Source organism: Aethalodelphis obliquidens, unplaced genomic scaffold (genome assembly GCF_003676395.1).
Source record: "Aethalodelphis obliquidens isolate GAN/ISIS:26980383/991018 unplaced genomic scaffold, ASM367639v1 scaffold4, whole genome shotgun sequence".
Taxonomy (NCBI): domain Eukaryota; kingdom Metazoa; phylum Chordata; class Mammalia; order Artiodactyla; family Delphinidae; genus Aethalodelphis; species Aethalodelphis obliquidens.
In genome coordinates, this window is record NW_020837948.1 from 25,867,924 (window position 1) to 25,940,012 (window position 72,089).

Genomic DNA, 72,089 nt, shown 5'->3' on the forward strand with positions numbered 1-72,089 from the left:
AACGGATTCACTTGTTTTGAATTTTCAGAATCTTTTTAACAATTGCAGTTATCTTCACCATCACATTATTAATAATTATTCGAATTCACTTATATAGTGGATGTAAGTGTTCACCACTGTTTCCCCTATATAGCATAGAGGAAACACTTTCTTCAAATCTTTATGTTAGTATAATTTGGCTTGGCTGGAGTATGTCCTTAAATAGTTTTGTTTTGTTTGTTTGTTTTTTCCCAGAAAAGCTAAGTTGGAAATATACTTTCTAAATCCTTGCTTGTTTAAAATAGTTTTTCTTTTGCCCTCAAACAAAGGATAATTTGGGTCACAACTTCAGTCACAGTTCATTTTCTTCAAAACTCTTAATTTCTAATGTTTACTGTGTCTAAGAAGTTCAACAGTCAGTCTGAGTTCTTTTCTCCTATAGATTACTTTTATTTCCTACCTTGGTGTTTTTAGAGTTTTGTTTTTATCCTTAAAATAAAGCAGTTTTACTAGCTTAAGTCCATGTGTGTGTTTGTTTCCACAGCCCTATCTTTTAGTACTGAGTCTTTTCAATCTTGAGTCTTCAGCTCAGTAAATGTTCTCATGTTATGTCTTTTCAAACCAACCAGATCTACCAAAACAGTGCTCTCCATCAGACACCAGCTGGAATCTTGGTGGTGCCTAAGTGGGGACCATATTGTCAGGAGTTCTTGGTGTCCAGAAGTTGCACTCTATTCCTCTAGAAGTGGAAGCACACCTGTCCTCTACTTTGGTATTTGTTATAACACTTCCCCGTAAGAGTACCAAAGCAGTACTGCTTGTGTTCAAATGCCTTAAAGGATTTGTAATGAAACAGGTTCACTAAAAGAAATTTTACTTACAGTCTACCCTCCTACACCAAGATATATCAATAGATATGAATCCAACAGAGGCTGGAGATGGAATGCAGACAAATCTTACTCATAAACACCACGTTGTGCTCTGGAATTCTCCCCGTGACAGTTATCCTAGGGCAAATTCTCAGACTTCTGTAGAAACTAGTTTGGTTTGGTCATTGCATGAAGCTGTTTTTACAGGAATCTTGTGCACTTTATAAAGAAGTAAGACATTTATATACATCAGCACCAAACTAATCCACCAAATTAAGACACTAGTACAAGGAAGATTGAGAGCCAGGAAATGAGGGGATGGAGTAAAATCAGGGGCTTCCAGTCAGACCAGCTGGGTATTTATGCTCAGCCATCACCAGCGTTGAATGGCGAAAATTACCCAGCCTCGCGGAGACCCAAGCCTTTGGGCAGATTTTTATTTTGTTTTTTCAGTTTTAGAATAAAATACCTATTTTACCTTGTCCGGTTTTCTGAATAAACGGCCGCTACGAAAATAGGAATAAAGTTGTGTTTAAAGAATGGGATACTGCAACAGTGCTTTGCAGTTAACCTAAGGTATGTAAAAATAGTGAATTTTAGGGTAAAGGTTTTGAAAAGTGTATAGTCAAACTTCTAACATTATACAGCACACTGAAATACACTGCCAAGTAATTTTGCTAGTTCCATTTTTGCCAAGTTGAAAGCGAGCTGCAGGGCCCAAGAGCGGTTAAAGATTAAACATAAAGGGTATTTTCTAGCCTACTCTAACAACTTGCTCGGAACTCACAGATCACCCGCGGTGTGGAGCCCTACTCTAAGGACGAGAGAAGTTAGCAGCATCCAAACGCAATGTGAAATTGGCCAAGAAAGCGCGTGAACGCTTAAGCCAATTTTAGTGACAGGGCAAGCGCCCCAAAGGCTGGTTTTGGCGAGATCTTGAGAAGCGAAGGAATTACTAGCGTTCGTGGACCCTCTCGCGAGAGGTTTCGACGCCACGTCAGAAACTAGAGACCCTGACGCCGAGCGACAGGTGCTGGAACAAACCGACGGTGAAAAACGGCGGACGCAAAAGCGCTTCGGTGGGCAGGACTTCCGCCGGAAATGGGGTGGTCTGGGAGCTCTCCGAGCGGAATTCAGGCTGGGTTTTTCTTGCAAGTTCGGCTTGGGGGCTGGGTGAAGATGGCTTGCGCCGCTGCGCGGTCCCCGGCCGACCAGGACAGGTGAGTCCGGAGAGAGGAAGGGGCTTGCGGCGAGCCCGCGGGTGTTGCGCAGACTTCCCCAGCCCTGAGGAAGGCTCGCCGTGGGAGCTCAGCCCCAGCCCCGGGCTCCGGGCCTGTCCTCCGGCGCCCGTTCCTCCCTGAGGCCGGCTGCGCCAGGGCTGTTCGCAGGTCCCTAGATCCCAACTTTACCTAGCTCAGTGTTTACCTGTGCGTGAGACAGAGGACTTTGGGTGCTACGTGGACATGACGTTAAGTAATCACAGTGTGAAAAATCTGTTCTTTCAGTTGTTGGTGCGTTCGGAAAGGCTCGTTTGAGTTCTTTCAAGCCTTTAATACCTCAGACTCCGTAGTTTCTATATAAGAGAGCAGGCCCCGCCATCAGAAGCTTTTGACAGGCACCTGTATCTAACTGAACAGTTACGGCGTTGCTTCCTTCCTCCCTCCCTCCCTCTATCTAGCAAGTGATGTTTTTTTCCATCTAAGTTAAAGTTCGCTTTTTAAGTAGAGGGGAGGCAATTTAAAGAAAAATAGTTAAGCACATAATAGTATAGGTGTACCGGCAATCCTGATGATGATGATGATGAAAGAAAGAATGAATGAACTTTTGGAAATATTTCTCGAGTGATACCAGCTGGGCTTTTCCTGTGGCAGGTTCATTTGTATCTATCCTGCTTATTTAAATAACAAGAAGACCATAGCGGAGGGGCGGCGAATCCCCATAAGTAAGGTAAGCGGGCTGATACTTCTGTCTTTGAGGGCCTGGGGAGGTTGTATCGTCAGGGCCACAAAGGCTTCTTTTACTTTACTGCATTGTTTGGGGCATGAGGAGAACGGCAGCCAACAATTGGGGTGCTTTCATTAATAATGGTGATGCAGGAGGGCACTGATTCATAACTGAAAGAATTTTTTAAGTGGTTCTTCATGAGCCTGTGTTTGAAAGAAGTTGGGGGTGGAGTGTTGTAGGGTTTGCACGTTTTTGTTTTTTTAAACTTAAGGTTATGACACTCTTTCCCTTAATAAAGGAAACCAAAATTCTGGCATTGTACAATATGATATACAGAATGCAGCTGTGTTTTTAAACAAGACTTGCAGAAAATTCACATATGTTGAGTTTTACAGTTTTATGTCCATTATCATCGTCATCGTCTTCTTTTTGAGAGGGGTAAAGTTACTTTAAAATTAATACTTTTTAAAAGTACGTGTTTATAGTTTTAAAAGAGATGATTTCTGCCTTGTGCTGTTTCAGTAGGAAAACCCGAGTTCTTAGTTGGCCTGGTGGCTTAAGTTTAGAAAGTGCCTAGTGCCAAGTGAAGGGGGTCTTTGTAGCTTTTCATTTTCAAAATTAATGTTACATTCTATTTTTTTAAGATTAATTTACATTTTGTAATCTGATGATGGATTTAAGGAACTTGGCCTGAAGCAGTACATTATTTTTGTGTTATTTAATATCTCTCATTCTACTGCTTAAATGTGTAGAGGAAAGTCTGCTTTGCTGCTACAGGGTAAAAGAGAAGACGCCAAAGCACTGATTCAGAATAATGCCTAACATCAAGCCACATTGACAGAGGCCTCTGGAAGCAAGATCTCAAGATAATTTGGAGAATGATTGAATTGTTTTTAGTTTTATTGATTTATAGCATACATACGGAAACATACGTAAATCTTACGTGTTTATTTTGATTAAATTTCATAAAATGAGTACGCATGGGTAACCAAGCACCGAGATTTTAAAAAGAACACGTTACCAGCACTCAGGAAGATTCCTTTATGTCCCTTCCCAGTCTCTGTTCCATATACACTCACTACAAAGGATGACCCCTGCCCTGACTTCCGATACCATAGATTACTGTTGCTTGTTTCTTATTTTATTTCAGTGGCATTACACACTATATACTTTTATGTCTGTCTGATTTCAATGAACATGAAGCTTATGAGGTTTCAGCTTACGAGTGCTTATACCCTGCATTTGTGAGTGTAGTTTGTTGAATTTCATTGCTCTGTTGTAGGGTTTCCCGATAGCAGCACCACCAGCGTTTTGAGCCAGATGATTCATGGTTGCAGAGGCTGTGCTGTGCTGTGCTGTGTGGGGTTTAGCAGCATCCTTGGCTTCTACCCATCAGAAGCCAGTGCCCTACCCCACCCTAGTTGTGATGATCAAAAATGTCTCCTAGCGTTGCTGAATGTCAGGGGGCAAAATTACCTTGCTGAAAGCCACTGCTCTGTAGTACTACATTGTGTGTATATACCACAATCCAGCCTACTATTGATGGATAGTTGGGTTGTTTCTAGTTTGGGGCTATTAAAAATAGTGCTACTGTGAACATTCTTGAGATTGTCTATGTTGTATTTTTCCTCGATAACATACCTATAGCAGTGGAATTGCATGGCCATAAAAAATACATATATTTAACTTTAGTAGATACTGCCAAACAGTTTTCTAAAGTGGTTGCATCTGTATTATGTAGACTCCTTGAAAAAAGACCCTTGTGGCAAAGACAGTTCCTAGCATATATTTATTTAATAGACAGATGTGTCCATCAAAGTGTACCAATAATGACTACAGAATTCTGAGGGCTTCTGGACGAGCCAGAAAGGGTACTTGGTGATCAGGACAAACACTACTCCTCACTAAGCAATGGAATCTCCATTAGCCATACTAAGCTTTGTCTATTCTGAACATAAGGTTGTTATACCTTATAATTTGCTGAGTATGGACACTAAAGAGTAAATACAGACAGAAAGAAAGAAAGGAGGGAGGGAGGAAATGGTTGCATCTATAATAGTTGTTAAACCAGTATTAACCCTGTGAAGTTTATGTTCTCTTGGAAGGGAGGTGGATACACAAGTATGAATCAGTGTGAGTCCCAGGAATTTAAAAATCACAATGGAAACAACTGTACCTAAAAAAAAAAAAAAAAAGGAAACGTAGGATTTTGGTATGTGTTTTGACCAGATATTTGAAATGATTTATACAACAATGTAGCAATATCCACTTAAAGCTGAGCTATTTAGTGTTTTTGTTTTTAACTTTTCAGGCTGTTGAAAATCCTACAGCTACAGAGATTCAAGATGTATGCTCAGCAGTTGGACTTAATGTATTTCTTGAGGTATGATATGGTTCTTTGTTCACTATTTTCCATACTCATCTCATTGACATAATAACTTTCTTAAAGCCTGTTTTTATTTATTTCTTTATGTTAGAAAAATAAAATGTACTCTAGAGAATGGAATCGTGATCTTCAGTACAGGGGCAGGGTCCGGGTCCAGCTCAAACAGGAAGATGGCAGCCTCTGTCTTGTACAGTTCCCATCACGTAAGTTTTTTTTAATGAATGAATTAAGTTTGGGATAGGTTACTCCTCTACACTGTCAAAAATGTTCTAAAACTGACCTTTTGACAGGTCAAAAACGTAATTTACATTCTATAGATTAATTTAGAAAAAGGGCTGCTGCTGATGCAGAGAGGTAAACAGTGCTTTTAACTTCTTTTAAGTTAAGGACCTTTGAGAATGTGATGAAACCTACTAATCATTTCTCCAAAAAAAAAACATTGTTGCGTGAACATTTTATAATCCTCTGGAAGTCCCATCATTGTTCCCAGGTTAAGAATGTGAAATTATTAAATGGTCACACATTACTGCTATTTCAGATCCTAGAGACCCTTGAGGTCTGTTACTCATTTCTGCCAATAAATTAAAAAAGCCATATTGAGGGCTTCCCTGGTGGCGCAATGCTTAAGAATCCGCCTGCCAATGCAGGGGACATGGGTTCAAGCCCTGGTCTGGGAAGATCCCACATGCCGTGGAGCAGCTAAGCCCCTGTGCCACAACTACTGAGCCTGTGCTCTGGAGCCTGCGAGCTGCAACTGCTGAGCCCACATCCCACAACTACTGAAGCCCGTGCGCCTAGAGCCGCAACAAGAGAAGCCACCGCAGTGAGAAGCCCATGCACTGCAACAAAGAGTAGACCCCGCTAACCGCAACGAGAGAAAGCCCATGCGCAGCAACTAAGACGCAACGCTGCCAAAAAATATATAAATAAATAAATTTATTAAATAAAAAAATAAAAACCCATATTGAGGGAATTCCCTGGTGGTCCAGTGGTTAGGACTCTGTGCTCTCACTGCCAGGGGCCCGGGGTTCAGTCCCCAGTCAGGGAACTAAGATCACACAAGCTGCACAGGGTGGCCAAAATAAATAAATAAATAATTTAAAAAATTAAAAATAAAAAGCCATATTGAGTGAAAAACGCAAGAGATATGCATAGTGTGCCACTTAGGTACACATTTAAATACAAAATATTACTGTTTATTGATTGATGTATATGCAGTATTGTTTAATGACATATATATAAACACTTTTGAAATGGACTAGAAGAAAACACCAAGTCTTAAGGTAGTAGTTAACCTAATGGCGAGTAGGGAGTGAGGAGTGTGGTCAGGGGTGTGATGGTCAGAGTAGATTGTAGCATTAGCTCTAGTGTTTTATTTCTTAAAAAACAATGAGAACCAAACAAAACAAACTTCAGTATTCCAATATATTAACTCGGTGTATTGGGAAGATGAGTATTTATTTACATGTAATTCTTTACTTTTCTGAATTTTTTATTTGTAAAAAATATGTTCTAGGTTTTATAAATGGAGCTGTTAATTTTTTTCTTGACACAGTAACCCCAAAGTGACAACTGAATTGTTTTTAATTGAATTAAAATAACTGGTTATTATTCTAACATAATTATTTGGTTATTAATATCTACCAAAACCTGTCAGGATTGGTAGATATTTCTAGAAACTTAAGGGTCTGACTCGGGAATGACAGGTAGTATATTCAGTGTATTTTTTCTTTTCTTTGGCATCCTCCTACACTACTTCTTACAAGTCAAAAGACCAAAAAAAAACAAAAACAAAAACCATCAACCTTTTGCTTTGACTAGTTGATAACATAGAAGTAAAAACTACAGTTGAAAAGATGTTGCTTCCTGTTTCCAATAAGAAAACAGTAAGAAAGTAAAAAACAGAGCTGAGCGGCTGATGTGTTGAAAGCAGCCACTGGAGCTGGAGGAGGTGGTTGGTGCCCAGAGCAGGGGGCACGTGGGCATAAATCATTTGGGCGTGTGAGTGACATATTTTGTAGCTTAATGACATGGGCGTTTGCTGTAAGATTGAGAGGGCCTGTGCTTCCTAGCTTAAGTTACAATGATATCCTGACTCGGTTTTCAGCTTGTTATGTTTAGATATATCTTCCTTTGATCTTCAAGTCAATTCCTAGGACCAAGATCAAATTTTTTATTTCAAGTAAAGTGTTCTAAATTTTTATTTTGTTCATTTAAATATTTCAGCATTGTTCTTAATACATTTTCTCCAGGAAAGGTCCCCACTTGAGAAAATCATTGTCTTCATAGTCATTTGATTTTTTCTTTTTCTTTTTTTTTTGGTACGCGGGCCTCTCACTGCTGTGGCCTCTCCCGTCGCGGAGCACAGGCTCCGGACACGCAGGCTCAGCGGCCATGGCTCACGGGCCCAGCCGCTCCGCGGCATGTGGAATCTTCCCGGACTGGGGCATGAACCCGTGTCCCCTGCATCAGCAGGCGGACTCCCAACCACTGCGCCACCAGGGAAGCCCTGATTTTTTCTTTTTAAATTCTTATTTTCTTGATGTGGTGATGATTTCTTAAACTTCATGATTTTCAAGTTAACGACCTTTTATGTCTTATTTCTCAGATTATACACTAAGCCTAACTTCTTGTTCCTAGGTAAGTCAGTAATGTTGTATGCTGCAGAAATGATACCTAAACTGAAAACAAGGACACAAAAAACCGGAGGTGGTGACCAGAGTCTTCAGCAAGGAGAGGGAAGTAAAAAAGGGAAAGGAAAGAAGAAGAAGTGACCTGGTATGAGAATCAAGGATGTGGTACTACTGTAAGAGACATGAATGGAGGTTTCTCATTTGTATCTGAGAGAAACAGCAGCTTTCTGTTTGCATCATTTAACTGAACTATGAACATTTGTGCCTCCCAGCTTCAGCATCAGAGTTGACAATGAAATAAATTTACATCAGAAATATGCATCCAGCTCTTAGGAAGTATAAAAGAAATTTTTTCTTTTTGCCTTTTAATGCAGTTTTTGTGAAAGAAAGAATCATTTTTTTAAATGGACAGTGGACTCTACCATAAGTTACTTGAAATCCTATATCTGTTTGTCCTCTGTGTAAACATGTTTCAGATAAATGAGTTTAATAAGATTTGAAGTACACATTTTGTTCCTCTTTTAAGTTAATGAAATAAATTTCAAACTGACTTTTGTAGCTTTTGCTTACAAATTAGTTAATGCCAGCAGAGGAGATAAAGAGAATAAAATGGGGAGTGGAAGCGTAGTGTGAGCCTAAAACCAGAAGAAAGTGGTTAAATCCTTTTGGAGGTCTGTGAACAGGCAGTCTGTAGATCATATTCTTTTTTTTCTTTTTACTTGGAGTATAGTTGCTTTACACTACGGTGTCAGTTTCTGCTGTACAGCAAAGTGAATCAGCCATACATATACATATATCCCCTCTTTTTTAGATTTCCTTCCCATTTAGGTCTCCACAGAGCACCAAGTAGAGTTCCCTGTGCTATACAGTAGGATCTCATTAGTTATCTGTTTCACACATAGTAGTGTATATATGTCAGTCCCAATTTCCCAGTTCATCCCACGCCCCCTTCCCTCGTGGTATCCCTATGTTTGATCTCTATGTCTGTGTCTTTCTTTCTGCTTTGCATATAATTAAGATCATCTGTACCATTTTTCTAGATTCCACATATATGCATTAATATATATTTGTTTTTCTCTTTCTGACTTCACTCTGTAGATCATATTCTTCTACTCAATTATTGTAATTGAATTGTTTAATCAATTACTAGTTTGTTGGCATGTGGAAAGTCCTGGAGTTTAAGCTTTAGATTTGCTTACTGTGTAGACTTAAGAATATTATTTTACTTGGAGTTCTAAAATTACCTATGCTTTAGCACCTTGACATAAACATTTTTTCAAGAAACTAAATTGGATTGGTGATTCTAACTTTATTCCAAAGCACTGTTCTAAAAGTGGTGATTTTGTGTAAAATTTAAGAGACTCCTTATCCAGCCATATGTTTTTGTCTACTGATCATCTCTTGGGGAACTGCCTTCCCTGACTCCATATGCTTCTGGAAGGGCAGTTAATTACAGGACTGCATCCTGACCACAGGATATGACCCAAGCCAGGCCAATGGATTATTTCTCACAAATATTAAATCTGGAGTAGAAACACAAGTACAAATGGTGATGGGAATTGTTTACAAATTTGAGCTATCCTGATTCCTGTCTTCCTGAGGCCTGGTATAGCTCTTCTGTGAATCTTATGAGCCCCCTTATGTCCTCCTTTAAATCCCCATTTCTTTAAGTTTTTATTGCTTGAGATCAAACAATTCCAAGTGATTACAGAATAAACGAAGCCAGACTTTCAGAACTTTAAAAGGGGTTACACATCCAGGCTGTATGAGATGATCCATTGGTATGCAGGAAGAAGTATTAGAATTGTTACTTAGGTTTTTTTCTCTCTAATGACTTCTGTTGTTAATATGTTTTATAGTGAACATAATAGTACAGCAGTTTATATATCAGACTTACAAATAAATACAGGGTTGCAAAACATGATTCAGAGAAGCTGGGGAAGTGTATCACTTAGGAATGTGTTTGGCTGTGTAACAGAAAACGATGAGGGACTTAAGCAGGAATTAAATTTTTTCAAATAACATGAAACCCAAAGGTTATTATAGGTGTTGGTTCGGTTGCTCAGTGATGCCCTCATACCTTTCTACTCCGCTATCCATGGCATGTTTCTAACATCCTTACAGTTGTTGCAAGCTTGTAAAAGGGATGATACCAGACCCGACATTGTATCAGAGTTCCACATCTGTCCCCCGTTAAAAGGAAAGCCAGAGATTTCTCAGAATCCCTCCTGGCCAACTTTCACTTAAGTTTCATTGTCAAGAACTCTGGCACAAAGTGAAATACAGCCTTTCAGTCCTGATAGTAGAGGCAGCCAAGGAAGTGAGTAGTTGAGAGTGGATACTGGGGCGGTCAACTTAAAAGATCTGTTACAGAAAGATCACTAGAATCTAAAATTCTTTTACTTATGGGACAATAGGATTGTCAGAAAAGGTTTCACAACTATTGCTGTAACATATTGCTGTTTCTTCATCTTGCTGCAATCAGTGAATAATTAACTTTGCTTCTTTCCCAGTCAAGTGAAAAATAGACTCTTCTCTAATGAGCAAAATTGAGCATTTATTCATATGTTGAAATGTCATTTGTATTTATTTCAGTGAATTATGTTCACATCCTTTGCCCTTTTTTTAAGGACTTTATTGTTATCAATATTGTACATAATTTAAAGAGCCAGCCAGTTTTAATAGTTTCAATTTTAGGCATTAACTTCCATCTGTAGAGGAGGATAATTTCGTTTTCCTTCCTTTACCCCCAACACATGCATGCATCTTTCCCATCTTCCCTCCTACCACTGTATTTTATAATTTTAATCACTATTCAGAGTTTACATTATTATCCTATACTCCATTCATAGCTGAACCATGTAGTACCTTTGCTGTTCAAAATTACGGTCAGGGATCCAGCAGCACTGGGCTCCCCTGGGAGTTTGTGGAAAACGCTGAATCTCTGGCCCAAGCCCAGAATTTGAATGCATTTAGGAAGATCCCCAGTTTCTGATCTCCAGAAACACTCTTGAGTATGCTGTGGTTATTTTTTATTTCTTTGGGGCTAATTTTTTTCTTTTATTTGCTCAGTTTCCTGAATATTTGTCACTAACTCAGCCATAAACTATCAGTTGTCAAAACAACCTTACAAATAGTTTGTTCACATCAGATAGTTTATTTTTTTTTGTTTTTTTTAATTTTATTTTTGGCTGCGTTGGGTCTTCATTGCTGTGTGCGGGCTTTCTCTAGTTGCTGCAAGCAGGGGATACTCTTCGTTGCGGTAAGCAGGCTTCTCATTGCAGTGGCTTCTCTTGTTGTGGATCATGGGCTCTAGGTGCACGGGCTCAGTAGTTGTGGCACGCAGGCTCAGCAGTTGTGGCTCACGGGCTCTAGAGCGCAGGCTCAGTGGTTGTGGCGCATGGGCTTAGCTGCTCCGTGGCATGTGGGATCTTTGCAGACCAGGGCTCGAACCCGTGTCCCCTGCATTGGCAGGCGGATTCTTAACCGCTGCACCACCAGGGAAGCCCAAGTAGTTCATTAATTTCATCTTTTTAAAGAAGTCTCTTCTGGAGCCTTTCACCTGGCTCTAATCTCTACTAGTTACCCTTTCCACCCAGTGCACAGCTTCACTCAGGTCTCTCTCTTCACCATCATTCAGAGCATGACTCGCTTCACTACTTTGCTGTTTTTGGATATCCTGTATTTCTGCATGTTATGTATTCTTTCTTGAGTTACTTCTTTGTTTTGTGTAGCCCATGTTCAGGATCTTCCTGGGAAAAATGTAAGGGAGGTAAATGTTCTTAGACCTTGCATATCTGAAAGTGTCATCATTCTACCCTCACACTGTTTGGCTGGGTATAGAACTAGAATTGGAAATCATTTCGTTTCAGAAGTCTAAGGGCATTGCTTCATGGTCTTCTGTTGTAGCCATTCTAGTTCATGATCCGTCGTGACTCACATTTTTGTTACTGAAACTCAGATCTCAGTATTCGTAAATATCACAACAGTGCGCTTTGTGTGGGTCTCCTTTTGTCTATTGTACTGGGTACCTAATGGGCCCTTTCAATATAGAGACTTGTGTTCTTCAGTTCTGGGAGATTTTCTTGAAAATTTCATTGATTTTTCTCCCCTTTCTGATCTTGGAATTGCTTTTTTAAAAAAATTAGACCAACAGCTTTATTGAAAGATGAGAACAGAGCCCCTCTTCCCCCGGGGTCTTGGTGGCATCAGCCTCAGGCTCTGAGCATCTAGGCATCCTATAGCCGGAGAGCTGATCTTGGAATTCCTTATTTAAATATTGGACCTGCTGGGCAAGTCCTAAAATTTTCTTATCTTTTTTTCTTATTTCCATTTCTTTGTCTTTATGTTCTAGTTCCTAGAATTTCTCAGCTTTATCTTCCAACCCTTCTATTGAACTTTTCATTTTTCTTGTTATTTTCAACTTCTGTAAGCTCTTTTGTCACCTAAATGTTTCCTTTTTCTAGCATTCTATTCTTATTTCATGGATATAATTTCTTCTTTCTTAGAGGGTATGGTTTATATCCTTTTACTTCCAAGTCACTTTTTTTTTTAATTGTTTTTATTTAGATTCCTGTCATGTTTAAGTGGCTTTCCTTAATTTTTTTTTAAGAGTGAAAGACCAAAAAAGTTGATTGGAAGTTCTGAGCATATAAGAAGGGCTTGCAGACTGTGAGTTTCACTAAAGGGATATCTGGCTGAGACATTTTGGGGGAAACTTCCAAGATCAGAGGTGTTTTCTCTTAGGCTGATGTGCTTCCCCAGAGAGAAGTCTAAGAAGCTTCCAGGAGGATAAAGATCTGGGAGCCTAGGGGGAGAAGGCAGGGTGGGGCTAATGGGTCTCAGCATTTAGTTGCTCAATCCTGTTTTTAATACAACTTCCCTCCCTTAACTCTGCCTGTGTCCCCTACTCCAAAGATCCTCTTACTATCTCCAGAGGATAAACCTCCAGTCTTTACTTGGATATGAATAGTTCTTCCCTAAACCCTTTTTTTTTTTTTTTTTTAGTTTCCTCCCAACATTAAGATGCTCTTTACAGTTGTTTTGATATTGAGGGTAACTATAATGAAATTTCTGTACCCAAAGAGAGACTAGGTGGGGTAGGCAGAATGGGCCGCTCTCCCTACCACTGGCCCCGCCCCCGCAGAAAAAAACCAAAAACAATAAAAACAAAACCACCTGTGAGTATGTTACTTTACATGACAAAAGGCTTTGCATATGAGATTAAGGATCTTGAGCTGCAGAGTAGCCTGGATTATCCAGGTGAGCCCAATGTAAATCACAAAGGTGCTTATAAAAGGGAAGCAGAGGTCAGAGTACCAAGTAGCCACAAACCGAGGAATGCAGGCAGCATGTAGAAGCTGAAAGCAGCAAGGACATGGATTCTCCCCTACAGTCTCCAGATGAAATGCAGCCCTGCCAACCTCTTGGATGTCTGACCTTCAGAACTGTAAGCTAATACAACTGTGTTGTTTTAAGCCACTGAATTTGTTGTAATATGTTACAGCAACAATAGGAAACTAACACACCAGGTGAACTAATGAGCTAAGACAAACTCTCCAGACCTTGGGATTCTCGACCTTACTAGTAGTCTCTACCAGTAGTTCTTGTTGGCGAAAAATTTAATCAGTTGATCTAAGAAGGAATGGGAAATTTTTATTCAAGCCAAATTTGAGGATTGAGCATCCTCAAACCCGGGAAGAGCATCTCAGAAAGCTCTGAGAATTGTTCTGCCCATTAGAAGTCAAGACACAGTTTATATATGGTTTTTTTTAAGACAGGGCTGTATGTTAAATGATGTGTTTGTACTTGACAGTTTTCATAATCCAGATCTAAGCGCCATCGTGGTGGGTTATGTGAACCTTTACAAGCTCAAGAAGGCCTGTTATCTTTCAAGGAGTTGTCTTGTTGATGCTAGGAGAATGTTGCTATTTATGGTTGAGCAGGTATTCCTGCTAATGGGGGAGCTTTGGTCAATGCATAATGTGGGTACCAGTGCACACTGGGGGGAGAGGGGAGACCAAAGGACAGAGAAGAATTTTTATGTTTAAATTTTTCTTGTCTTGCCAAAAATACGAATCTTATTTCACATTCTCAACCCTGGCTGCATGTTTGAATCACCTGAAGAGTTTTAAAATACTGGCACCTGGGTGTATAGTAGGTTAATGTTAGAATTTCTGGTAGTGGAGGCAGATACCAGTATTTTTTGAAAGCTGCTCAGATGATTGTAATGCACAGCCCAGGCCTGAAAACCTTTGTATACTAAGTGTAAAGAGAGCATTAATCTAACCCAGTGGTTTTGTGTCAAACTGTGATTCCTGGATCATTAGCATCACCTCGGATCTTGTTGGAAATGCAGATTTTTCAGCCCTGCCACAGGCTTCCTGAATCAGGAACTTTGGGGATGAGGCCAGCAATCTGTTTTACCAATTCCCGATCCCGCAACCCCCACCAAGAAATCCTGATGCACACAAGTTTGAGAACCACTAATTTGACCAAATAACCTCTTTATTTCTCTTAGTTCTCTGAGGTGTGTGTTTACAAAGATACTTTATAAGCTAATACTGTAGTAAGCAGCCAGAAAAACTTTTAAATAAGGTCATTCTCAAATATATTTACTTTCTCCTGCTGTATTATATAGAACTGTAATATTTGATGGCTAAGGATGTGAATTGTATCTATTACTCTAAACACCATGATTCTAGACATACAGACATGTAATAAGCAAATGCAGGAGATGAAGCTGACCAAAGTACGCCCTCCAGAAGTAGGTATTTTTAATAAAATCCCAAGTTCTTTTCTTGGTCTCTTAAAGTACAGTGATTTGGAGGCACATATGTGTTTACTACATCAAAATATACTTACATGCAATAATAATACCAACTAGTAGTTGTATGTGACTGTGTGTAATACATTATGCCAGTAGAAAGCAGTACAGCTGACAACTATCACAGTCAACTATCCAGTGATAACTTTGCAAACAAACGGCTCTCCAGAGCTGCAGTTTTGCAACTGGATATTCAATCAACCGCAGATCGTGTAGTACTGTAGTATGTATTCATTGAAAAAAATCCATATGTAAATGGACCCGTGCAGTTCAAACCTGTGTTATTTCAAAGGTCAAGAGTAGTTTAGGTTTCCTCTCCATCTCATGCTAATTACTGGTAGAAACTTTTTTTTGGTTGGTATGTTTTTAGGGAAAGTCTTTTAAGCCCCATCAGATAAAATGAACTAAAACAGCTCAATGAGATAACGGAATTTTATTTACATCCATTTTCATTTACTGTATCACATCTTCAGGATAGTTGGTAACTTATTTAAAGGCTATGCTCATGTTCTTCAGGCTGTAGGCAGAAGACTCCCCAGAGTAGCAGTAATTGTCAATCAGAAGCTCTTAAGTAGGAGAAGAATTGTCGTAGGAATTCTTTGCCTTTACATATCCCCGAAATAGTGCTCATGTATAAACAAATGCTTGTCTTATAGCTAGACACAGGCTCGATTAGTTTTTCAAATACTCTAGCCATGGCAATATCTTATTTGGGAAAATGAAACAGACAGAATTGCTCAACTCATAAGTTCTCCTGTCATTAATATGTACACATTGACTGCCAAAAACAGTAACTAAAATTTCTTACAGAATGCACTGCAGGATAAAGCTACAGGGATAAAAAATATTGCATTCAGAATTTTCTTAGTATAGTAGTTTTAAAACTGATACTAGCCTGTAAGTAGTTATGAGCAATAGTAACTTGTATGCTCCACCTTGCCTGATACTTTGTATACTAAAAGTTACATATTTTGTGTACTAACAATCTGATTATACATTCTGATTAGCTAGAAGTTGCTAATTTTCATTCTTCTGTCACCAAGAAAAGCATAGTTTATTTATGGGGAAAAGGATTTAAATACTCCTAGAGGCACTTTTTAAAATCTTTAACGTAACGCTTGATTTTCTTCCAATAACAAGTAATTCTGTTTGCTTTCCAAAAGTTTTTTATTTTTTAAGGTATGGTTAATAAGATGCCTTATCATCACATTCCCCCCCCAAAAATATTATTATAATATTGGGTGTGATATTATCCATATTATTATAATATTAGGGTGATATTATCCCCTATTTTTGATATCTTTGATATTTCATGAGAAATGATTTCATGAGACATCATTATGATTTTACCTAATTGTTATCTAAAAGGGAACTAATCATCTTTATTTGCTTTAAGAAATATTTTACAGGCCTGGATATTTAATTTTAGTTTTGTTATGCTCTTGTTTTGGTCAGTTTAGTCTAATTCAGAAGCATCCTAGCAGTATGGTTGGTGCAAAGCTCAGATTCTGTAGTACAGACAAGTTGTCAAGGTCCCTATAAGCTATGCGGCTAATCAAGCTAGTGACATTAATTTTAACTTTGTGTTCTGTACTTAAACTATGAGGTTGTGTGCAGTTTATCAAAGTAAAGCATAAAGATGAAGGCGTGTAAATGGACTACAAATGATTCTGATTTGTAAACTAGGGAAGCATCTGGTGTTTGACCTTAAAGGCCAGGGAAAGAAGGTGAAGGCCGTTTGTCTTAACCACTGCCAACTGGATTATGGGTTATATCATACTTCCTTTCTTCTCCGAGAATTGCTCTTAGAGCCTGGTGTCATCATTAGCATGTAGTTGCTAATGATAAAAACAAGAATGTACATGTAATCAGAAGTGGGCAAGCCTCTGGAGGTTCCTTAACTGCTTTTAAAAAGACTGGAAAAGAAACAAAACTAAACCAACATGTTATTCAGCTATGAAGGTGAAACCAGGGATGGTTTCCACTATAGCATCTTAAAAACAGACAGATTGAAAGCTTATCAGCCAATTTTTAAAAAGCTACAAGACAATATTAGTAGTTCTGCGGAACTGGGAGCTGTGATGTGTGTGTGTACATTTCCCCATTTATCACTCGACTGACTGTTTTACAAAGCTGTTTTTGTATTCAGCTGCTACAATGTCAGGAAAACCACCAGGCCAGCCTCCAGTTCAGCCTCATTTATCACTTAACTGTTCACTCGAAACATTACTCATGTGTATTAATTTTCTAAAGTATTATTCAGATCACACCAGCACAGTGGAACCTTCAGCCTTTGGCAGGAGCTCCCCATGAGCATTACGCACAGACAGTAACATTTCCCTATGCGTGTGTATGCACAAATACATTTCCCTATGCGTGTGTATGCGTGTGTATGCACAAAAACATTTAATACAAAATTGTACATTACACGAAGTAGACCGTTATAGAGTATCCTAAAAGTACAGAGAAAATGCATGCAGAGAGAGCCCACTGAAGTACAAAGCCTGTAGGATATATAATTTTAAGTTTATATTTCCTGCAGGATGGTGACATGTGTGTTTTCCTACCCAGAGGCAAAATGTACTTTCCAAAAACTTGGACACTGCCCATTGCATTAAATTTAAATGTTCCCTGTGTATACAGACAGTAAAAGTAAGCAAAAAAACTTACACATTCCTTTTTTTAATATATCAAAAATGTTTCCAAGGCAACATTATTAAAATGATTATACCACAGTTCCTAATATAACATCAAGCTCTAAAAGGAAGGTACAGAGAGGGCAGAAAGGTTTCATCCAGTCAGTGATTTAGGTGCTCTTCTTTTCCTCACCCAGTAAATTCACAGCAGCTTTCTTGGCTGTTAGGAGGAAAGAAAATTGCATCAGAGCTATCTGCAATGCGGTTCTGTGCCTAATGTAGCTACTAGATTAACAGCTTGGATGACTCATGCTCAGATGAGAACATACCGAGGTTTGTGGGCAGGGCTAGGAGAGTTTCCCGGAAATGGACAAGAGACCTCTTCAAGGGCAAATCCTGAGTACTTGAGCAGAGTTACTGAAGATCGTCTGGCCTAGCCCCCTTGTAGTGACTGTCACCTAAGCCATTGCCCTCTGTCCTCCTTTAAGTATCACAAGAAGTAGAGATTCCTTGAGCGTATAGTGTCCCCTACACATTCAAGAAATTCTCCTTTGTGCCTGAGTGCTCACCTGTACAATTTCACTAAGTCTCAATCTGATGACAACAGGGTCGGCTGTCTATGCCTTGGTGACAAAAATCAGAGAAAACCATCATTCCCCGAATCAAGAAATGACGGAATACTTATATGCATGTTTATGTTTTATCGTTGTGCCACCATTTCCTTGTATGATGGGAAGAGTTTGCTGTAAGTGTTCAAGTTCATGGCACGAAGCTACATTCATCAGGAAAATATTCTTATATCTGTGGGATATTAAGCCCCACCTACCCTGCCTAATTACCAAGTGGCTTGAAATGTGCCGTAAGAATGAGTGTGATATGCGTGATGGGGCAGGGGGGCGTGTCCTGGAAGCCTCCAGGCCTCCTGAGATTCCACAAACTGCAGCTGTTCTTGATGGAGCCCCAAGGGGAATGCCAGCCAAGGAGGCCCTCCTTGTTCACCAGCTGCCTGACAGCTGCTCTCCCTTCACTCAATTAAAATTGCTGAACAAAGTTTACACAGAAACTGCAGCTTCTCTCTTAACTAGCCTTTTGCAAAAATGTCCTTTTTGGAGAATCCAGAAACTGGGAGAAAAGTCTAAAATGTGTCAGCACCTAAATTCCTCTTAACTTATTTTCATTCTCACACCTGTGTTTAGGAATGTATCAAAGTAAAATCGGATTTCAGAGTACTGAGATCTGAGAGAATCAAAGACTAAGAAATGTGGGCAAATTAGACATAAATGACATCACCAGAGGATGCTGGTTAGGCTAAGAGCAAGGAGGAACAGTTAAGAAATCTCTTAAAAAGGAACTGGCGATCCCAAAGCGGGAGGATGTGAGGAAACTAAAAAACGTTCTGAAGGAGACTGGAGCCATGTGCCCAGGAGTAGGCGTCGGGAGAGAACGGCCTGTTGGGGGGGTGGGCGGAGAGCACACCACTGCGGGGACACACAGCTGCGGGGGGACCGTCTGGGGGATCTTCCTTCCTCAGGGGCCAGGTCACCTCTTGTCTCCCACTTTCTCATTATTGTACAACTTTTTTTTTTTAATTCTCTAATTCTATGCCCATTCTCCACTTTTTAAAACCCTTACTGTGCCCTCTGGAATTTAAGTCCCATCATTAGCGAGATCTCCTCTATCCTCATCCATTTCTCTGAATGTTTCCTTCACCTTGTTGCTTTTACAGAAACCTGGCTGTCCCCTAAGGACACTGCTTTCTCAAGTTTCGGCTGTTTTTTCCTTCCATGACCCTGGTACTACTGGGTCTGGAGGTCCAGAAAGCATCCTTTGTTCTTCAGGGCCATGTTCAGAATCTCATGTCATCAAATTATCTTTCCCACTAGCCCTTCTTTTTCCAGTCCACTGACCCTTGGGCTGTGCTGCCTCATTTCTTTAAGATTTTAACTCCAAACTTAGTATCACTCTCTAGCACTACTCTTACTTTAATTATCAGTGATTACGATATTCTTCCAGTATCCTGGCCTCTTGGTTCCTCCCCTCCAAAAACCTGGACGTTCCACCCTACCTGCTCCAGCCTACCGCACGTCCTCACTGTCACAACCAGTAATGGCTGCCCCTCTCCGGTCTCAGCGCCGAGCGTCCCACTCCACCATCACCTCCTACCTTTGCAGCCCGCTCCCTCTATTTTCCTGACTCCGAGTTCTTCTTCCCCCACCACCTGGTTGTATAAGCCATCGATTCTATCACCCCTTTCACTGTTCCTCACTTCCCTTTTGTCCTCACTTCCCTCCTCCGCCATCAAACATGAACCACTCGTTAGATCCCCCTTCAGAGCTCCCACTTAACCAAGTCAACCCGGACGCAGCTCTCCATCTATCCCACAGCTGCACCCACACAGCTGGAAATGTGGCTGGAAAAGAAAACACTAGCAGACTACGCGGCCTCACTGTAAGTCCAGGAACACAAACCTCCCGTGAGCCTCTAATGCCCCCTGGCGATCACACGACACTGTCCTAGTCCATCCACTCGCCCCTGTCTTAGAGCGGCCAGCACATTACAGTCACACGCGCTGGTCACCGTGTCACCTCTGGCTGTGTGTTGTGTAAAGCTACAATGGCAGGGTTGAGTAGATGCCACAGAGACCTGACGGCCGGCAAAAGCTGAAGTATTTATTATCTGACCCGTTACGGAAAAAGCTTGCTGACCCTCGTCCTAAGTAACTATTTCATACCATCTCCCCTTTCTATCACCTCCTTCCCCACCCTCTCTCAGTTGACCTTCTTAGTTTACTGAGGAATTTGATGTGATGTGAAAATCACTTCTGTAAGCTCTCACCATCACATACGCTCAGCTACCAGCATCTTCACCCATCAACACTGATTCCCCCACTATGATTCTAAACTGTTCCTGCTCCTACGACCAATCCCTCTATTTGTACTCTAGACCCTGTCCCCTCTGGTCTATTCCAGGACAGAGCTCCAGCAATTCACCTTCTCACTCCTATCATTTTTTTGCTCTCTACTGGATCATTCCTATTAATTTTCAAACCTACTTTGTTTCTTCTACCTTAAGAAAAAGAAAAAAACATCCTCAGGACCCTAGTACCTTCCTCCAGTTACAGCCCCATTCTTCTACTCCTCTCTGCGGGAAACTTCTGAAAAGACTAATCTATGTTCTCTCATGCCCTTCCTCCCATAAAATCCATTCTGATCAGGATTTTGCTCTCACCACCCCACAAATTCTGTTTTGTCAAGACGACTAGTGCCTTCCTCACTGCTAAATCCAAGAGTCAGTTTTCGGCCTTCAGCCTCCTTGACCCGTCTGTACCGTGTGACCACAGACCCCTCCCTCCTCTCTGAAACAGTGTCTTCACTTGGCCCCAAGGATACCACAGTCTCGAGTTTTCTTGCTTGCTCAACTGGCCAGTCCTTATCAGTCTGCTTTTTTGGTTGCTTCTCATTTCTTCGATCTCAAATACTGGCGGCCACAGGGCCCAGGCCTCAGACTTCCTCTTTTCTAACTACACTCACTCCCTTGTGATCTCATCCAGTCTCATGCTTATTATACTGTCCGTATGTGGGTAACCCCCCTCCCCCAAATTTCTATCCCTAGCCCTATCCCGTCTCCTGAACGCTCAACATCCATATCCACCTGGCTGTGCTGACTTCTCCATGTACCCAGTAGACACAAAGTTATGTCCAGAACTAAATTCCTTATTTTCCCCTCTACACCTGTTAACACCCAGTCTTCCCCAGCTCAGTGGCAATTCTATCCTTCCATGTGTTCAGGCTAAAAAAACTTGGCCTCATCCTTGACTCCTCTCTCATACTCCATGCCTGATCCATAAGCAAATCCTACTGGTTCTAACTCCAAAATATATCAAGGATCTGACTTCTTACCTCCTACTGCTACCACTACAAACAAGCCACCACCACCATCTTCAGCCAGATCACCGCAATAACCTTTTAACTGGTCTCCTGATTTCCTTCTTGTCCCCCTTCAGTCTATTCTTAATACAGTGGCCAACATAAGCCTGTTCCAACAGAGGACGAATCATGTTGCTCCTTTGCTCACAATTCTCCAGTGGCACCCCAGCTCACGCCCATCTCACGCAGAATAAAAGCCCAAAGCCCCTACAACAGCCTGGAGGGCATTATATGATCTGTCCTCTTCCAGCTCCACTCCCCAGCCTCTCTGACCTTGTCTCCTTCAACTCTCCCTCTAGGTCACCCCCTGCCAATCGTACTCTGCCCGCTCCCGGCTTTTGCACATATGCCGTTTCTTCTATCTGCAGCTTTCTTCCCCACGGTTCCTACCCTTAACACTTTCAACTTGGACTCAGTACAGCCTTCTTTGTGAGGATTTGCTACATCACTCTATTTAAAATGGTAACCTTCCCTTCAGCCCCTGGCGCTCCCTATCTTTCTATCTGCTTATTTTTTCTCTGTATCATATGCTAAGTATGCCATATAACTTGCTTTTCAATGGTATTGTCTCTCTCTTTCTCTCAACAAGATTGTAACCTTCATGAGTTCACTATGGTCCATTGGTCTGTCTGGTTCCCTGGTTCATGCCCAGTGCTATGAACATGCTTGGCACATATTAAGCACCTCAACAAATAAGTATTTGAATGAAAGGATCAGGAGAGCTGAGAGAGAGGGCATTTTTTTGGCCCTCTAACAAAAGCAGTGTGAACAGCATATTAAGCAGTTCAACCTGAAATGAATTAAAGAGATGGCACTTGTGTATAAATACAGATGACTCTCTGAAATCTCTACCCACCAAAGGAAAGTCATTTTTCCTAAAGTGCTGACCGAATGATGTGTTTTATGTGACATGGCAGAAGAATGTCGGGAAAAGTAAAGGCAACAGGCAAAGTCTTGGGAAAGAGATCCCGGACTAGCCCTGGCACACGGCTGAGGAAAGGTTATAGGACACAAAGTGAGGAAGCTTGTTACGTGGGCTCAGTATATCCCATGTCCTCTCACACGCTGAATCAGCTGTCCCCGAGCCATACCTTCTTTAGAGATGGCATCTGCAGTCTCTTTGGCTTTGTCCTTCAAGTCATTCACCATGTTGTCTACCTGCGACTCGTGCTTCAGGAATAAAGGACGGATGATGCGCGTGTAGAGCAGGTCCGCTCCGTTGGCCGGGCTGGGAGCCATGCACCACAACAGGAAGCCACACTGCACAGAGGAGAGGCAGCATGGTGACAGAGGGCAGCGGCATCTGACAACACACGCTGCCACCACTACTCTGGGGATGGCACTGCCTCTGCTATTTGCCCCAACAGCATTTCCAGTGTTTCCTGCAGGATACAGGTGCACTTTTCTTAGATGGAAAAAACATGACAAATAATGACCTAGTAAGGGAAAGCTGAGACTGACAAAGAAAGGCAAAACACACCAAGTCCAGCAGCTTAACTTCCTTCCTAACTTGGACCACTTTTTAGTTGACAGTTACAAGAGACTTTTATTAATTATAACTCTTAATCAATTAAAAAATAGTATTTGTGTGTGTAAACCCTGTCCACGTAGGTATCTATGAGGCTTGTTCTCAACAGGCTTACCTCAGTAAGTTTGTCACCTTTACTCATCCTGTTATAGAAAAAAATATCCTGGCCATTCTTGAATTCTTCCCTTAGTGGGATCTCAGTTTTGGGTAGATCTTAGCCTTCAAGGAATCTTTACAGTCAGCTGTTCATCACCTTTCACCTTGAATGTAGATATTATCCCTAACTCTTTCTTTATGGCTCTACTTTGCTATTGAGATGATAAATTGACAAGACTTCTACCCTAAAAACTTACACAACAAGAATTGTCACACTATGTTTACTTTGAAAAACCTTTACTGTTTATTCAAATGATAAACAACTCAGCACTTTAAGTTGTCCAAGCAATTTATTCCTCTATAATATAATGAATGAGCGAAAAAGGGAACATTCAGAATGATATGCTCATTTCCCTAGAATGTTTGATAAACAGCATACTGTGTTCTTTCAGCTTAAAAGCTTCTAACTATATTGTATTCCACACAGCATAGGTGACTCTATAAAAAACAGGAGTCATTTCTTGAGATTCCAATTCTGTAGTTTTTACTTCTCCTCCTTAAAGTAAAATCCTTTCAACTTCTTATGCCATATATATATTTAATTCTACAGTCCTTTTACTCCAAATCAAAGAATGTATTCAAATAATCAAGAAGCTACGTTCCTTTCTAACATGGTCTTTTAAGTTTGCTCTAGAGATGCAAACCTGCTAAGGGGCTACTACTAATGACAGAGAGCTTGAGTTAAAATGCACACATTTGTGCCCAAAGCTCACCCCAGCAGTACCACGTTGGCTCTGAGAAATTTCCATTACACTTTGAACTTCTATGACACTCAAAATACAAAACAAAATGCAGGTTCTAAACAGATTAGGGCCGGGGGGCGAGCTTTCAAAAGACAGGGGTTACCAGACTGGATTTTAAAAAAACAAACTATGGCTATATGCTTCTGATAAGAAACACACCAGAGATAAAACCAATTAGGAACACTGAAAATAAGGAGATGAAAAAAGATGTATCTGACAAATACCAACTCTCAAATTAGCTCACATATTATAGTAATATTAATAGTACGTAAACATAAGGCGAAATAAGTAAACAGTGATAAAGAAGGAAAGCAGTTTGTCAAGAACAATTTGCCTGAAGCTATATATCTTTGAAATACGTAAATATATATAGCATTGTATTTTTTATATTTACAATTATATAAATTTTAATTTTTATAATTATGTAGTTTATAATTATATATCACTTCCAAATATAGCTTTGAAATGTATAAACTTGAAAGTCAGAATTATATAGATAAATGGACGAAATCCACAATCGATTTTTAACATTTCCATCAGAAATTGATATATCAAAAAACTAGAAATCAGTAAGAATACAAAGCAAAATACACAGAATTTAAAACCTTGATCTAACGATATACACAGATCTCTCCACCCAACAAACTGGGGACTAAGAGAATTGTATACTACAGTATATAGAGGTAAGAGAACTGGGCTCAGAAAAACTGGTTCCAATCTTCTTACTAGCTGGGAAAACCTTGTGCAAGTTAATTGCTCAAGTCTGTTTTGACTCTATAAAAAATATATATATATATTAAAAGAAATTTTAAAAAATCTACCTCATACAGATTTTGTAAGAAAATAAGAAACACTTTGAGCATCGAGCATAGTAAGGCTCTGTCCCTCTCCCAAGAATACTGTGTCTTCTACCAACATCCGTGAAACAGTAACAAGCTACCTCATTAGAGCTTTAAACCAGGTAAAATCAAATCCCAGGACCAACATACACCCTTTTTAAACAATTATTTTGTTCTTACCTCTCCTTTTACTACCTGAAATGAAATTCAAAGTCATGACATATTTACATACACAATTACCAAAAAAAAAAAAAGTTTTCTAACTGGAATATAAAGAAAAAAAAAGTGAAAGTAATTTATTAAAAAAATGTATTTTAAAGTGTAAATATTCAAGCCAAACTGTATTAGAAAACAATATAAAATAATAAGTAGAATCAGTGACTATTAACAGCTACAAAATTTTCTCTATGTATTCCCCAAAGGTTGCCTCCTTTCCATATCAGAGAATTCAGCCAAATGCAATTCACTGCCACAATCTCCAAGTTATGATACCAAGCCAGCCCTCTCTTCACCTCTCCCACCCCTTACGTGCGACAGACTCCAAAACTCATTTACTGAAAATGGGATGTTCAGAGTTAGGAAAGCAAAGGATGGGAAAGCATGGCAGTAGGCAGGGGAAGGGCAAAGATTCAGACTGGCCATCTCGTAGTCTCACTACAGCTGTGTGTGCAACCACCCAAAACTCCAGTGAGCCCGCACAGACACACAGTGGCAAGTAAGACCTTCTGTTACAGGTCCAAGCTCTTAAATGAAGCCAGTTCCTTGAAATATCCTCAGTCTTTAGTGTGTGTGTACAGCTCCACGTTTACTTTTAGTTTTCCCAGTGACTCTGCTCCAGCACACACTGGGCTTGGCCAGCCATCCTTGTGAAGATGTGCCAGAGAAACCTGGTTTTCTGAACTACACATTTGCATTAACCCAAAGTATGGAACTAAGTGTGACTAAGTGTGACTGCAGTTTTCACTGGCTTTAGCTTTAATGTCCTCTGCTTACAGCCAGGTTATTAACAGGCAGACCCTAGAGACCATCTCTCTAGTTGACATTTCCCTGTGGTTTTTAGTATCCAAACATTCATGTTTTCCATCATTTGTTGTTGTTGTTGTTGTTGTTTTTTCCGGCCACACACACAGCATGCGGGATCTTAGTTCCCCAACCAGGGATGGAACCCGCACCCCCTGCAGTGGAAGCGCAGTCTTAACCGCTGGACCACCAGGGAAATCCCTCCATCAGTTGCTTATATAGGTAACGCTAATACACACACACACACACCTAAAACTTAATAAAACAATTTAGACAAGATGATATACAGGAAAAGGAAAAGTTACATTCTTGACAGAACATCGGAATTCTGTGTGGACATTGTGAAGAGAATGCAGTGTCCAAGGGGATGTGCCATGTACTACTTACTGCAAACAAAGCAATAGTTTCCCACCAACTATATTAACTATTTGGAGCGCAGGAACTATTTGGATTTAGTTTTTAGCATCTAACATCCAATATATTTGTTATTTATACAGGGGCATCTTGCTGTATTAATATTTAGGAAATTGGCAGGGAGTTTTAAATTGACATGTAATACATTTTAATTTTTATTATTTAAAATTGTAAGAAATAGTCTCCTGGCTGGTATTCCCACGTAGAATATCTAATTGTCAGGAATGGATTATTGATGTAGACACACATGCCCATAGCCCTCAAGGTGAAGTAGAAATGACTCACTGGGTTAAGAATCAGGAGAGTTGGTATCTGTTCTATGACTTTAGGTAAATCAAACAACCTCTCTAAGAGTCGATTTTCTCTTCTGCAGGATTTTTAGGAAAGTCACAAATTAAAAAACGTACAAGATAGTAGTAGTATTACCAAGTCCTACAGTTCTTACTGTTGTTGAAAAATCTCTGAAATATTACCTGCCTATGCAGATAACAGCCCTTCAGCAACCCAGAAAAGCTGATTCATTCACCTTTTCTGGATGAATTAAGCATGGCTACCAGACAGGACCAGAGCCAAGAGTCTACATTTTTGTACCTCTGCAATGTGATTAACTTTATAGGCTATTCTCCAGGCTGTTTAGTTAGTTCTTTCTGGTACCCTCTAGCTATCGTCTTGAGACAATAAAATAATTACTGCTCTTTACCCACATCGTGAGCATTTTCCAGTTCTCATATGAAGTAACTTTCTTGTATTAAAAATAAAGTTAATTACTATTCAACTCTCAAGGTGATATTCAGCCACCAGCTTTTAAAAGTCCCTTTTCTTAATCTATGTAACTACTCTACAGCCGAGGAATACCCTGAGCTACACAGATCTGGCCATCCTTTTAATCAAGCTGCCCTCAAAGTGCCAGCTGACGAAACTTCCAATGGCAAACACAAGCCCACTCAGACACAGAGTTCAGACAAAGAGTCCGGCCATGCCATTTCAACTCAACTCTCGGCACTATTAGCAATGACACACTAAATCCTTAAATTACAAATTAAAACAGGCCAGATAATTCTGTCAATGATTCTAATGCTGTCACTATTCAATTTTCCCCTAGAAGAGGTATTTCCAAGGTAGGGATATATTTAATATGCACGGTTTGGGACTAGCCTGGTGAGAACTGAGAGTTAATGCCAGAAAAAATGTATTTCAACACTGACTTCCTGGTATGCTGCAATCACTTGATCAAAAACAGAAGCCTTGGGAAGCCTTTGCAACACAGCCACGAGAATAGCGAGAATAGTAATGAGCTAAAGTTAAAACAGACTGCTCAGCATGCACAAATGAAAGGTAAAAACGAACATGTGAAGGGGAAGATTTTTCTATCTTTTTTGCCTCCTACAAAGTTAAGAAGAGAAATGTTATGCTCTTTGTCAATGGGTGAAACGATACAGGTGACGGTCTGGATCAGGACTTAAACTTGCCAAAATTTATTCAACCTTTATTTTTAAAATAAATCTAGAAGATGATTCAAATGAGAGTAAAGATGAGGTGCAAAGATACTCATTGTAGCATTAGTTAAAATAGCAAGATAAATATCCTAAATGTCTATTAACTGGGGAATGAATACATTATCACCTATAATGGATTAGACATTTATGTCAAAGAATATTGAATGAGAAAATACTCATAATATTGTGTTAACTGAAAAAAAGTGAGTTATAGAATCATATATATATCATTGGTCCCCAACCTTTTTGCTACCAGGGACCGGTTTCGTGGAAGACAACAATTTTTCCGCGGGGGGCGGGAGGTGTGGTTCAGCTGATAACGCAAGCGATGGGAAGCGGCAGATGAAGCTTCACTCGCTCGCCCGCCACTCACCTCCTGCTCTGTGGCCCGGTTCCCAACAGGCCACGGACTGGTGCTGGTCCGTGGCCTGGGGGTTGGGGACCCCTGATATATATGGTTTCAACCATACATAGATGGTTAAGACAATAACAACTGTCTTACATCAAGCAATTTATCTGCACATTAAAAAAGAAAAGGAAGACTACCCTAAGATGATACCAGTGGTAGTCTTCCAAATACTATTTTCTTCCCTATCTAAAACATGCCCCAACACACATGCACACACACACAACACAAATGCAAACAGTATGACAGCAGGGATTTTGTTTTATTCACCAAAATCCCTTGACCTAGAACAGATTCTGGCACATAGAGGTTCTAAATAAATATCTGCTGAATAAAGAAATACACTACTTTCACAATCGGAGAAAAAATTTATTTTTAAATAAATACATTTATTTTTAAACCTTCCTGTTCAAAGATGGACCTCAGAGCAAAGCTCTGAACAGGCAGGATCCACTTTTTCTAGCTCAATACATTGAACAGTATCGTCTCGACTAACCCTTGATGCCTAATCGTTGGTTCTTCTTGTATTCCTGCAATCTTATAGGCTGCTTTAGAAAAATGGGGGGAAAGGCCAACAACACTAATTCTGCAAAAGATAAAATAGTCAACATGGCCTTAGTTGCAGGTCTCCTTTTCATCCTCCCACACAATCACCTTGTGATTGTAGCAATGGCGCAGGTAAGATCTATGCTAGTCCTTAAAATGGGATATTCTCCTACACACTCTGCAATTCAGAGACCTTTTCTCAGTCAGTTCACTGAAGCCACTCAGAATACGCCACTAATGCAGGAAGAAAGCATTTTTATTGACAGCATAATCAATTTTCAATCATCTCAAGTATATTATCTATTTGGAACATATGCGGTAAATTCACTCTCTCATTCTGGACGCCGTGACATCAAACAGCTGGACACTCACTACTAATGGATGTGCATTTGTTTTACCGTTCGGGAGGAAAATTTGTTGCAAAGCAATTTTTGTAATGTACTTCAAAATCAAATATAAATGACTTGGTGATTATCTTTTATTTTGGATACTTTCTACCTCAAGGGGCCTCCATTAGCAGAGGCGATCAGGAGCAGGCTGAAGTCGGGCTTGTGTTTCGGAAGTCTGAGGTCAGATACTGGTGTGAGTGGTTCTGCTGACGGGATACTGTTCAGGGCAAGCAGTGGGGCCCAAGGCAAAAGCCCAGTTTCCTTCTGTTAGAGACCACAATGTCACGTCACTGCCATCAGATGGATCTTATTAAGGGGTTCACAAATATTTTAAGTTTAAAATATGGACATTCAAATTAAAGATTATAAAATTATTTTTATAAATGCTAAATATCTTTGGATGACAAAAACACGAAAAATCCAGCAATCTCTGGAATCTTAAATCTTCCCACAGACCAACTTTTTTCCCATTTGTTTTGAAGGAAAAATTTTCTGCTGTGTTACAGGCATTCTGTGGTAACAGCATTCAAAATTAAGAGAACATCCATGTTTTCATTTAAACTTTTAAACTATTTAGCTTTTTTTTTTTACCATAAGTGGTTTCATACTGTAATATTCTATAATTTTTTATAATTAATGAATTATGCAAAATTTCTATATCTACAAATGGATCATTTCATTTAACTGTATGGATGTACTATTAATTCATTTAACCAGTTACCAGTTGACGGACCCTGCAGGGTTTTTTCTTTTAATAACTTTTATTTATAACCAAAAATGCTGCAGTAAATGTCCTTATGCAGCTCTCTTATTCGTGGTGAAGATTTCCTAGGATGGATGCTTAGAACTGCTAGAGTATCATTTTTCATTTTGACAAGAAACTGTCAAAGCCTCCTTTAAAAAGGCTATTCCAATTTATAGCATTACCACCACACATCCATTTCCCAATATATTCACCAATACCAGATATCCTCAACCTTTTGAATACCTGCCAATGTAATGAGCAAAATATGGTATTTCACTATTTTAACTCACGTTTCCCAGACCACTGACTACTCATATTTTCTTCTCTTCTGTGAAATGTCTATTTATAACCTTTGTTCATTTTTCTCCTTTTCTTCTTACTTGTAAATGTTTTTATATATTCTGGATATTAATCCCTTATCTGGTGTAAGTGTTCTAAATACATCCTCCTAGTCTGTCATGATTTTATCTTCGCTTATACTGCCCACTGTCATATAGAAATTTCTGTCTTGTTTCTATACCTCCAAGTTAAAAAACATTCTCCTATACTTTTTCTAAAACAGAGGTTTTGGCATAGAAGTCCTGCCTTGTGAGGCACTAAGGAGAACAGCTAGGGACTAAGTAGCGAGGGCAGTTCCTCCTCAAGCCCTCCTGCTCCAACCCCTAGAGCTATGAATTCCAACTTAGGAGCACCTGCTTCTAGTGCTGCTGGGGGAGCAAAGGGTGACACCTGCACCTGAAGAGCTGTTTAGTGGGGGAAGGGAATCAACTGTGGCTCTTCTGCTGCCTGGGGTTCCCCACCCTAGGACTCACACACCCCTACCCTGAGCTTATGGACTAGCATGGATCAGGGTGTGGCCTCCTCCATTCTAACACCCGATGGAACAGCTGATACTCCTGGAGGAGAAGGAACTTACAGGCCAAAATAACAAGGTATTTGTAGAAAATTTAAAAAGCAAGTAAATAGAAATGTAGACATTAGGACAAATTAAAATAACAAGGACACTCAAAATAGGCCTAAATATAGAAATAAGGAAACAATTATTGATTCCGGGGAAACTAAAAAACTGCAGCAACACTGCATGTACATTATATATATACTATATGGCCCAACTAAACAGTGCTTAACAAGTCATAATAATAAAAGCGGTGAAGCCCTATCTAACCAAAATTATCCCTGAGGAAGATGAGGACATCTTTTATTACTATCAAGCCTGCATGTGTGGCAGGGAGGAAGGAGGAAAGAAAGCCAAATCCTTATCTTCCGGTGGGAATCAAGGGCTAATGTGTAGGGACTTCCCTTGGTGGTCCAGTGGTTAAAACTCTGTGCTCCCAATGCAGGGGGCCCAGGTTCTATCCCTTGTCAGGAAACTAGATCCCGCAGATATGCCACAACTAAGACCTGGCGCAGCCAAATAAATAAATAAAAGAGCTAACGTGTAAAACATAAAAATTAAAAGGTAACTAACAAGGATATTATTTAGAAACAGAGGTAAATGACAAAATAATCTGTCATAAATGAAGGGACAGCGGTTGCTTTTAAGGAAAGGCAATATAAGGGGCAGGAGTGTAGATCATCAAAACTCTTCCAGAGCTATTTGAGTCTTTAAACTATGTCATGTGTAACCCTTACTAAAGCAAATACTTAAGAGTATGAGGGAAAAGAAGAGGACCCAGAATTCATCATAAGAGCTAGACTCACCACCCTCGGCAGCTTGGGAAGTCTGGGTCGGTGAACCTGAGGAACTATTTACAACCTATGCAACTAACCGGAAGCAAGCCTCTTCCACGGAAGACACCTGAGGAATCAACTGAAGACAGTCTGTCCCATTTAGAGAAAAAGAACCAACCACTCTATCAAAAGATGCAAACTTTTCATTGTCATGTGCCTTGGAGGCCAAGGCTGGAGGTGATACAGGTGCCATTAGGGACGAGTTCAACGTCCTACTCCCTTTCCTCACACAGTAGTAGCCGAGGAGAGTTCTCTGGCAAACAACGCTTGGCAGGGCTGATCCCAGACTACTGCACCTGCCAGAGTTATTAAAATGACTTCCTCAGAGAGCCCGTTTCACGTCTGCTTTTTCCAAACCGATTAAGAAATAAGTATTTTTTTCCAGAAATAATGACTCCAGCACACCACTGTGAGTGACTGATGACCTGGTAAAATTTGCAATGTTGACGCATCAAACACAGACAACAGAGCATGAAGAGAGGATCTTGGCAAAGAGCAATGCTTGTGCTAGTTCACGGTATTTCCATCTTTTATTACTATCAAACACATTGTAAAGACACAATTGCTTTGGCTGTTTCCAAGATAATATACAAAATAAGTTAGACATGTTGAATCCTGTCTTCCTGTTTATTAATCTAAGGCAGAGCCACAGATGTCCAACATTCAAGCATCTGTTCCTATTCCTTGTATAGAGGTCCTGAGATGGAGTTTATTTCAGGGGTAGGGCGCAAAGCAAAAACACAGATGGAAGAAAATGGCAGTTCAGGAAAGCCAACGTACCTTCAGCATGTAGTAGAAGGGGAACCATGACAGGAAGAGGTCAGAGAAGAATTCGGCAATGCTGAACACACCATACACTACCCAGTAGGTCAGCCACTGGGTATCATCTTCTTTGTTTGGACTCTCTATCGCTTTAATTCTGAAAGGCAATACAAAACCAAGTGTATCATGTAGTAAGATCTCAATGAGACATTTTCAAACATACTTTCACAGCTGCCCTCCAACACCAACTGAGAAACTCAGGCAAATGTATGCATCATGTCACTAGATGCAAAAGTACAACATGAAAACAGGCAGCAATGTAGAGATGTCAGGACAAGCCATTATAACTACCTGTTACCAGTTCTCTGGTTACCAGAGAAACCAGCACCAGTTGTCCCCTGGATCTCTACTCTGCTTGAGTCTCCACCAAGGCTCCAGGAAATACCACCAATGACTGGGAACTAGAGTAATCCCCACTCTCAAGTGGGGTCCTGCCACTAGGGATATATCAATAATTCACTCAGGTAACTCAGTTCTTATGCACTTTTAATAACTGAAGTACATCATGGTGAGGAGGCATTCCATAAAAGACCTTCTGGAACATAGTTTAGGCACTGTCCAAAGTTCACAACACACTTCATTACAAAGAGGTGAAAACAAACATCATGGTGTCCATTTGGTTTCGACTGACATTATGTGATCCTCAGGCTGTGACCTTTCCTCCTCTTATCAGTTAATATGACTTTCTCAGTATCAACTACTGCTTAAACAAAATTTACTCTGTAAATGAATAGAACTAAATTTAAAATAACCTTCTTTTACTTCTGAATCACAGGAATTTCTTCCAGTCCTGGGAATCCTTTCATTCTAAACCTCAATTCCATAATCTTTTATCCTATCCTAATACATGCCTGGATACTTATTGTAACTGAGCTGGACTACAACAGTAAACTAGAAGAAACCTGAATCTTGTTTAGCCTATGCGATGGGTTAACTATTAAAAATACATTGGCTACTTGGTAACACGGGTTCACCAAAGAGACAGGCTGATGAATCATGCTGAGTCATCCCCTAAGAAAGCCTCTGAATTAATTGGAAGTAGCTGTGTGTGTAGGTGTGAGTGCCTGCATGAGTGTTTTAAGAAGATGACTGAGCAGGGAAAAGTTATAACTGAATGAGATGACTGCTAATGAGGAAAAGGAGAGGAGGGAGTGATTAAATGAATGCTGCTTTGAACGTCAAGAATAAACACAGAATCATAAAATGAATTGAAGGCAGCTAATTATAAAATAATGGCTTCTCACATGTGGACTGTGTTTGTGTTTTAGCTTTCCTCAGGTAGAAGCTAGCTGATGTAATAGAAGGCCAAAGGAAAAGCGTAGGCAAGCATGTGAACCAAAGAACTAAAAAATGTATACCCTTTACACGTAAGGTTTTTTTCCCCTCTGCGCTTTATTTGGTATAGAATATGGTTTACCTATTTATATTTAAGTGGATTTTTAAAGTTATCATTACGGTAAAAACTTGTTTCTTACACATCCATCCTGGGCAGAGGGGATACATAGTTATATTTCACTTAAGGTCTTAGTTTTGGGAACCAAAGCAGTCCATGACTAAACAGCAAACACACATCCACACACAAATTCAACTGAAACAAACATTTATGAAACCACTGATATTTTCAATTCCATTCTATGTCATTATTATTTTTTTATTGAAGTATAGTTGATTTACAATGTTGTGTTAGTTTCTGTTGTATAGCGAAGTGATTCAGTTATATATATGTGTATGTATATATACTTTTTAATATTCGTTTCCATTATAATTTATTATAAGACATTGAATGTAGTTCCCTGTGCTATACAGTAGGACCTTGTTGTTGTTTATCTATTTTATATATAATAGTTTGTATCTGCTAATCCCAAACTCCTAATTTATCCCTCCCCACCCCCACTCCCCCTTGGCAACCACAAGTCTGTTCTCTATGTCTGTGTGTCTGTTTCTGTTTTGTAGATAAGTTCATCTGTGTCATATTTTAGATTCCACATATAAGTGATATCATATGGTATTTGTCTTTCTCTGTCTGACTTCACTTAGTATGATAATCTCTAGGTCCATCCATGTTGCTGAAAATGGCATTGTTTCGTTCTTTTTTATGGCTGAGTAATATTCCATTGTGTATATATAGATATATGTAGATAGATAGATAGATATACACAGACACACACCACATCTTCTTTATCCATTCATCTGTTGATGGATATCTAAGTTGCTTCCATGCTTTGGCTGTTGTGAATAGTGCTGCTATGAACACTGGGATATGCATATCTTTTCCAATTATAGTTTTATCTGGATATATGCCCAAGAGTGGGATGGCTGGATCATATGGCAACTCTATTTTTAGTTTTTTGAGGAATCTCCACACTGTTTTCCATAGTGGCTGCACAATTTACACTCCCACCAACAGTGTAGGAGGGTTCCCTTTTCTCCACACCCTCTCCAGCATTTGTTATTTGTGGACTTTTTAATGATGGCCATCCTGACTGGTATGAGATGGTACCTCATTGTAATTTTGATTTGCGTTTCTCTAATAATTAATAATGTTGAGTATCTTTTCATGTACCTAGTGGCCATCTGTATGTCTTCTTTGGAGAAATGTCTATATAAGGTTCTGCCCATTTTTAATTGGGTTGTTTGTTTTTTTGTTATTGAGTTGTATGAGCTGTTTGTATATTTGGGAAATTAATCCCTTGTCAGTCGTATTGTCTGCAAATATTTTCTCCCATTCTTTATCTTTTCATTTTGCTGATGGTTTCCTTTGCTGTGCAAAAGCTTATAAGTTTGATTAGGTCCCATTTGGGTTTTTTTGCTTTAATATTGCCTTGGAAAACTGTTATGTCATTATTATTATTTTTATTTATTTATTTTATTTATTTTTGGCTGTGTTGTGTCTTCGTTTCTGTGCGAGGGCTTTCTCTAGTTGTGGCAAGCGGGGGCCACTCTTCATCGCGGTGCGCGGGCCTCTCACTATCGCAGCCTCTCTTGTTGCGGAGCACAGGCTCCAGACGCGCAGGCTCAGTAGTTGTGGCTCACGGGCCTAGTTGCTCCGTGGCATATGGGATCCTCCCAGACCAGGGCTCGAACCTGTGTCCCCTGCATTAGCAGACAGATTCTCAACCACTGCGCCACCAGGGAAGCCCTGTTATGTCATTATTTTTAAGATGTTAGTCAAGATCCACAGATTCAAAAACAGAAAAACTAACAGTTCAAGTTCAGTCTCTCAAGGAATAAGCTCCCTAACTTATCAACAATATGAATTCAGCAGTTTCCATGCTGATACACTTGGAACACTCTATAGTAACACTGAAAAGTAGGAAGAACTCAAAATTGAGCACACATATTGAACACAACTTTGTAGAAAAGCAAGGCCTGGGAAAAAAGATAGGAAAAGATCACAGAGTCTCATTAAGGTAAAGAGAATTTTTAAATAGAACTTCTATTATTGAAGCAGTTAATTACTGTTTTAATTAAAAATACCACAATGTTCATTTTTTAAAATGTGTCTACATGTCATAACATCATAAGCTAGTCAGAACAAGAAAGAACACAGAAGATAGTCTAACCCACTCAGTGTACAGTTGAGGAACCTAAGACTCAAAGAGGTAAGAAGAAAAGCGCTTAATACCGGGATTTCCTGAACGCTATTTACGTATATACTGTCTTGTCCAAATGCGTGGATGCAAAATTGTGATTTATAAGCAAAATATATATTTGGTCATTCCAAAGACCAAAATATAGTTCTCCTATATATTTGGTCTTCATCCAGGTTCCTGCACAGCTCCCCAAACCCTTGCAATTTCTGAAGTGTTGAGAGGGATAAAGGTGTCTTTTGTTATGTTAATGAGGTGACTTTTATAAAGCACATAAGGAGGGGAGCTGGACATCCCTGGAGCCAACTATGTGATTAGAGGGCTGGAACTTTCAGTCCCATCGCTGACCTCTGGGGAGGGGAAGGGGCTGGAGGTTAAATCGATCACCAACGGCCAATGATTTAGTCAGTCATGACTATGTAATGAAGCCTCCATAAAACCCCAAAGGACAGCTTTTTGTCCCTTTTCAGAGAGCTTCCATGTTGGGGAACCACAATGCTTCCTTGTGCTACTCATGCTGGACCGCAAACTCCATGAGGACAAAAGTTCCTTTGTTTGGGACCTCGCCTATGTATCTCTTCATCTGGCTATCGATTTGTTTCCTTTTATAATATATTGGTAATCTAGTGAGTAAACGGTTTTCCTGAGTTCTGTGAGCCATTCTAATTGAACCTGAAGAGGGGGACGTCGGGACCTCTGATTTATAGCCAGTTGGTCAGAAGCACAGGTTAACAACCCGGGCTTGTTACTGGTGTCTGAAGTGGAAGGCAGTCTTGTTGGACTGAGCCCTTTACCTGTGCAATTTGATTCTATCTTCGGGTAGAAGGTGACAGAACTGAGTTGAACTCTCAGACTCTCTGCTGGCATCTGAGAATTGCTTGTTGGTGTGGAGAAGCCTTTGAATTTGGCCCTCTGCACATGGGTGATTCTTTGACAATGTGCTCTACTGCCATGTACCTATGCTAAATGGTATTTCAACTCGCGTATCAGAATGAGGATGTATCAACTTTTCAGGCAACAAAGGGGATTCAAGAAATCCTAAGATGCGGTCTCTATCCTTAGGTCATGTGTAGTTTTTGGTCTTTAGCCAAAGTGGCAAAGCTAAAGAATGGGAAGGGTAGGAACCTAATAATTATTTAATATAACCTTCAGAATAGCCCTATGGAATAGGTAACGTTATTCTCATTTTTGAGAGGAAGAAACTGAGGCTTAGGGAAGAAAAATAACGTGGACAGGGCACCCAGCTGCAACAGCAGAGACTGGGTTTACACCCAAGACTAACTCCAACAAAGCCTGTGTCTGTTTCTCTATCCCAAGCTGTTTTCCTAATTGGGAGAACCACTCACTACCCGACTGCACAGCACTTAGCAAAGTGTCTGGTGCTAAGTGGGCAGCTACTAAATATTTATTGCATAAATATAAATACAAAAGGAGGTCATAATCTTACTTTTGGAAGGAACCAGAGTTCTCTATTGGAGAAAATCAAGGCTTAGAAAGGTTAACTTGGGCACAGAGCAAACAGGAGAAAAGGTCATAGTCTCAACATCCAGATTCCTAAAGGACCATTCCACCCTCCATCCTGCTTCCTTGAGGTGGGGGGATCATTAGAAGTGAACAGGATGGGACTTCCCTGGTGGCTCAGTGGTTAAGAATCCACCTGCCAATGCAGGGGATATGGGTTCGAGCCCTGCTCCAGGAAGATCCCACATGCCATGGAGCAACTAAGCCCGTGCACCACAACTACTGAGGCTGCACTCTAGAGCCCGTGAGCCACAACTACTGAAGCTTGAGCGCCTACAGCCCGTGCTCTGCAACAAGAGAAGCCACTACAATGAGAAGCCTGCGCACCGCAAGGAAGAGTAGCCCCCGCTTGCTCCAACTAGAGGAAGCCCACGCACAGCAATGAAGACCCAACACAGCCAAAAATAAATAAATTAATTAATTATTTAAAAAAAGTGAACAGGATGGTATTCTGAGTTGGTGCCCCAACCCCCGGGCCGTGGACTGGGTACCAGTCCGTGGCCTGTTAGGAACCGCACCACACAGTAGGAGGGGAGCAGCAGGTGAGCGACTGAAGCTTCATCTTCTGCTCCCCATCACTCCCTGTCGCTCACATTACCGCTCGAACCATCCCCCGCCCTGTCCATGGAAAAACTGTCTTCCACGAAACCAGTCCCTGGTGCCAAAAAGGTTGGGCTGGTTCTCAAACTTAGATGATGATCCACATCCACCTTGGGAACTTTTCAAAACTATACACGCCCAGGTCCTTCTTCAGATCTAGTGACTCAAACTCTACCATGTACAGCACAGGTATGTGCTTTTAGAAACATATGCAGGCGATCCTAACACACAGCCAAGTTTCAGAATCACTAGCTACAAGTTCCAGTTTCAGTACCACTTCGTCATGTCATTTCTAGGACAGAAAATCAAAATGATTGATTTGGGTCCCATCAGCTATAGCCAGAGGGGAGGCCACCCCTTTCCAGCAATGAATGAGAAGCCAAGAGAGAAGAAAAGCTCAATCCTAGAGGAGCTCTGAAACTGTCCCAACGGCAGCTGACAGCAATTCCACCACTCTCTCCAAAGTCCTGGGCCACTATCTCTCTAGTGCCACCTCGTCTTCAAATGGCAGGTGTCAGCAGTGACCTTGGGCTCAGAACTACTCCCAGGGGTTTGGGAAGGACACATTCACAAAAGACGGGCACCATGGTCTTACATTGCTCTCTGCCCACTGTTACTGCCACATTCTCACCACTGGCCCAAAGCCTGGCCACCTAAGCCCAGAGCTGTGGCTCCTTATTCTCTCCTGAGCCACCTGCCATGTTCTAGAGGCAGAGCTTCACCTCCCTCAAGCAGGTGGCAAAAGGAAGCAAGGCCTGGGTGAGCAGGAGATGGGCCTAGGGTGAGGAAGATGGTTGGCAATATTATGGGAGCAGCTAGCAGTTCTAAAAATTCACTGAGCAAATTAGAAATTGTAGAATGTTGAACTGGAAGATATCTTAAAGAACTAGTTCAAATTCCACATTTTATAGACACAAAAAATGAAGTTCAAAGAAGAAAGAGTGATATTAAAATGAATTTCAACTCAAACTAAAAGATTATAGAAAAAAAACGATTATAGAAGCATGTGTTTACACATTTTTTTAAGGGCAGAATGGACTGTTTAAATAAATTTAGGTATATCCATACAATGAAATATTCTGAAGCCTTTGAAAAGGACAGTAACAGGAAAAGATGTCCAAGATATAGTTTTGTGTCAAAAGAGATCACTAATTTTGTGTTTAAAAGAAAAAAGAAAGATATATTTGCATGTGTTTACAGACCAAGAATGGTATTCAGAAATATATATTTCAAGTTGTATACAGTTAATCCTGAGTATTGGGATTGTAGAATTTTACTTTTTTAAGATCTTTACAATGAGTATGTGTTTTTTTTTTAATTAAGGTACAGCCGGTGTACAATATTATATAAGTTACAAGTGTACAGTACAGAGATTCACAATTTTTAAAGGTTATATGCCATTTATAGTTATTATAAAATATTGGCTATATTCCTTGTGTTGTACAATATATTCTTATAGCTTATTTTATACCTAACAGTTTGTACCTCTTAATCCCCTACCCCTATATTGCCCCACCCCCCGTCCCTGTCCCCACTGGTAGCCACTAGTTTATTCTCTGTGAGTCTGCTCTCATGTACTATTTTTTTTTTTTTTAATTTAAGTACAGTTGATTTACAATGTTGTGTTTGTTTCAGGTGTACAGCAAAGTGAATCAGTTATACATATATAGCATGTACTACTTTAAATAATGAAAGTGAGGAAAAATATTTGTTTGGAAGGAAAAAAAACCACAGGGCACCAGACTTTTTTTTTTTATGCGGTACGCGGGCCTCTCACCGCTGCGGCCTCTCCCGCCGCGGAGCACAGGCTCCGGACGCGCAGGCCCAGCAGCCATGGCCCACGGGCCCAGCCGCTCCTCGGCACGTGGGATCCTCCCGAACTGGGGCACGAACCCGCGTCCCCTGCATCGGCAGGCGGACTCCCAACCACTGCGCCACCAGGGAAGCCCAGGGCACCAGACTTTATATAACTACTTTCTCCTATGAGACTAGGTCTCTCTTTAGGGCTTTGTTAAAAACACACACTGGGCTTCCTTGGTGGTGCAGTGGTTGAGAATCTGTCTGCTAATGCAGGGGACATGCGTTCGAGGCCCGGTCTGGGAGGATCCCACATGCGGCGGAGCAACTAGTCCCATGAGCCACAACTACTGAGCCTGCGCGTCTGGAGCCTGTGCTCTGCAACAAGAGAGGCCTCGACAGTGAGAGGCCCACGCACTGCGATGAAGAGTGGCCCCCGCTTGCCACAACTAGAGAAAGCCCTCGCACAGAAATGAAGACGCAACATAGCAAAAATAAATAAATAAATAAATAAACTCCTACCCCCAACATCTTCTTTAAAAAAAAAACAAAAAAAAAACACACTAAAGTGAACATCAGACACATTTATTTAATTTCTCTCTTGAGGAAACAGCTCGTGATTTTCTAACAAACAAATCTCTCTTAACAATGATCAGACACAATCTATTGTGTTTTAGGGCATTAAAAGGGCTTCAATACACACAGAAAGGCACAGAGGGAGAAAAGAAAGTCACACGGCCCATCACATGCAATTGACTCATTCTGATTTCCTCCTTAAACAAAGCAAACTATCGAAAAATTATTAATTACACTGAACTATGAAAGAGCCAGGCTTTTCCCTTCATTTCTTCCCAGTGCTCACCTGGCTTTACATCATTTCACCATTCTTGGCTTGCAGCTTTGTATCCTGGTTCTACCACTTACTAGGTATTGGTTGGCCGAAAAGGTCATTTGGTTTTAAGTAGACACATTTTTCATTTTCACCAAGAACTTTATTGAACAACGTATTCATCAACCGAATGAACCTTTTGGCCAACCCAATACGTGACCGTGGGCAAGTTATTCTGGGCCTCAGTGTGCTCATCTGTCAAGTAGAGATGATAAACCTCATTGTGTTGCTGTGAAGATTAACTTAGTTGATACATGTTAAGCACTTAAACAGGGTAAGCACTCAGAAATATTACATTAGGTAGTAACTATAATATGGTGGTGATAGTTTATTATTATCATAGAGAGGCAAGAGATTAAAAAGGAAAGAGCAATAAGAACACTCCAGTCCTTCTGGCTAAGTAGAATGGGTAAAGGATTAACAGCATTGTTAATAAGGCTAAAGGATGATTAGGGGAATTACTCATGAATTGTACCTCACTCTCCAAATCCCAAATGCTACAGAGAGTAAATGGTTAGCTGAAATCCAAAAATCCTATTTGCAGGTCAATGGCAACAAATTTGGACGCCGCTGAAAACAGTTTTCAGGCCCATGCTACAGGGGAGGACTGGCCAAAAGTCTTGATGCTGGTAGCAGATTGGTACTGATAGGGAGGTAACCACTGGCCAGCCCTTGTCCAGACCACCCAGCGCCAGTGACTGGGTACTGGCTGACTCTACCTTGTTGGCTCATCTCTTTCTTTCTTTGCTGTTTTTTCTAAACGTAAGATCACGAACTTAAAATGGCCAAAGGATAGCGTTAAACATGTGTGAAGAAACCAAAGTTTGAGCAGATATGGTCCTGGGCTACCAGCATTCTCTCCCTCCCAAATTAAGAGTCATCATTCAGAGAACCTAAATATGCTTTGACCCACAGGCACCACTAAACTGCAAGTCCCCTGAGTACTTTATTAGAACGAAATCATGTAAACTAAGGACAGTCCAGGGGGTTTAAATAATTTTGTGAGGCAAAAGGAAGGTATTTTAGAGATGAACTAGTTCAAAAATCATTAACGGAGGCAACAGTTTTGTGATACCTTGGAGCTATGGGCATGGGCAGGAAAGCCAGCACTCCAAGGTCACCAGAAAAAAAGCCTGAACATCTGCTGTCCCAGCCCTGGAATATCAACCTCCAGACTTCTTATTATGCTAGATAATTCAGTGGTTCAGGCCACTGTTGATGGAAGCAGCTGACTGAACCCTGATATAAAAGGTGAGTGGCCCCACCAAAAGCTTTCTAAACCAAATTTACGTTAGATATTTAGATATCTAGGTAACTGTCAGAAACAGCTCTGCTTCCCTTACTGAGGTTTTATCTATTGATTAAATATATCATTGTTTACAGTTAATGCTCACGTAGGAGGGCAGGAAAGAGATAACCCTCCATACTATTTTTAGAATTATTTCAGACACAACACATCCATCAGGGAAACATTCACCTTTACGCACATCCTCTTAATTCAGATTCATGCTATTAGTAAGCAAAATAGATAAAAATGCTTTTCTATATATGAATTGTACCAACCTTTGGTACAACCTTTAGTATTTATATTTCTGTTTCTAATTCTTGTCTTTTTAGGACAAAGTCCATGTTTATTATGTGTAACATGTAAATAGCTTTCAGAGGTATAAGCAATTAACAAATATAAACAATATGTCAAATAATATGCTACCCAACTTTTTTTTTTTTTTTTTTTCGCGGTACGTGGGCCTCTCACTGTTGTGGCCTCTCCTGTGGCAGAGCACAGGCTCCGGACACACAGGCTCAGCGGCCATGGCTCACGGGCCCAGCCGCTCCGCGGCCTGTGGGATCTTCCCGGACCGGGGCACGAACCCGTGTCCCCGCCATCGGCAGGCGGACTCTCAACCACTGCGCCACCAGGGAAGCCCTGCTACCCAACTTTTACCTAATATTTACTATTATAAATATTCTATCGTTATATCATTAAGAAATTAAAACTAGCAAATAGGAAAAGCAGATATGTGGAGGAAAGCCATGTTTTCTAAGCCTTTGAGATATGTCATAGATATTTGTTACTGAGATTTTCTTCTTCCATCAATGACAACTTTAGTTATATTTATCATTGGATGGATGTTGCATTCTCTTACTTTGATGTAGTTATAAATTAAGCATTTTTAACACTATATTAACTTTTTCAGACTCAAAGGTTATTCCTGGTTAATGGGTATTTCAAAACCTTCATTCATGTCATTAAGTTGAAAAATGTCAATTTCCTACAATAGTATGAAGGATAAACTGTGTGTATATTATATATAGTATTATATACATCTATGTCTACAATGAAGGAGAAGCATAAGATAGATGACAAACACAAAAAGCTCACTGAGAAGTTTTGCAATTATTTATCCCTATGTCCTGTATTCCAAATGGTTTACTTTAAAGGTAGCTTCTAACAGGGAATAAGACTGTCTGGCTTAATCTTCTTTGTTAAAATTTTTCTTAAGATAAAAAGGAAATGAAAAAAATAAGTAAGATTGTTTACCGTCAGTACAAACCAAAACCCTAACTGGCTCTACTTTTCTCCACTCAATTCTTAGTGGTGGGGGGTGAAGTGAAATGGCCAGAGAGGCCCTGTCTAGGTAATCCACCGCAACTGTCAGTGACAGACTCTTGGATGCAAGCATACGCCGAGCATTGACCATGCACTGACACTGTACTGAAGCTCTGGGGCCAAAACAGTGATGCTCAAGGACATAAAGTCAAAAACAGTCAAAAGATCATTCCATTCTTAAGTAAGCAGCACACGTGTGTGTGGGGAGGGGTCCAATGAAGGAGTTATGGGAAACTGGAAGTCTCAATGGAAACAAGACAAGTAAAAAATAGGCTTAATATTTAAAAATTGTTCGTTAAACCATGCCCAGGGCTTAGGAACATGTATACCACTGTACCAAAAGAGAAGAAAACCACTAGCCATATTTATAACTTGGAAGAAGAAAACTTTATGGTACTTTATTGCGCCTTAGAATAACGAAGCCTTAAGCTGCTGATCTAAGTACAGGAAAAAGTAAGATAAGGAACAGAAAAAGAGTAAGCGAAAAAAATAAGTGAAAGAAAATACTACTTGGGAGGTTCTTCCTTAATCATTTAAAGTTCAATGACATGGAGTTAGACAACCATGACAATGATTGTCAGTTTTCCTCTTTGTATGTTAATCAAAAGTAGCCACACTTAATTAAACATTTACTAAAATCTTGATCCTGTGCTAGAGTTTAACTTATCCCTTCCTTTTACATTTGAGAAAATTGAGTATTATAAAAGTTAACCTATTTCCCCAGGGGTTAATTCAACTAGTAATTATCAGGTCCATGTACATATGTTTTCTGATCACTCACACCAAAGAAACTTAGGTACACACTACCTGTACTGTACATGGTTCATATGTAACTTAGCCACTACAGTTCATACTAGCCAAATGATATAAAATTAAGTAATATTATATGTCTTCAGACCACTGGCTTTACTACTGAAACCAGTTGTAGTCATCAATAGGATTTTAATTTTAATGAGTTGATTATATTACCAGACAGGACATCAAAAAAAGCAGTTCATGAAAAAAACCTATAACAATAAAAAGCTTTGAGGTGTGCTGTTGGTTAAGAACAGAAAGGAATCTACTTCTGGTCCATTTGCTTTGTTTTATTTCTAACGTGGTAAGTTATGTTTAATAACAAATATTCCAGAGTTCAAGGTAGAGTCTTTGAAGCATGAATATGAAGAATACAGACCATAATGTTTATAATCCTTTCTGATACAGCAGACACACAGTGTGACCATCCACAGTGCCCACTACGTGTAGGACTGCTTTTGGCTGTGTTTATTAGAGAATGGGAAGCAGGAATTCCTGATAGCTCAAAATAATTTTCCTATTTCCTATTACCTCTGTTTAGCAGTCTGCCATTGCAAATATTATTTGACACATACAGTGTGTCAAATTAGAAGGAAAAAAATCACACATTTTAAGACATGAACAGTATTTTATTTCCATGCCAGTAAGGAAAAGACTTTTCTTCTTCATGGAAAAAAGGTCAGAAACTATGGGCACTCAGAAAAGTACACTTGTTTTTCACTGCAGAGTAGGTGTGCTTTCAAAGCAAGAGAGAGAACCAACAGAGCAAGAGATCAAACAAACAAAGGGAAAAAACTAAACATACAATAAAACCAATTTGCTTATTTACTGTTTATATCATGCCCAATCCTCCTCCCCACACCAAAAAAGATACAATCACTAGCAGCAAATATGCCTCTTAAATATGTAGAAACTATAAGATGACTATACAAGAACAATGAAAAAATATACCATGCTCCTTTCATTTTTAATAGTGTTCTCCTATAGTATAAGATGACTGACTTAATGAAATGCATAATATAAGGTAAATTCACAAGCAAATGCATTTTAAGATGAGTCTGTAAAACATCTCTAGCGGAGATTAAATTACAAAAAAACCAAAAGCAGTCATTTACTGGTCAAATATTTTGGTGTTTAATTATACTGATCTTATTTGTCAACTGTTCACCATTTTGTTTTTTAATGCAAAATGGAAGCTTCAGTCACAGTCGAATATAAAGCATGAGGAATGCTGGCAGTGGGCAGGCCAGGGGAGTCAGGCACCCCTACACCTACGCCTGGCTTTGCCTCAACAGACTTGTGACCTGAGCCATAAAACTTCATTTTGTCTCCTCGGTTTCCAAATCTGTTAAAGATAGCTATAGCCCCAGCAGCCTGATCTCTAAGACCTCTCCTAGCTAACATTTTATAACTCAAAACAGAATGCATTTAGACTATTCAATAGACAGTTAAAAAAGATGAACGCCTGAAGCAATAAAATAGCAGATGCAAACAACAAGGTCCTACTGCATAGCACAGGGAACTATATTCAATATCTTGTAATAAACCATAATGGAAAAGAATATACATGTAAAACTGAATCACTTTGCTGTACACCACATTGCAATCACTAACACAACTTTGTAAATCAACTATACTTCAGTAAACAAACAAACAGCAGATGCAAATCCTACTGGGACAACCCTCTGTCAATAAAATTGATGGCTCTGTATATATAATATCTATGTCAGGTCTGGCATCGGAAAATTTAACTTAGGCTCAAGCACCCTCACAACCTGCATAAGAACAACCTAAACTGACTTTTCCCAGACAAAAGAGGGCCGCATCAAGATGTAGACAGCAGTCCAGAGTTACCTCTGACGTGTAAGTGATCCCTTAACTAGATCACCTGGCCAAACTACCAGAAGCTGCAGGATATATATAGTAGCCATGTGAGAGGGACGCATGATAGCTCCACTCCCTGATTCTTCCACTCCCAGGAATCAGGGAGTGTTAGAATGAAATCAGGATAGGTTTCTGCACCCCCTGCTTATATTTCAACTGCTACAAAAGTAATTTCATTAGCAATTTTTGAAATTGTTTTTAAACTTCTGCTATAATCATTTATTCAAAAAATTAATTACTTGGTAATATTATTGATAGGCACTAAATATCTTAAAATGGCCCATAAGTATTTATATTTGTTTTAAATACTATCTGAGGATATTAAGTTGAAAAACAGAGTTCTCATTCAAAGTCCTAAAAAAGAGAGCTCTAGGACGGTACGGGGTGGGGGGGGTGGCGGAGGGAGGCAGCTCAGAAGGACAAATAGACCCTATCTCCAGGGCCTCCATAAAGAGAACAAAAAAAGTTCATTAAAGTTCATAGGGAACACTCCAGAACAGAGTCTTAGGAATGAGATCGCCCTCCACAACTGCTTTAGAGCCCAGAAACTAGATCATGAATAAACTGTTTAAATCTTATTTGCTCCTCAAAACTTTCTTTTCTCACAGGCAAAGGGAAAAAAACAAAAACATAACCAAAATGCTGGCTTTAATTATCTACATTTAAGTTTTCTCCACAACTCCTTCCTTTTAAAATAGTTCAGTAATGCTAGCCATAATACTTAGTGAAAACACAACCAGCAAAAAGCTGACAAAGGTAAATGTTTAAATGTTTACGACTACACTGTTGCTTAAGGCATTTAAAGAATGCCAGTTGTATTTTTGGTCCAAGTGCCCAGTAGGCCAGAAAATGTGCATGTGCTTCACACTACCCAGAGAAGGAAAGTGTGGGCATGAGCTGCTCTGCCCTAAAGCGCTAGCAACAAAGAACACACAGTTGCAGAGAGAAAAGCTGGTGTAATAGGAACATTAGCAGCTTAGTAGAAAATATATCTGCTCCCAAATGCTCATGAGTAAAAAAGAGAAAAAAAAATAAGATAATTACAAGTTCTTTAAAAAACACAAGAAAACAAACACACCCCTTACTAATGAGTCCATGAAGACAACCACAAATACACATCCTCCAGCAACATTAGGGGAGCCTAGCTCTGCTTCAGATGACTTGCTCTTGAGAAACAGAAAGTGGTTCAGAACCATGAGTCAGAACCATGGTGACTTTCCCAAATTCTCCTCTGGGTAGTGAACCTGTTCAGGAATCTGTCATTGCAAACTGTAAATAAGTAGATTTCAACCCTTTTTAACCTATATTCCCTCATGTTATCTGCTGTGCATCATTTGCTAAGATGTTGTAGCTTTTACTTGTGGTAGACTGTCTTACAACTCTTGTAGTTATTTTGACTGTCTCCTTCAAATATTCTCCCTCACGATCCCCTTTTCTGATCTGACCTCATAGGGACCATCCCCAAACATCTCCCCCTTGAGATTCGTTGCCTCCTGACAAAGACCTAAAGACAAGGCTGCATTTCCTCAGGAGATACAATGCAGTGTGTCATCTTCAGATGGGCATGCACTGCACTGCTTAAAAAAAAAAGCAGGTCTCTGCACATGATGAGCTATATTGCTGCTGTTGTAAATCAATGCTGTACCACAGCCAACAAGAGAAAGAACTTGTTAGTAATATATTCTAACTCATGTTCACAAAACACTGCAAATGACTATGTGTGCAGATATATGATTTGGGATGGGAGTACCTTATTTGAGAACTACACTGCATGAAGGTCATGTATTTGTATTGACAGTGTCAAACTGATAAAAGAAAAAGTTACATCAGTAGTTAATTTTCATCTCTATATAAGGTTATGGCATGTATCTGTGGGACACCTGAAGAGCCATATGGGAAGCAATATAACGAAAAGTTAAAAACATGGGTTTTGGGGCCAAACTCCCTAGGTTTAAATATCAGTGTCACCGTCTACTGTTATGAGACTTTAATCAAGTTACTTCTTTCTCTGTTTCCTCACCTGTAAAATGGGAATAATCATAATACCTATATCATAGGGTTGTTATGAGGATTAAATAAGGTATATTTATAAAGCACTTAAACAGAGATATTTAAGTATTTATTAAATTAAGGGCTACACCGGTGTTCAGCAGCCGTGCAAAGACCTAAAAGCAGTAACACTCTTTGTACTGATAGCAAAAGGCTAAAATGGGCTGGTGAGGACACACAGAAGATAAAATGACACATCACTAAAGTGGGTATCAGATTTGAAAAGTGTTGCCAAACATTAAATACAGACATTAAAATTCTGGACTCTAAGCATATTTAATCTTTTCAAGCTTGGTACTAAAATATGCCTAAATGTGCTTTCACATTTCTGTGTAGGTCTGGAGCCCTCGGTTACAAGTCTAGCCTCTGTGTGACCTTGGAAAACCTTCTAACTCTCTCTGTCCCTCAGTCTTTTGAAAAGTGATCAGACTACATGTTTGATCTCTAAGGCCCACCTCTGATAGTCCCAGGAAGGTGGCCACCTGATCCTTAAGAAACATACGAAATAAATGAGAGGAAAAGTAACAGACGTTTTAATAGAATTTTAAACGAAAAGATGGCTGAGTTGGACAAAAAGACAACCCTCCTCCTTTCCCTTCTCTGCAGGGCAAAGATAAAAATAGAAAACAAAGTCATTAGACTTCTGTCATAACTACACTTGAATAAAGAAGCAGGGACAGGAGCAGCCTCCACATTCTGGGACCACTGGGAGGCAGTTACCTTCGGTCTCGGGCTCTGATTTTGTGTATGTGACGGTGCAGCAAAGCACACTCCCCGAGAGGTCTCTCAGAATGGCTTTTGTGCCATTCAAAGCAGGGCCGCCCCAGAAACCAAAAACCACGTATTATATGATTCCATTTATATGAAATGTCCAGAACAGGCAAATCCATAGAGACAGAAAGTAGATTGGTGGTTTCTGAGGACTGGGGTGTAGAAGAAATGGAGAATGACTGCTAATGGGTACAGGGTTTCCTTTGGGGTGATAAACATGTTTTGGAATTAGAAAGCGGTAATGGAGACTCCAGGAGGGCCCACACCAAGAAGTACCTCCCAGAATTTCTGCTGCCAGTGTCCTTGTCCCCGTGGTGAGCCACAGCCACCCCCCACCTCTGCAGGAGCCCTTCCAACACTAGCAGATGGAGAACTTAATGTTCTAGATGATATTTTGACTGAAGTACCAGAACAGGATAATGAACTCCAAAATCCAGAGAGTGAACAAGATAAAAATGAGAAAAAGGGTTCACAAAGAAAAAGTGACCAAATGGAATCTACTGACACAAAGCGACAAAAGCCTTCTGTTCATTCAAGACAATTGATTTCTAAGTCACTGAGCTCATCAGTTAGCAATAACAAAAGAATGGTTAGTGCAGGGCTTCCCTGGTGGCACAATGGTTGAGAGTCCGACTGCTGATGCAGGGGACACGGGTTCGTGCCCCGGTCCAGGAAGATCCCACATGCCGCAGAGCGGCTGGGCCCGTGAGCCATGGCCGCTGAGCCTGCGCGTCCGGAGCCTGTGCTCCGCAACGGGAGAGGCCACAACAGTGAGAGGCCTGCGTACCGCAAAAAAAAAAAAAAAAAAAAAAGAATGGTTAGTACAAAAGGAGTCAGTCACAGAGTATAAAAATGAGGAATATCAAAGATCTGAAACAATCATCTAGAAGCTGATCGGAAAATTCGTTTGTCAAGCAGTGCCTCCAGAGAACCTTATAAAAGTCAACCTGAAAAAACATGTCTGCGGAAAAGGGATCCTGAAAGGAGGGTCAAATCCCTTACGCCAGATGGCTCTGAGAGAACTGGGCTTGAAGTGGACAGACGTGCAAGCAGATGCAGCCAGTCTTCTAAGGAGGAAGTGAACTCTGAAGAATATGGCTCTGACCATGAGACTGGCAGCACTGGTTCTTCTGATGAGTAAGGCAACAACACTAAGAATGAGGAGGAAGGGGTGGAAGATGTGGAAGAAGATGAAGAATCAGAAGAAGATGCAGAGGAAGATGAAGAGGTGGATGACGATGGAGAGGAGGAGGAGGAGGAGGAGGAAGATGAACAGGATGAGAGAGACCAGAAGGAAGAGGGAAATGTTTATGACACCTGAAGTGAGGCTAGCGACTCTGATTCTGAATCCATTTCCTTCACAGATGCGTCTGTCAGATCTGGTTCAGGAACAGATGGATCAGGTACTAATTTTTATATGTAAAGGTTTGTCTTTTTTTTTTTAATGGACCTGACTGGTTTTTTTCTTGAATATGTTTAAGTTGAATTATAAAATTTTTGAGGCAATGGGGGGGGATGTTAGTAAGACTGTCCTGTGATTTTTTTTTATATATAGTGTACTTTTGAGTATTATAAATGCACTTGAATAAGGTTTACATATCTTAGTAAAGGCATTTCTCAGCTACAAATTGACTGTATTATAAATGTACACTAGTCTGATTGTTTCTCTATAAGGAAATGTATTTGAGGTTTTAATGTTATAAATTCTTAGATTTCCATACTAGTCAACAGCAGCTTATTTAAACACTGACGTACTTGAAGTATATTCATATGGAACCCGTCTGCTAGGTATAACAATATTTTCATGTTAAATGCCTCTAGATTTTCATCATGTGGCAACAGAAATCAAAATAACTTTTTCTCTTGGGAGCTCAAACTTCCTTTCATTTCTGTACCTGTGGGTTGACTGGGGCAGGGTCGCCAGAAGGCTGGGTATAAAGGTACAAGATGGAAAATAAGAGTATAAAATTATTGTGGAGAGACTGGGTAAGAGGCATCTTGGGTCATTCCTTCAATATTACATGCCCTGCCACTTTATCTTTATCTGACCCATGAGACTTGACTATGGGAATGGTAGATAGTTGCAGTCATTAGGCTGAGGGAGCCCTATTTTGGGGGGAAATTCAGAGGGTAGAGCAAGGAGAGGTCATGGTACTTAGAAACCGCTGGTCACTCTGTGATGATTATACTCTCATGGCTGTCTTATGTAAAGATGCAGCCAGATCTCCTACACAGGCCAAATGTACTAAATATTGGGATACAAGAAAAATTCTATTATTTTGATATAGTTGATAGTTACAATGCCTTTATTACAGAATTTTATCATTTTAATGTAGTACATTGTTAGTAAATCATATTCTTGGTATAGTGTAAACGATAAGAGCAAATGACCAGGTATTTTCTTTTTGTTTGTTTGTTTGGGTTTTTTTGCGGTACGCGGGCCTCTCACTGTTGTGGCCTCTCCCGTTGCGGAGCACAGGCTCCGGACGCGCAGGCTCAGCAGCCATGGCTCACGGGCCCAGCCGCTCCGCGGCATGTGGGATCTTCCCGGACCAGGGCACAAACCTGTGTCCCCTGCATCGGCAGGCGGACTCTCAACCACTGTGCCACCAGGGAAGCCCCGACCAGGTATTTTCTAATTGGCACCTGAAGTGCTTCTAGCCTTTTGCTCACTAGAGTTCTAGGTTTAGGAGTTTAGACAGGTTTTGAAGGAGGTTAAAGAGTTAAACTGAAGAGATGGGTAGTTGGCTTTAATATAAAAAGAAAAACCTGTGGAATCTTTAATTCTACTATTCCATCATACTTTTTGCAAACTGATGGGACATACGTTTTATAATTTATGATAATGGATAGAGAACAAAAATTGCATTGGCAATATGAATGAATGTTCATTTACTGTGGAGAATGTGTGAAACCTGTAAAAGTAGGCAACATTTTATTATAGGAATCTTCTTTTTGGTGTCCATGTTAGGAACAATATTTCTTAGACTTGAATGTTTATCCTGTTTAAGTCAAACAAGGGAGATGTATAAATATGTAGGGCCTGAAATAATGAGTATTTTTATTTTATTTTTTTATAAATTAATTTATTTTGGGCTGCTTTTGGTCTTTGTTGCTGCGCACAGGCTTCCTCTAGTTGTGGTGAGCAGGGGCTACTCTTCGTTGCAGTGTGCGGGCTTCTCATTGCAGTGGCTTCTCTTGTTGCGGAGCGTGGGCTCTAGGCACACGGGCTTCAGTAGTTGTGGCGCACAGGCTTAGTTGCTCCACGGCATGTGGGATCTTCCCGGACCAGAGCTCGAACCTGTGTCCCCTGCACTGGTAGGCAGATTCTTAACCACTACCCCACCAGGAAAGCCCCATGTGTATTTTTAATAAATTCCTTAGATGCTGATACTTAGCAAGATACCTATTCATGCTTTGTTTTTTGTGGATTAGACATTTCAGATTGAATGGTAGCCAATAGTTCTTTTTTTTTTTTTTTTTTTTTGCCAATAGTTTTATAAAACCTGGATATTAAAACTGTTAAGAGAGACTTACTGTTACAAAAGAGATACTTGCCTGGAACTCTTACTTTCCATATTAAAGGAAATTTGTGGCTTTTCTTTGGAAGAGCTCTTATGTGGAACATATTTTAAAGACTGTATTTAGTATGCACGACATTATTATTTTTATTTTGGAGTAGTTTCTCTTCGTAATAATGTGTGAGAGAAAAATGGGGTGGATCTGGAACTCCACCAGAGCTAAAAACAATTTTTTAAGATTTTTAAACACAAGGGATCACAGTTTAGTTTTTGTGTCATGCATTTTCTAGATTCCAGTTTATTTTACCTTATTTTTCTCAAAATTTCAGTAATTTTCTTATAAAAGTGACACACGTGGTGGCTGTTAAGGGTTTATTTGTTAGACGACTTTCATTGTTTTTTTGACCTGAGAATAATAGTTGGGAGAGGGGATCATAAACTTAAGAGCAGTGAAAGTTATTTATACAAAAAAGATTAAAAATCCTTGGAGATATTTTAATGGTAATGCTATATTTAACATTACATAAAAATTGTTGGGTGAGATCTTACTTCTGCTTCTGTTATATTTCCTGCATCATCTTTTTTTTAAAATAAATTTATTTATTAAAAAAAAAAGAAAGCAGTGATGGTTGCAAAACTTCATACTAACCGCTTAATTGTACACTTTAAAAGGGTTGCATGGAAATTATATCTCAGCAAAAAATGGGGGGAGGGGCAGGTCAGCTGTAATAAAGGTTCCTATTATTATCCAGTAGTCTGCCTTCTCTTATCAGAAATAGAAGGAAGTAGGGAGATTAAAGTCATTCTGTCAACAGCTCTTGATAATGAGAAGTCTGGAATTATATTTCAAATTGCCTATAAAGGGTGGCCAAAAAGTCTGGAAACTTAGAGGTAGAGGATTAATGGCCCTGCTCTCAAAGGGAAATGATATACGCAGAAAATAAGAGTAACCAGTAGGAAGGGGCTACCTGATAAGGCATGGGTTGCCCCGCCCCGAGGGCCAGCCAGGCCTCCAGCTGTCTAGTGCTCCAACATGACAAGGCCTGGTGTGAAGCCAGGTGCACCTGAGCCCCACCCACAGATTTCCCCAGGTAGTGAGTCACGAGAAAAGCTACGAAGCCAAATAGGCTTTTCCTTATTTCACTTCTGCACCCTGCAGCCTCTAAGCCTATCACTGACCATTAAGCACAACCTGTGGGCCACTCTATGGTGGCCCAAGGAAAGGAAGCAGCAGGAGCAAAAGCTGAAAGGTGAGAAAGGAAGGACTATTAGCAATAGTTTGGCAGGATCACCAATTCCTTCCAGGAATCACAGCAGACAGAATGACCTTAAAATGTACATTGTAACATGTCACCTCCTACTTAGAACCCATCCAAGGCAATCAGAAAACATGCAAACTCCCCACAGCTACCTGGAATAAAATGCACACTTGGTGTGCCAGCCACCAGCTGTGCCTGATGGCACCTGCACCTCTCTGGTCCTCCTTCGCCCCTCTTCCCTCTCAGAGCTTCCAACGCACCAGGTCCTTCAACGGCCCAAGCGCCTGGCTGCCCAGGGCCTGGCATTCGCTGCTCCCTCTGCCTGACTCTGCTCTCAGCGGGCAGCTTCTCATCCCTCAAGTCTTTACTCAAATAGTAGCTCAGATAAATACCTACAGGGGGCCCCTCCTGTTAATCTCTACCACAGCTCCCTGCGGGTGCTCTGTGGAGGGCTCACCACACTGTCACTACTTTACTATTTATTGCAGTCTACCCTGTAGACTAGTCATGCAAAGATGGGGAGTATGCCCAACTTAGTCCCTGGTGTATGTGAGGTGCTGCCACAGTGTCTGGTGCATGGTTGGCATTTGATGTTTGCTAAATAGATGAACCTGTATTTTTAAAAATAAAGAGATGAACCTGTATTTTTAAAAATAACTCTGGCTGGGGAGAATTCCAAGAGACAAGGAGAACAATTAAAGTGGTCACAGATCACATCTTAAGTAACACTGATTGTGGTGCTACTAATAGTACCACTTACAAGGACTTTCTTTCTGACAATTGTACAGTTACATCAGTTAAGCAATGAACAGACTTGATTTGACTAATATAACCGTGATTGCCTGAATGTTTACTAACTGGGGGTCTGCGTGCTTTTACTGTGCACACAATCCCATGTGTCCTTGAACCTCCTTCACAAAGCAGAGGCCAGGTGGGCCTGTGGACTATTCCCAGGGTTAGCAGGCTGTTCTTCTGCCCCTTTCACCCCCTCTTCAAGTGTAACAAGCACAGGTTATGCTGCTGCTCTACAGCAGGGCTTCTCAGCATGGGCTGCACATGAGACTCTTTTAAAAATTCCAAAACCCAGGCTGCACCCCAGACCAATTACATCAGAATCTTTGGGGATAGGGCCCAGGCATCAGCACTTTTTAAGGCTCCTCAGATAATTCCAATGGGCAGCCAAGGCTGAGAAGCACTGTTTTAGTGAAAAATCCAAGCACCCAGAGACCAACCTTCACTTAATTCCCTTATGATAATAGGATCTTGTATTCATTTTAAAGGTAAAAGCTGGTTGTACCAAAAGGAAGCATCCTATGAATAAATACTAATCTAGAGATACTCATAAATTGTTTCCTGAATGTTTATTTAAATCATTAAATCCCCTTTTTTAGATTTTTAATACTCTTCCAACTCCTATTACTACAAATGTCACTTTGCCTCAGAATACTCAGATAGAAAAGTGTATCTACTTGGTGAATAAAAAAATTCTAAAATATATAAAACCCACTTACCTGAACTACTCAGATACATGACCATCTCTACCATTTCACAGAATTCCTAGCAATAGGCACGAACACTTAGCTTCTTGTAAATAAAGAGAGCCAATAATATTCAATTGACTATGTAGAAAATGAATGAAAGAATGAGTTCAAACAAATGATAAAAAACTGAAATTGACTTGCTTGAAATTACTTTTAAAATATGACTTTAAAAATGGCTCCTGCTAGAAAGAGTCACATGTAGAGAACAAACTTATGGTTACCAAGCGGGGAAGGGCAAGGTGGGATGGACTGGGAGACTGGGATTGACATACAGACACTACTATGTGTAAAATAGATAACTAATGAGAGCCTACTGAATAGCACAGGGAACTCTACTCAATGCTCTATGGTGACCTAAATGGGAAGGAAATCTAAGAGGTATATGTATACGTATAACTGATTCAGTTTGCTGCACAGCAGAAACTAACACAACATTGTAAAGCAACTATACTCTAATAAAAATTAATTTAAAAACAGACAAACAAAGTGGCTCCTGCTAGAATTAATCCACTAGGTCAAAGAAAAGCATGTCCAAGCCCTGTCTGCCTTCAGTCACATCCACTTCCACATACATGGATCTATACATCCCACCCAGAAACAGATTTTTACTTTTCTAAAGCCCATATCAATCATCTAATCACACCAACAGACAAGGTTATGTTTCTCACAAGATTACTCACCAAATAGCACAGATGTGGAAAAAATGTTTTTTATGCTCTTCAGTATTTTTAAAGATCCACAGTCTTCCCTAGTTCAAAACAATTCAAGCAGCTAGGCAGTTATTAAATGTGATCAATAAGATCTGAAGCACAAACTTGAAAAATGCTTCAAAATCTTTATTACTAAAAGAACTCTTCCAAGTAGAATACACAAACAGAAGAAAAGTAAAGGAATGTTCTACCTGGTTATTTTGTCCATTATCACAGACACAGTGATGTGCAAGCCATTTTGAACCAGTGTTGCCTACAAACTTTCTATCTACACCATCTATTATTTTATGGAGAACTGCTATTCTTATAACTTTTTCATTGATCTGAAAGTCAAACCAGTTTTTCTGGTCTGTCTTCAGAATTGTTTGGTATACACAAACAGTGTGGATGGTACTTTAGCCGATAATGCTGGAGAGGATCTCCAAATTCAAAAGCAAGTAGTGTCCTATATGTAGTTAGATTTTCTGGAGCCACTAAGGGTCTGTACCAGACTAACTCAGTAATTACTACTTACGTAATTTCGATTTAATTTTTCAAGTCCGAACTTTTTCTAAAACACATTTCCCCTTTCTAGTCATATATTAAATTCTAGCCGGGCCTAGGATAGACACAGTCGTAATAATGTGTTATTGGTGTCTTAGCCTTCCAGCTGAAATATTTTCTTCCTTTTTTTTTTAATCCCTGTGGTTGAGGAAAGTTGTACAGACCAATTCAATAGAAGTAAAACCCACCAGCTTTCTTGGGAAGAACTGTAGAATACAACAAAATTTATTTGTGGGGAAGCATAATTCCTATTGAATGAATGGAAAAATGAAATTGTAGAATATTTTCAAATTAAACACACTGTAGAGTAAAAACAGCCTCAGCTAGCAGAAAAGTCAGATCGTAATCTGATAAGATTCACTTGCCATTTAGATTAATTATATAGATGGGTCATTTATATAACCAAGGAGATATATTAGGGATGCATTTTATAAGGTTTGTTTTTGTTTTTATACTAGGGTAAGTGTTTCCCGTTTGCCTGTAATAAGTGGCGAGCCTTTTTAATATAAAGAAGACAAAATTCTCCCCAGTGTCTGAATTAACATTACTTCTGAATTAAAGAAGCTCTAATTGATGGGGATTTACTGTGTACATAAATATAAGGTGAAATACACACTGAAATAATTATTCGGGAGAAAGAATCGGCTCACTGTACCCGTTGAGATCGTCCCAACAGTAAAGGTCGACTTTGCTCTGCCTTTCATTTGTGCAGCTGTTAGAAGGCATACACTCCGCCAGTTTAACCTGATGAAATATACATTTCGGCTAGTCATCGGGAGATCAGGTGTCAAGGTAAAGCTCTAAAATATGTAACCTTAAGCAGTCAGTTACTACTCTTTGGTCCTCTGACCACTCTCCCAGGGAAATGGGGATGGTACAGCAACTAGAACAGCTCTGGATGGGGGAAGGGGAGTGAAGGGGAGGAAGGGACGGTTGCAGGGGGAGCCACTTACGAGACGTAGGCTGGGTAACCAAATCCTATCAGGTTGCAGAGGAGAGAGGCTCCATAACCGAACACCAGGTACAAAGCCACCAGCCCGATGACACCTGCAGACACGAGGAGGGAAGTGGGTCGGGTGGCACACAGGCGCTCCAGCCGGGCAGCCCCCGCCAACACCGCAAAGCTTGGCCCGTTCTAGGCACTGGAGAAAAACCGCACCGAGGCTGGGCCCGCGCCTTCTCGGGGCTTTGCCTTTGGTCTGGGGATACTGGCAGGCCGCACCTTTGTGCCCTTCCTTCCCCCGTCCCTCCCGCAAGGGGCCCCACGCCACACTGCGCACCAGCTGCAGGAGCCCCGCTTCCTTCCCGGAGGGTCTGGGCAGGCCGGGATTCCGGCGCCTGCCCGCAGCCCCTCCCGTCCCGCGCCCAACTCTGCGGAGGGTCTGGCTAGGACCCGGTACTCTGCCACGGGGACCCCGCCACTCGGCGTCAGCTCTGCGCTCGGCCACAGGCACACGACACTGGGCCGCAGGGCAGACACGTCAGCGCCGGCCGGTCCCCGGCCCCACGTCCCGGGCGCTCCGCCACCGGGCCGCCCCGGGCGAGGTCTCTGGCCCCTGGCCTGTCCAGGCGGCCACTTCTGTCCCCGACGACGCCACTCACCCCCGTCTGTCACCGAGCCCGTGGTCCCAGCTGCGATGCGACAGCCGCTCCCGGGCCGGGCAAGCGGCGGGATCCCGCGGGCCGCAGCCCCACACTCACCGAGGGCCATGTAGCTCCGGTTCACGCCGGTCTTGGCCTCGAGCTTGGCCAAGATGTCAGTCATGCAGTTCTTCTGGTGAAGGAACTGGTCGAACCTCTGCCTCATGGCTGCAGACATGGCGGGGACCGTCGCGCCGCCGCCTGGGACTGCTCCTGGTGCCGGGTGGCCGCAGCGCGAGGTGACTGGGGTGGCGCCGGGCGGGGCGGGAGGCGGTCGATTCCCAAGTCCCTCCGCTCGCGCCCCGCAGCCCCCCTCCTCGCCCCGCCCAGCCGCGCCGCCCCCTCTCCCTCCCGCGGTCCTCGGCGAGCGCCACACCCTCGGTGGCGGCGCTAGCAGCCGCTGCTCACTGCTGGGCGGCCGCCCACTGCCTCTGTTAACTGGGTAAAAAGAGGGTGGTGAGTCTTGTGAGGTCCCTTCGGAAATCGTACTCGAAAGGAGGGGGCAGGCGGCCTTGTTGCTCCCACCTAAAAAGTAGCGGGACTGGTTTGATGTACCTACCCTGTTCTGCTAAACCTGCTGAGACGTTTTAAATCTAGAAATTGAAATGCTCGACCATCCTGAAAGAGCTCTTTGGTTGCAGACCTACTTTTCCCTTCGTTGTCAGTACTCGGCATAGTTCTTCTCACTTACAGATAGGAGTCTTTTTGAAAAGACCCTTGAAGAAACTTAACACACCCTCCTCTGGGGACACCATTTCCAAGAAAAGTCCTGCCCTACACTGCTTAAACCATTTCATGGTGGGCTTGGCATTTGCTTGGTCTCTGATACCATGGAAACTTTTCCAGACCCCGGCTGCGAAGTCAGTAGTGCGCGCTTGCCTACAAGCAAAATTACCCTGCAGAAGGTAATTCCAAATCTTTGGGCAGAACTTCACTTTGCTTCCTTCAGAATGTCGTGCTCATGCTCTTCCTCCACCTAAACTTAGGCTCTTGTTACCGCTCGCCCGTATTATTTCAGGAAACTCCCTTTGAAAGTATTCTTTCTTACTCCTGTGATCTGCACCCTGCTGCAGAGTTTTCCTGGTTGCTTAAGCTTGAAAGGCTCTCCGTTCCCTACAGACCAGAGCTCCCATTCCTTAGTATAGCATTCACTGGCCCTGTGCACAGACTTGCCCCAACATTCTCTCTTTGTCCTGTGCAACCCCTCTGCTCTTTCAAATTGACTTTACAGTACTGCCTTACACTTCGGTGAAAAGCTACCTTGCCCACTCTTAGCCTTTTCCTTTTGTGCTAATTCTCCTTCCTCTTTTCTTCCCCAGATCTTAGCTCAATTCTCTCAGTAGTCCCATGACCATCCAGACAAATCAGTGACCAAATTAAATTTTAAAAAAAAAGTAAATAAACCAATAATAGGATTACTGTGATAGCCTCCCCGCTGAGGTGTCCATTTCTGTCTTTGTACCTACAGGCAATTCTCAGTGTGGCAGCCAACTGGAATATTTTTAAAATGTGAGTCAAGTTGTGCTGTCTTTTTGCTCTTAACCCTCCAGTAGCTTCCCATCTGCTGGCCTCAAGGTCATAGATGATATGTGTGGTTCATCCTTCTCCCTTCTAATTTCATCTCCTATTGCCTGCTTCCTTGCTGTGCCTCAAACAAGCTGAGCCCACTCCTGCCCCTGGGCTTTTACTTTTTTGCTGTCTTAGTGGCTCTCAAACCGCAGTGATTTTGTCCCCCACAGGACATGTGGCAATGTCTGGAGACATCTTTGGTTGTCAGATGAGTGGTGACAACTGGGGTAGCAGATGTTACTCACCACTACTAGCATCTAGTAGGGATGCTGCTAAACATCCTGCAATGCACAGGTCAGTCCCCCCCACCGCCCACCCCCGCAAAGAAGAATAATCCAGCCCCAAATGTCAGTAGTGCTGAAGTGGGGAAACCCTTCTAAAAGCTCCAGATAAGCACTTAACTGTCTCCTCCCATTCGTCAGGTCCTTGATCAAATGACAAATTTGTGAGGCCCTCTCTGATCCAGAATTGCAACCCCCGATGCTCTCTAGCCACTGTCTTGCTTTATTTTGCTCTATAACACATTACTGTCTGATAGTCTGTGTGTTCTATTTGTATTTTTTTTCTTTCCCCACTAAATTATGAGATCCACAAACGTGGGTATTTTTGCATGTTTTGATTATATCTGTGTCTCAAACACCTAGAACAGTGCCTGGTATTTAATAGGTGTTCAAACTATTTGATGAATTAACGAATATCTAACATGCATTGTACTACTCAGTATTCTATGTGTTACATGTACTAATTCACTTAATCCTCACAACAGCATGGTGTAGATACTATCTATTTTATCCTCATTTAAGGGAGGGAAATGAGGTATGCCAGGGTCTCAAAATTGATAAATGTCAGAGCTAGAATTCAGACAGGACTCTTACCCCCTGCTGATACGGGTTAAATTGTGTCCCCTGCAAAATGGATAAGTTGGAGTTAAAACCCCTACCTTATTTGGAGGTAGGGTCTTTATAGAGGTAATCAAGTTAAAATGAGGTTATTAGGGTAGACTCTAATCCAATATGACTGGGTCCTTATAAAATGGGGAAATTTGGATGCAGAGACAGACACACATAGAGGGAAGATGATCTGAAGACACAAAGGGAGAAGCCAGCCATCTACCAGCCAAGGAGAGAGGCCTTCCCTCACAGCCCTCAAATAAAACCAACCCTGCTGACACCTTGATCTTGGACATCTGGCTTCCAGAACTGTGAGACAATACATTTCTTTTATTTAAGGCAGTTTGTGGTACTTTGTTACGGCAGCCGTAGCTAGTACAACTGGCTACGAGGATAACTGAATTTTGAACTTTTTAACCAGTTGTGTGTTTGTATAATTTCCTACTAAGTGAGTACAGTAATTATTCATTTGGTTGGAAGTCAGTGTCATGTTTTTGAGAACTTCAAATGATTCACAGTTTGATAGTGTTATCTTTTTTAAGCCAAGGAACAACATCTTTCAAGTTAGGTATTCAAATCAGCCTAGATTTTTATGACTACATTTCATATAGTGTCAACACACTATGCGTGAAGTATTTGGAAACATACCATTCATTTGGACTTCTTTTGTATAAATATTGCTCCCTTCCCAGTTTTCTGTGAAGTTAGCTTCCAAATTTTTTCTTTCCTCCGTCATTCTAACACTGGCAAGATGAGGCAGCAAGGTAAGGCGTAGTGTGTGTGTGGAGCACAGCCTCTGGATCCAGCCTGTACAGATGAAATCCCAGGTCCACCATTTAGCTGTGTGACTTTGGGCAAGTTACATAAGCTCTCTGTTCCTCTGTTCCCTCATCTGCAAAATAGGGGTGACAATAGAAACCTATTTCATAGGGTTATCATGATGATTGAATGAGTTACTATTTGTAAAGTTTTTGGAAGAGTGCCTGTTGCAAAATAAGTGTTGGTTAAGTGTATATATTTTTTTCTTTTCTTTTTTTTTGGCTTCTGGGATCTTTAGTTCCCGACCAGGGATCGAAACCATACCCCCTGTGGTGGAAGCATGGCGTCTTAACCACTGGACTGCCAGGGAAGTCCCTCTTAAATAATTTAAGAAAGAAGAAGAAAAAACACAGCTAGATGCTAAAATTGAGATAGAGGAGTACATAGTTCTTGCCTTTAGGAAATGACAGTAAGGTTGGGGAGTGTGGGACCCTTAGCCCATTCAGACACCACTACAAAGCTTAGACTCTTTCAGAGCTAAGAAAAAAGATGCAGAAGATAAGAGCTCAGACTTGGATCTCAAACCATTCACCTAGTTGTATTTATGGAGTATATCCTAGGTGCCAGACGCTGTTAGACCTGGGAAGCAGACAGACCAGGTCTCTGCCTGGAAGGCGATGGAGCAGGCTGGCCTGAAGCCCCTGACTTTGGCAGTTCCTAAGAAGGAAGTCAAACCAACTCGGGATGATGCAAATGCTATTACTCTACCCTTTCCTGAGCTAGGGAAGAAATTTCTGCCCGAGACCTATGATCAGGTCACTTTTGTTCTCCATAAGCTGTTTCTTCAGGTTAAGATAATCTCTTAACCACTTGAAGTCATTAACATATTTTTGTTCTAACTCTCATGTATGTTAGGAAGAAGTTGTAGGGCATAGTTTGCCAGATAATCTCTTTGTTACCCACCCCACGTATGGAGGGGGGACCCTGGCTTTTATTGGAGCCTGGCACCCATGAGGTAGCCAGCCTTCTCAGTCAGGAGACCCTCTGACCCTGTGGACACAGCCCTGTTGGACACACCCCACCTCCCTCTGCTGGAGGAGGCTAGTGGCAACATGTCATAGAAATAAAAAGAGGAAAAGACGAAGTAAACAAAACCTGAGGCACAGACGACAGGAGGAAAATGCAGAGGCTATTAATATAACTGAAGAAAGAATATTAAAAGAAATAAAATGTGAAAATTACCATGCTTCACTGAATACATTTGAATTACATTTTGTTTGCCTCATTTGTCTTATTCCTAAACACTTTCTACTGAAAATATGGACAAAGCATTTTATTGTGTTTCCATGTATCAAACAAGAAGTTGAATTTTAGAAAATTACTGCTCATGATTGAGAATAAATCAACCTGGGAATAACCTATTGTTTAGCAAAAGATTTTTATTCTGAAATTAAATATCATATGCTATTGCCCATAAATCTAGAGATTTTCACCAGGTATAAAATGGCCATCCATTTCTCTTATAGTCCCTGCACAGGAGACAAATAGAAAATAAGTCACTGGTAGGTTGTTTCTCTATGTTCAAGCCATTTAGTCCAGTTCTGGACAAACCATGGCATTTGGATTCCATACTGAGATTGTCCACTGACCCTGGTGTCTGGTTCCAACCACAGAGAGCAATCCAGATTCGCCTCATAGCCTATAGGGTGGTGTGCATTTTTTGCTTTTCTTTCCATGTAGGAGAAGGAGGAGAAGGAGGAGAAAGATTCAGACAATTTTGTGCACTTCCCTTTGTGACTAGGCATCAGGAAAATGTACTTAACTTGAATAAAGGAAGCAAGCAGTTGTATCAGTTTCTTGTGGCTGCTGTGACAAACTACCACAAACCTGGTGGCTTAAAACAACACAGCCTTGTTGTCTTACAGTTCTTTATGTCAGAAGTCTGAAACACGTCTCACTGGGCTAAAACCAACATGGCGTCAGCAAGGCTACATTCCTTTCTGGAGGCTCAGGGGAAGATCTGTATTTTGGCTCATTTTGGGTTTTTGGCAAAATTCAGGCTCTTGTGGTTGTAGGACTGAGGTTGCCGTTTCCTTCCTCATCTTCAAAGCCAGCAGCAGTCGGTCGAATCCCTCTCATACTTCAAATTTCTCTTCCTTTTTCTTCCATCTCATCTCTCTGACCCATCTTCCTTCCACTTTCATTTTTAGGGTCTCATGTGATTATGTTGGGTCCACCCAGATAATCTAGGGTAATCTTCCTATTTTAAGGTCCATAACCTTAATAAGATCTGCAAAGTCCCTTTTGCCATGTAAGGGGACATAGTCACAAGTTCTGGATAGTACGGCATGGACATTTTCAGGGGGGTCATTATTCTGCCTAACGTACCAGCCATACATGGAAGGTCCAAAACCAGTCTCAAGGTCCCTAGAAAGAATGAATATGTTAAGATCAATGAGCTGGTGTAGCCCTTTTATTCACACTGAGGGCCCACCCAGGACATGGCAAAGGTTTGATTAAGGCACAGGTCCTGAAGCAGACGCCCTGGGTTACTAGCTGCAAAATCTTAGGAAAGTTCTCAAACTCCAAAAGCCCCACTTTCCTTGGTCTATAAAATGAAGGTAATGTTAGTATCTACCAGCTGTAGCCTGAATGTTTGTGTCCTCCCCAAATCCATATGTTGAAACCTAATCCCAAATGTGGTGGTATTTGGAGATGGGGTCTTTGGAAGGTAATTAGATCATGAGGGTGGAGGCCTCATGAATGGGACTAGTACCCTTGTAAAAGATGCTCCAGAGAGCTCTCTCGCCCCTTCCATCATGCAAGGACACAGAACATGGCAGTCCATGAACCAGGAAGTCAGCTCTCACCAGATACCAGATCTGGCAGCTCCTTGATCTTGGATTTCCTAGCCTCCAGAGCTGTGAGAAATAAATGTTTGTTGTTTAAGTCACCCAGTCTATTTTTGTTATAGCAGTCCAAATGGACTAATATAATACCTCATAGGGTTGTTGAGACAAATGGCATACTTCATCTAAAGCACTCCTTAGGGCTTCCCTGGTGGCGCAGTGGTTGAGAGTCCGCCTGCCGATGCAGGGGACATGGGCTCGTGCCCCGGTCCGGGAGGATCCCATGTGCTGCGGAGCGGCTGGGCCTGCGAGCCATGGCCACAGAGCCTGTGCGTCCGGAGCCTGTGCTCCACAACGGGAGAGGCCACAGCAGTGAGAGGCCCGCGTACCACAAAAAAAAAATAATAAATAAATAAAGCACTCCTAGAGTGCCTAGCCTCACGAGTGCTGGCGCTAATCTGAAAGATTCATACATACGTGAAGTATCATAAGAGTCGATACCTGAAATTCCTCTCTTGTCTCATCCCTTTGATTCCAGTATCTGCTATCTGTGAAAATAAAAATACTCTAGAAAAAATAAGAGCATATTTTCATCAGCAATTACGGGAAAGAGGAAGGAAAACAAAAATTTTTACTGAGCACCTATTTTATGTTAGCGATTTGTGTCCATGAAGGATCTAAGAGCATATTTTAATAGAGTGGAGGCACCGGGTGCTTGAGGATTTAAAAAGTAGGCTTTCTCCAGGTACACAATAGTGAAACCAAGTTGCTAATTTCCTATTGCGTTTAGGACCCTTTGACTAATCAGTGGCCAAAGGAAATGGACTCGCCAGGCCTGCACAGATGCGAACAAGGAACTGACCTAACAACGCATGCCCGGTCAGGTCAAGCTGTCCTCTGACACACAGCAAGCTGATGTATGCAGCTCTTTATCACTTAACAGTCTCCAAATGCTTCCTCTCTCTCCTTGGGCTCTGTCTTTCATCCTTTTTTGGATGGGTTTTGGCCCAAGATCCTCCAGCTCTTGGACATCATTCATGCTGTGACCACACTCATTGACTCAAGAACATGCCTCTTCCTTAAAATAGGTAAATAACTTTTGCTTTATTATGAGGTCTGCCGTGCACTTAGGAGAGGATGACTTGATCATGTAGCCTTTTGCTTATTATCCAGGATGGTTTCTCTAAAATCAATGCTGATGTAGATTTATAACTAGTTAGTATTGAGGGGTTTGGAATAAGATTTGGGAGTACAGGCTGGATTTTTTTGTCACTTATGTTTCTAAGAACTCCTTACCTATCGACCACCAAAAGAAAAACTCTCTGCTGAAAGTGAGAATGTATTAGTATAAAAAATTATGCTGTACGTACACTGCCTCCAAAAATATCACCTGTTGTGTGTATCGTCTTAATCAGCTTTACACAATCTACTGAAAGTCACAGTGTTGAGACTTTTGATGATCATTCTTAGGCAAACAGTTTGAACTTGGAAACATTAGTCATTACAGCTGTAACTTATAATTTTGTACAATTGTCACTAAATTTATGTTTAGCACAGTACACCAAGTCTACATCACCTGAATATTTGGTATGTTTATAACACAGTGACATATGAAATGGATTAAAGGAGGAGTTTCCATTTCTGGATTTTGGGCGAGTGTGGTCACTTACAGCATATGTCTTTAACATGTAGGAGGACCTTTATACTTAGATTGCTTGATATCAAGTTCACAACTTTAATGTTAATGCCATGATTTGGTTAGATACAGATATCTTAAATAAGCCACAAAAGACTTGAGTGCAAAATTAAGTGGAGGATAGGCAGTTATCTTGATAAGCGAAAATAAAAACATTGGCTCAATTTCAGAGTAATCTATTTAACATAATTTTTTATAGTTACCTCAAATTACTTTTTCCAATTTGTATTAATTCAGAGGAGAATAAAGAAAAGAATCAACTTAGCCTGAAGACCTGCATCAGTTTATAGAGTATGATTTCTTTTCACTTGCCTTAGATTACATCCCCACTGACAGAGGAAAGTGGAGAGTTAAGCAAAAATCTTTGGATTTTACTGCTAAAAATTATATGAACAATAACTTGGTGTAGACAGCCCCATGCTATGGCGTTTTAACAGAGAAAAATTGGACATGGGTAGATTTTTCAGGATGACTTAGAATGGTCAGTGCTGTTTTTGTCAAGTATAGAAAATATTCCAGAATATACTCCTCCACCCTTGAAGTCACTTTCCATTAATATTAGACCTAACTATTTAGATTTAATTTGCTAAAAGTTTCAGACTCATTTTCAGAAGGCTACTGAATCATCAGTACTTAATATTCATTCATTCAACATTTATTTACTGAGCACCTACTATCTGCTAGGCACTGAATATACACCAGAAACCAAGATAGATGAGGTCCAAGCTTTATGTATCTCAAAATATTTGATATCTATCAGTGAGAATTTGAAAGAAACTTTAATATCTTAACCCAATACTTATGTTTTTCTTCACTAAAGAGAAAACTATTATCAAGGTCAAGAAACTTCTCCACTTGACCATTATGTGGTATCATTTGTTCATTCTTTACCAGCCACCGTCTACTCTGCTAGCAGCAAATCCTTTCCAACTCCATCAGCTTTTCTCTCCCCCTTTCCCCAGATCCAACAGGAGTTGGGGGAGTAGTGACTTCACGGGTGAATCATCATTATGCCACATTACATAATAAATTCATAAGTGCTAATAGTGGAAAAAACTAAACAAGGGGGAAAGATCCATTGTTTATCCCCCATCTTCCAGTCTCCCAGTACTTCCCTAGTGGGGTCAGTTGTGAAATGATCAGACCCGTGAGGAGTGGGAGGGAGAGCTAATCATTGACCTGACCAAGCACCTTACGTTAATAATCTCCTTTTATTCTGTAGGGAGACATTTCCAACTGTATAAACAGACATATTATTGTTTTACCTTAATGCAAAATGTGTTGGCAATTAGAAATTTTTTGTTATACCAGTGAACTAATATCTGTTAACAATGAGATTCTGGCATCCTATCCCACTTGAGTAATTCTGAGGAAAGGAAGCCAGAATAGCAGAGTCACCCCAAAATAGCCTGAGACTACAGCTTTGGGCAGGACAACCCAAAAGCCAAAATTGTGAGGTGAGCAGAGCTATTTATTCACTGACTCATCTGTTTTACGCATATCTATATAGTGGTTGTGATGTGCTAAGCATTGTTCTTGAAGGTGAATAAGATGCACTTCCTGCCCAAAGAAATTTATAAATTTTAGCTTTCCTCTCCTGACCTTTTCTTTTTAACCTCTGTACCTCCCTCATATGTCCAGTATCCTAGTACTTCTTGTTCATTGCTCTCTTTATTCTCTCCTGTTGTCAAAAGCTCTTCTTAATTAGCTACAAGTTGAGAATAAATTGATTGTTAATTCACACTATTGTGTAAAAGACTGTAATGGCTAAATTCATTGTATTCTACTATCTTTCTCAGAGGTGTTTGCATTGTCAGAGAAAGGAATTCCTTAATTTGAAGCAGTGACATTAACGGTAGAGCTCTAGACATTAGTGAAGCAATAATGGAGCCTTTCTCCCCTTAATGTATGTAATTTCCCAAGGTCCACCATAAATGAATAAGGCTAGTCCTGACTTTGAGTCCTGAATGATCAGTTCACTTTTTGATACGAGTCCTAGTAAACCAAGCTGGCTACATTTTTTTGTGCTAGTACAATTAAACCAAAATCTTTTAGATATTAAAGCACATTTCTCCTTTCATCTATAATTAAAGTTCTCACAACTTTTAATTTTTTTTTAATAAATTTATTTTATTTATTTATTTTTGGCTGCGTTGGGTCTTCGTTCCTGCGTGCGGGCTTTCTCTAGTTGCGGCAAGCTACTCTTCGTTGCAGTGCACGGGCTTCTCGTTGCAGTGCACGGGCTTCTTATCCTGCTGTGGAGCACGGTCTCTAGGTGCACTGGCTCAGTAGTTGTGGCACATGGGCTCAGTAGTTGTGGCGCACAGGCTTAATTGCTCTGTTGCATGAAGGAACTTCCTGGACCAGGGCTCTAACCCACATCCTTTGCATTGGCAAGCGGATTCTTAACCACTGCACCACCAGGGAAGCCCAGTTTTCATGACTTTTAAAAGTAGTTTTCTCTATTATGCACTTACTCATTCAATAAATGCTGTTGAATGCCTATAAAATGCCAGTCATACTATTAAGCAGAAATAAAAATTCCTATTGGCATTAATAACACAAAGCATAAAATAGATAAGCACAAATTTGACAAGATATTGTTGGACATTTTAAAAATATTTATTTATTTATTTAGGCTGCTCTGGGTCTTAGTTGCAGCACGTGGGATCTTAGTTGCGGCATACGGACTTCTTAGTTGCAGCATATGGACTCTTAGTTTGTGGCATGCATGTGGGATCTAGTTCCCTGACCAGGGATCAAACCTGGGCCCCCTGCATTGGGAGCATGGAGTCTTACCCACTGGACCACAGGGGAAGTCCCTGATGGACATATTTAAAGAAAACTACATAACTTGACTGAGGAACATAAAAGCCTTGGGACATATTCAATATTATAAATGTGTCAGCTCTTCCCAAATGTATCCATAAGTTTAACACAATCCCAACATTTTGGATTTAACAAGATGATTCTAAATTTCACCGGTAAGGATAAGCATGCAAAAATAACTAGTAACATTCAAAAAAAGAAAAATATGCGGGGAGACTGTCTTATCAGGTATATAGCTACAGTAATTAAAGCCATGTATCCTGGTGCAAGAATGGACAAATGGGGCTTCCCTGGTGGCGCAGTGTTTGAGAATCTGCCTGCCAATGCAGGGGACATGGGTTCGAGCCCTGGTCTGGGAAGATCCCACATGCCGCGGAGCAACTAGGCCCGTGAGCCACAACTACTGAGCCTGCGCGTCTGGAGCTTGTGCTCCACAACAAGAGAGGCCGCGACAGTGAGAGGCCCGCGCACCGCGATGAAGAGTGGCCCCCACTTGCTGCAACTAGAGAAAGCCCTCGCACAGAAACGAAGACCCAACACAGCCAAAAATAAATAAATTAAAAAAAAAAAGAATGGACAAATGAGAAATAAAACAACATATAGACAGACAACAATATATACGTAAAAGTAACATGTGAACAAAAGCGGAGGGGAGGACTTCCCTGGTGATCCAGTGGTTAAGACTCCTCGCTCCCAATGCAGGGGGCCCAGGTTCAATCCCTGGTCAGGGAACTAGATCCCGCATACCACAACTAAAGATCCTGCATGTCTCAACAACGATCCCACGTGCCACAACTAAGACCTGATGCAGCCAAATAAATAAATATATATATATATATATATATTTTTTTTTTTTTTAATGGAGAGGAATGGTAAAAACAGACATCTAAAAGGCAAAAGCAAATCTGGAAAATATTTCATGTGTATATCACAGACAGGGTTAGTAACTCTGTATAAGCAGTTATCTAAGAAAAATAGGAAAATTACAAGAAAAGTGGACAAAGTGAATAGGATAATTCACAAAATAAGAAAAATACACAACAACCATGGGAAACATGTTCATTCTCACTTTAAATCAAAAACTGCTGGTTAAAACAATGAGATACCATTTTTGACTGGTGGGTGAAAAAAAAAATTAAAATTGATAATACCCAGGACTGATGAGAAAGTGCAGAAAACATACAGGAGGATATTCTATCAACACTGTTTTAATACCAAAAGATAGGTAAAAGCCTAAACCCAATAAGTAGACAATGGATTAAATGCTAGAGTATAGCTGTACAGTGGAATATTATTAAACAATTTGAAAGATGACATAATTAAAAAGGGGGACAAATTTTAAAAGAACAATTAAAAAGGGTGACAAATATTTTAATGGACATGAAAAGCTGTTCATTATGCATACTTTTATTAATTTCTGAAACAGTACATGCCTTTTTAGAATAGATGCATATATATATATATAAAGTAAAAAATTTAAGTTTCCTCTACTTATCCCCCTTCCATCCCATCCCCTGCGGTTAACAGTTTGATTTGTACCCTGCCAGATCATTTTCTGTATAAATAAAGCATATATCTGTATATCTAGGTTTATATTTGTATCTAGATATAAACATAGAATTTTAAAATGAAATACATTCATACTATGAACATATGTATTACTCAGTAACTTATTTTTTCATTCTACCACATACCAAGAATATCTATGATATATTAAGTAAAAAAGTAAGGTTGTAGGGCGTCCCTGATGGCGCAGTGGTTAAGAATCTGCCTGCCAATGTAGAGGACACGGGTTCTGAGCCATGGTCCCGGAAGTTCCCACATGCCGCGGAGCAACAAAGCCCGTGCGCCACAGCTACTGAGCCTGCGCTCTAGAGCCTGTGAGCCACAACTACTGAGCCCATGTGCCTAGAGCCCGTGCTCCCAACAAGAGAAGCCACTGCAATGAGAAGCCCACGCACCTCAACGAAGAGTAGCCCCCGCTCGCCGCAACTAGAGAAAGCCCGCACACAGCAGCGAAGACCCAACACAGCCAAAAAATAATTAATTAATTTTAAAAATAGAAAATGTATTTACATAGAGTGGTGAATTTGTAGCAGTAGTAAAAGATTTTACTCCATAAAATTACTAGCCCCATGGATGTGGGTGTTTCTTTATGCCTTTGTGGGTATCTCTCTATGTATCAGTCTTTGGTTTTGCCATAAGATACTGAGAAAAATTGTGTTACTTACTGACTTCATCAAATAATTACATTTTCTATATATTTTATGCTAGGAGTGAAACTCAGTTGTTGCTTGTTTAGCGGTTTTGGATCAATCATCCTTTATATTTCTTTATAGCACTTATCACTGTCATTGTAATATTATGCATGTATTGGTATATGTCTGCCTATAGAAGGCAATCTCCCTGAGACCCAGGACTTTGTCTTGTTTTCTGCTGTACCCTGATTGGGTCCATGCGCCAGCCACCCCAGAGGTCCTTCATTTACCCTGTATCAATCCCAAACCTTTCCCTTTTGCCCAAAAGTAACCATATCTTGACTTGTATGGTCATTTCCTTACTTTCTTTATAGTCTGTCAACCAAGATACATCTCTAAACCCTATAGTTTAAAAAATGTACACCTTTTAAGTCTCTTCCAATTCTCTAAGTACATTCTATTCTTCCTTTGCCCCACCTTCTTCTTTACAACTTAGTTCTGTAAGAAACTGGGTTGATTGATTTGCTTGTACAGTTTCCCACAATTGGATTTTGTTAATTGTATTCCCCATTCCTCTGTCTTCTGTATTTTCTACAAATTGGGAATGAGATTATGAACTTGATCAGATTTAAGTACAATTTTGTGACAGACTCCATTGTAGGTGGCATGGAGGAGACATGTAACAGCTGATTGTCTCTCTCTGTGTAATATTGAGAGCCACTGATCTACTAATTCATTAGGAGTTGCAAAATGGTGATATTCAAATTTAATCATTCTTTCTTTTTTTAGTTGGTGAAATACTTCCATAATGAGAAACTTCTCCACTTCTATTTGTTTACTTTGTATAGGAAAGGCAGCATTAAGTGTTGGATGAAAATACATTTTTAGATATGAAATACAGAAAATAAATATACAAAAGGAAAAGAATGTACTAACCATAGACCTACAGTGAGAGACCTAGTAAAAGATGTATTTCAATAAGAAGAACAGTAAACCCAGGGAGCAGAAATTAGATGCAAGAAAAAATAGTGAGCACAGAAATTAATTAATTAATTTTTATTGATGTATAGTTTATTTACAATATTATATTAGCTTCAGGTATAAAACATAGTGATTCAAAATTTTTTATAGATTATACTCCATTTAAAGTTATTATGAAAATATTGGCTGTATTCTCTGTGCTGCACAATATATCCTTGTAGCTTATTTTATACAAAGTAGTTTGTATCTCTTAATCCCCTACTTCTGTCCCTATGTTGCCACTCCCTGCTGCCCTCTCCCCATTGGTAACCACTTGTTTGTTCTCTGTATCTGAGTCTTTTTCTTCTTGTTATATTCATTTATTTGTTTTATGTTTAGATTCCACAAATAAATGATAACATACAGTATTCTTCTTTCTTCATGTGAGTTATTTCACTAAACATAATACCCCCCAGGTCTATCAATGTTGTTGCAAATGGCAAAATTCCATTCCTTTTTGTGGCTGAGTAGTATTCCATTTATATATATATATATATATATATATATATATGTATGTAAAATA

The 72,089-nt window shown here is 40.5% G+C and overlaps 2 protein-coding genes across 3 annotated transcripts; one reads left to right on the plus strand and one right to left on the minus strand.

Moving 5' to 3' along the window:
* The first annotated feature begins 1,828 nt into the window (after nt 1–1,828).
* Nucleotides 1,829–8,362, plus strand: SRP19 (signal recognition particle 19). Of its 2 annotated transcripts, XM_027100104.1 has the most exons (5): nt 1,829–2,068; nt 2,720–2,795; nt 5,104–5,175; nt 5,270–5,381; nt 7,819–8,362. In XM_027100104.1, the coding sequence occupies exons 1-5, from the start codon at nt 1,950–1,952 to the stop codon at nt 7,950–7,952; spliced, it is 513 nt and encodes a 170-aa protein (XP_026955905.1). In that variant the 5' UTR covers nt 1,829–1,949; the 3' UTR covers nt 7,953–8,362. The 2 variants fall into 2 exon arrangements, with proteins under 2 accessions (XP_026955905.1, XP_026955910.1); XM_027100109.1 differs by lacking the exon at nt 2,720–2,795 and having other exon boundaries at nt 1,940–2,068; nt 7,819–7,928.
* An 8,785-nt stretch (nt 8,363–17,147) lies between these two features.
* Nucleotides 17,148–58,048, minus strand: REEP5 (receptor accessory protein 5). Its single transcript, XM_027100114.1, has 5 exons — nt 57,817–58,048; nt 57,069–57,162; nt 31,993–32,131; nt 22,291–22,459; nt 17,148–17,493 (listed from the first exon to the last, which is right to left on the minus strand). Exons 1-5 carry the CDS (start codon nt 57,932–57,934, stop codon nt 17,444–17,446), a joined length of 570 nt encoding a protein of 189 aa, XP_026955915.1. The 5' UTR covers nt 57,935–58,048; the 3' UTR covers nt 17,148–17,443.
* Between the last annotated feature and the right edge of the window lie 14,041 nt (nt 58,049–72,089).

Coding starts and splice junctions, on each gene's coding strand:
- REEP5 (XM_027100114.1), bottom strand. CDS start 57,934: ATGTCTGCAGCCATGAGGCAGAGGTTCGACCAGTTCCTTCACCAGAAG. Junction 32,132..57,068: donor GGTTACCCAGCCTACGTCTC/GTAAGTGGCTCC, acceptor ATTGCCTTTCAG/AATTAAAGCGATAGAGAGTC. Junction 22,460..31,992: donor CCTTCTACTACATGCTGAAG/GTACGTTGGCTT, acceptor TCCTCTGTGCAG/TGTGGCTTCCTGTTGTGGTG.
- SRP19 (XM_027100104.1), top strand. CDS start 1,950: ATGGGGTGGTCTGGGAGCTCTCCGAGCGGAATTCAGGCTGGGTTTTTC. Junction 2,796..5,103: donor GGCGAATCCCCATAAGTAAG/GTAAGCGGGCTG, acceptor TTAACTTTTCAG/GCTGTTGAAAATCCTACAGC. Junction 5,382..7,818: donor TCTTGTACAGTTCCCATCAC/GTAAGTTTTTTT, acceptor TCTTGTTCCTAG/GTAAGTCAGTAATGTTGTAT.